General features: G+C 36.8%; 1 long non-coding RNA gene across 1 annotated transcript; it reads left to right on the top strand.

The window, feature by feature from the left end:
- The first annotated feature begins 19208 nt into the window (after window positions 1-19208).
- Window positions 19209-50211, top strand: LOC308496026. Its single transcript, XR_013993090.1, has 4 exons — window positions 19209-19549; window positions 30285-30335; window positions 46435-46582; window positions 47657-50211. It is a non-coding gene; the product is annotated as an uncharacterized lncRNA (long non-coding RNA).
- Window positions 50212-72089: the final 21878 nt, after the last annotated feature.

Here is a 72089-nt window from a genome sequence, read left to right as displayed (position 1 = left end):
GGTGCTGCACAGTTTCATAGTGTTGCCATGAGCATACGACCTTAGCACATGCTTTGAATCCTCTAAATCTTGTGCCTAAATGAAATTGAAGAGAAGGCACTTCTAAGAGGCACTTCTTAATCTGATTCATGATTCCCTTCACATTCTGGTATTAACAGTCATATTAATTAATGTGCCTACGAACACTTTTTGATGAAGCCCCTTTTATATTCTTTTTACTTAAATTTTCTCTTTGGTAATAATTACAGGATCGCATAAAGTCCCAAACCCCAACATACGTATCAAACAACAACAAAAAAAACCCTGAAATATACCATGCTTATTTGCATAATTTCTCATTGCACTATACTGCTATAGTAGTATGCCACTGCAAATTAGTATAACCAATCATATGAAATCAAATTCAGTTTTTAGAAAGAAAAATGCCCAATTCAGAAACCCTCAGATGACCAGAAATTCAAAGGCAGTGGAGGCTAACAAATTCGACAAGTTCTCTAGGTGACATTCAGACTATTTTGATGAAGTATAGGGCAGCTCCCTTGAATAGGAGAAAGAAGTGCTCACCTAAGTGAAAATAGTTGGCAAGTACTGGCCAAGCACCTGTCCGAGGGCCTGCACTTCCGCTACTTTTGGGTTTGAAAAAGACCTCTGTTTAAATCCACTATTCCAGCCAGTGCAATACCTCCCTACATACCAGCAGAATCCTTCAAAAATCTGATCTAAAAACTCTCCTGATCAGGTATAATAAGTTATTTTCTTGCTTAAAATCACCAGTGGATTCCCATTATCTCTAGCATGGAATCCTAATACTTCTTAACATGGTCTTTCACACTTTGACCTTGACGTATTTTTTCTTCTTTCTCATTTTTTAACCTTTGTTTAATGAAGTTTTTCCAATTTTAAAAGTCATGTGTGATTATTAGAGACAAATTGAAATATGAAGAAGCATAAATAGTAAAATAAAAATCAATAACCAGAAATAACCACTATTATTCATATTTAATTTTATTTCCTGAGAGTTGCTGTTTACTAAGTGGCTATACATTCTCCCTAGGCCCCTATCTTTCTCTTTTTATTTTTGCCCCCTTCTTCCACCTCCCCCCACTTTGGTTCAAGCCAATGTTTCTCAGTCTAGTTATGTAGGACACAGCCCCCTAACCCATGCTCCCTGAGCCTTATACCCCCCCTTCTCCCCCCCGCTGACGCAGTCTGTCACCAGTCATCAGTGGGCCACTCACAGCAGCTCACGGCAGCTCTTGCTGGCTGCTGGCTGCTCACACTGGCTGCCGGCCACTCACACTGGCTGCCGGCCACTCACGCTGGCTGCCAGCCAGCCACTCGTGGCAGCCCACAGCAGCACACCGCAGCCCACAGCAGCACTCAGCAACCCACAGCAGCTCACGCCAACCTCTGGCTGCTCAAGGCAGCCCATTCCAGGGAGAGCTGTTGTTCACAATCTTAGCTGTAGAGAGCACAGCTCACTGGCCCATGTGGGAATCAAACCGGCAACCTTGGCATTAGGAGCATGGCGCTCCAACCACCTGAGCCACCAGGCCGGCCCTCTCTTTCTCTTTTTGTTCTTTTCTGTATCAGGACTTTAAGCACATTTTCATGAGCATTTTCACCCTCAATACTTAGGAATTTATTAGAAAGGGATCCTAATGAAACTGTTTTAATCTATAAAGAAATGGCAGCTGAGAGAAATATTAAAGGACACAAACCAAGGACAGTACCTACTACAGCACAGCTGGCAGACCTGCTGAGGGTAGGAGGCGAGGCCAGTCAACCTAACAGTATCATTGTTTCCAACTCTATCCAGCAGCCCCAACCAGGGGCTAATGAGAGGGCCCTTAAAATGACTGGCCATGAGTGCCCCAGAGCACAATTGAAAAAACAGTGATCTAGTTAAATGCCCTCATTTTACAGATGAAGAAAGAGTCCAAGAGGGATAAACACTTACTCAAGATCATTCACTTAACAGTAGAATCAGAACTAAAAACCAAGACTCTATACTGGTCATGGTCACTGATTATTTGAAATAATATAACCATTATAAGACCTATTTTATGGGTGTAAATAGAAATATTTTTAAAGTGTCAGGAACTATGTAGGGTCTTGAGATTTTACCCTACTTACAAACTAACAGATAAGCCTGTTGCTATTTCATGGATGCAGACAAAAGGCATGAGACTGCTGGGTCAGAAACAAAGGACTTTGTTACTCACAGCAGAAGCCATGGCCAGAGCTTCTCAGATGCTTGCTTTAGGTCTCCATGTTCCCCAGATTTCATGAGGGTAGCACGAAGGACTCATGATGGACGCCTGCAAACAAATGGGTTACATTTAGAAGAGAGATAACTCTCCCAATAACTATCATTTAAACTAAATGGAGAATAGCATAATATCGTCCATCAGTTTTCCCAATCGTTCCAAAGAATGAGATTTAACTCAACACATTATAGGAAGTAAATTGTTTTCCACACACTGAACACTTTCTGAACACTTCATGTACTTCTACAACCACTTATTCCACATAACAGTACTAAAGTATGGCGGTTAAACAAGGTGATCCTCCAAATATCTAACATGGGCACCAGACAATCAGAACAGAAGATGGCTATCAACAAGTACCGTATTTTGCCATGCATTATGCACCCCCGTGTAAAATGCGCAGCCATGTTTTTAGCCCAAACTCAGGAAAAAAAATCTTTCGTTTCAAAGTTTTAATTCAAATTTTTATTGGTTTACATTTAGGTACTTGTTTTTTTGTATTATAAAGGAATTTTAGAATTTCTTTTTTAACATATTGTGGTATAAGAAATTTCATGTAACAAATAATTACAAAACACAGGAACAGATACAAGGTACAGGAAATGTTATGTACCAGTAACAAATTTATGATATTTATGCATCATAGAAGGCCAAGAACTCTTCAACGTTGCAAGTTTGTTGCAAGTTAACAAAACTAATTATCATATCCCAGGGTATTATTTTGCACACAGATATTGATTTCCAGAGTTACACTTTTAACTCATAAGCATAAATAAAAGAATTAAACACATTTATGTAGATAAGGAATTCATACTACCCATGTACAATGCATATCCTTATATTTCCCTTACAAATTTGGGCAAAAAAGTGTGCATTATCATGGCAAAGTACAGTATACTGCATGATTGTACCAGCTACTAAATTCTACTACGACTGAGCTCATGCTTAACTTGGCTCACCGGAAGTTGAACATCAAGAATTCATTGGAGTACCCAAATTAATTTTCAAAAACCCTGAGTTGGGAGACCACCTCAGGGATACTGTAGATGCCTGATCATGGCATTGTACACCAGAAGCTAAACAATAATGAATGCCAACTATAATTTTATATATATAATGTGATGGTTCTGTGCGAGGTCGGAGGGATAGTGGATGGGGGGAGGGGGGTCCACAGTGTAAGGGATATAAATGATGAACGTCTAAGTATTACCTGGTCTTGTACACCTGAAACTAATAAAAAAGAAATTAAAAAAAAAAGAATTCATTGGAGTATATCAAATGCGTACAGCATTGACTTAGGGATAAGGCAGACGTGTGAATGCAAGTTAGCGATCACAGTGCTAGTAGGTTTGATCTAACTCAATTGGAAGTCAATTCAGAAAATAACATTGTGACAAAAAAAAAAAATACCCTGTTATTGTTTTCCCCATTTTCAAATGAATAGGAGAAAACCTGTTTGCACAGAAATGAGTATGTTTGGAAGGCCAGAGTAAAGTATGACTTCAGCTACAATGAATTTTCTAGGGAGCAGCTGAATTCAGAGAAAGGTCAGAGAATTCTTTTAATTAAAAAAGTAAAATAATTTGAGATATAGTTTTATAGTTTTGAGGAAGTATTATGAGTTACTAAAGCTCTGAGGACAACACAGTGGCACTTAAGATGCTTCTTTTACATATTGTCAGAGGAGTCTATCTGGTTAGTCTCTCCAGGAGGTAAGATATAATTGACAGCATGAAAAATTTTCCAAAGAAATTGTCATTTTCATTCTCATTTGGAAGAAATGCTTAGGGCCCATGCACGGCTCACAGCCATTCAATCAACAACTGACCAACCCAGAAACATCTCAAGGAGAAAGGTCTGTTACTTTCCTCTCATCTTCTCAAGGAAAACTGTTTTATGATTTGTTTATTGGGAGTCAAACCCAACTGCATCTTGCCTTATGACTCTAGGACATCCCAATAAGGGACAAATGACCTTGTCTAGAGAGTAGAAAAAACAAAGTGTAAAAATGAATTGCTGTGAGATTAACTAAGTGCCAGCGTATGGTAGAATGATACCTTAATAAATCTGTAGAGCTATGTTCATTCAAATGCTCTCATGTCTCTGCTTCACAGACCTAGAACCACTGAGTCAGTAGAAAGAGCTGAGAAATAAATCAAACTCACATCTTCCTTCTACCCTGCCATCACCCCATCACCAGTCCTGAAATAAAGAAAAGCACGTTTACCAAGTGATGGACCTCATGTGAAGCATTTTAACATGTTGTTATCACTTTATCCCCACAACAACCCAGTGGGGTGGCTTATTATTTCTGGTCTACAGATAAAAAAAAGACCAAATTATACTTTATGGACTCTTCAGAGTTTTATAAGCAGAAAAGCTGAAAGGGAACTATTTTAATTTCAGCATGCACATTTGGGTCTTTCAGTTTAGAATTGGTTTTCTTAAATTACACATTGCAGCATAGGCGAAGAAGGGACACTGTAATCTTTTTACTATTTATGAGTTCTAAAGATCTTAACCAGCCCTGGTATACTGCAAAATATGGCACTATATTAGTTTTTGTGGCTGCCTTAACAAATAGTCACACACTCAGGGGCTGAAAACAACAGAAATTTATTCTGTCACAGTTCTGGAGGCCAGAAGTCTGAAATCAAGGTGTCAGCAGGGCTGCATTCCTTTCAAAGGCTCTAGGAAACAATCTTTCCTTGCCTCTTCCTCTCACCAGAGAGCTTCAGGTGTTTTTTGGTGTATGGCGGCACCACTCCTATCTATGCTTCCATCTTCACATGGGCTTTTCTGGGCCTGTCTTCTCTTCCATCTCTTATAAGGACACATTTTTATTGGATTTAGAGACCAACCGGATAATCCAGGATGATCTCATCTTGAGATCTTTAACTTAGTTACATATGCAAAGATCCTTTTTTTGCAAATAAGGTCACGTTCATAGGTTCTGGGGGTAGGATGGACAAATCTTCTGGGGGTCACTGAGGGTCACTACACATGATCATTTAAGTCTTCTGTTCTTTTATTACAGTATTTGCAAAGAACTAATAAAAGGCAATCTAAAAATACAATAAGCCACGTAAACAAAAACTCCACGAGGACAGAGATTGTGTGTTTTCTTTTTTTGTTTTGTGTTTCTCTGCTGTATCCCAAGTGTGTGCCAAATACTGGATGCTCAATATATAGTTGTTCAGCGAAGGAGTTCATAGGTCATATATGAATATGGAAGGGGAGTTTCTAGAAGAAGAAGAATATGAGCTAGCCTTCAGTGATAAGTAGCCCATTGCTCCTAAGCATAAAGCAAGATGGGATCTCAATTCTCAGTGCCCAGACTGAGAGAATAACCAGAAAGAAATGGATAGGTAGGAAATTGACTTGGCTACAAAGTTTGTCCCTAAGAGACGAAGTCAGAAGTCAACATTATAATGCCCAAAGAAGCACAGCGGAAATCAGAATTGTGAGCCAATCCTATAGGTAGTCTGCAGAATGATTCTGTCAAGTGAAGATACCAACTTAAGTGTGAGATCATCTGCAGGTTAATTTTTGCAGGTTAAGACCCCTACCACAGGTGGTGATAGTCCTCCAAAGCAGGAGCTATCAAGATTTAGGAAGCATCAGGATCCCAGTCATGAGGACTGAAGCCCGGAGCCAGAATCCTTTCCTAACATGGGACAACTATAGTGCTATAAAGAAACTTACACAGAATCCCAATTTTGCGTGCTGGAGAAGTACGGTAGGAGTTAAGAAAAGTCTGTGCCTTAGTGGTCATGCATACTTGTAAATTACCACACACATACATACCCCTAGGATGAGAAATGTATTATTTTATGGTCTGCCTGTCCAGGACCTTAGGTTAGGAAACAATGGGGCTGAGCCATCAAAAGAAGATCTTTCATGTCAGCAGCTAGACTGAACAATAAAAGAACCGACATCTTTGGCAGATGAAAGTATGGAAGGAAGTACATTCCAGTTGTAGAAAACACATGACAAATTGTACAGAACAAGGGAAAGACAAAACTTGTTTCAAAAATAGTAGATAATGTATCTACCATTTACCTAGTAGTTTGGGAAAACAAGCTGTAAAGTTAGGTAGGTGTCCAGTTATGAATAGGAAAATGAGAACTAATATTTATTTGCATACTCTGTCTCATTTAATTTTATGGCAATTTTTCAGGGTTCCCTCAAAGAATAAGAAACTGAAAATTAGCTGAATTAAGTAATTTGCTCAAGTTTAATCAGTGGAGTAGATAGGGTTATCCAATCCAGGGCTACCTTAACTTCAAATAACAAGCACTTTCCATGGGATGTGAAACTAGATCGGAGTTCCCCTTTCTGAAAGAGACCCCTCTAGCTGTAATTAACACAATTAACAGCACAGTACTGCACATGTATATGTTTGAAGAAGAGGAAAAGACACGAGAGATAGGTATACCTACCTGTTAGGAGATCATTGCGATGATTCAAGTACGAAAAGTTAAGTCCTATACCAGGATAATAACAATAGGAATTACATAAAAAGTTATATTAGTTGAAATCAATACTGTATTGTTGCAAGTGATATACTTAAGCACATAGATTTTTTTAACTTAAAAAAACCACAACTCTTAGTTTAATGGATTTAGAAGAGAAGACACACAAAAAAGAGGAGACACTTAAAAGAATCCAAGACATTTAAGCCTTATTCGTCTTTTGGAAAATCATCACTGCTTGTTTGTTCTATTAATAAACATAGAAAAAAATTTTAAATATCAGAGAGTTCAACATTTTTAACTTCAAATTTCATGAGAGGGATTTATTAAGGAATTCTTCTTCTCAAAATGGTTTGATGATTTATGAATGGCATAGAGATAGTAAAATTTTCAAATGAAAGGTGCTATATCAATTGGACATATTTACAGTATCTTCATTTATTGAAACAAAACATAGCAGTGAGGTGCTTTATAACTCTGAAATGTGTATTGTAATTTAGTTGCTGAAGCCTAACTTCATTTTTCTAATGTCAATTGTAGAGATGGATCAAGACTGCATGTAGCAAGCAACTCATAGCTCACTCGATTCAAATGTCTTAATCATTAAAACAGAAAATTATCACAGAACTGGAAATATGAATATTAATCACCATCTTTCTGACTCAAGGAGAAATCTCCACTGAGTGAAGCCTAAATGTGGACCTGATAAGGAAGAAAATGTTGGTTGGCAGCTTGGGTTTTGGAGTGAGACTGTCCTGAGTTTGGATTTCAGCTCTATTACTTATTAACAGTGTGTCCTCAACTCTTTTCCTAAGTCTTATATTCCCTTATCTGTAAATTGAACACGACGATCCCAATCTCAGAAGGTTGCTTTCAGAATTAAATATCATTTTTATCAGAATTAAATATCATTTTAAGAGATTAATAATGGGAGCTGTTATGGTTACTGAGATTTTTCTTTTTTCCATTGTGTTGCTGTCCTTGGAGAAGCAGCATATTTATGGAAGCTGGCAGTCACACTCTTAACTGGGATGTGAATTTTCTAAAGCAATCACTACAATGTCCTCCGTACCATGCATCAGTAACTTTCTTTTTTTCATCTGTTTTATAGACTACAATTCCAAGTAATTCAGTGCAGCTGGGAGTAAAACTTAGGCCAGGCGCACTGACTGCACCTCAGTGTTGGCCATAAGAGGAAGGAGCAGAAAGGACAGGAAGAGCCATGGAAAGGGTAGACTGGAGGTTTTTCATACATAAAATTTAATAGGGGAAAACTACAAATGGATTGAAATTGTCAGGAGTAAGTTCTCTCTATACCGTAGAGAGTTATCTCTCTATACTGTACTCTATACTGTAATGGTGAATACATGACATCATGCATTTGTCAAACCTCAAAGAACTTTACAGTACAAAGAGTGAACCTTAATATATACAATTTAAAAAATCATTTAGAAGGTTGTGGGATCCCAGAATGAAACACAGACTATGACACCATAACCTAATTGTATACTACAAATATGTAAACACGTATGAAGGGAGCAGGAGAGAATATGCTAAGTAACTTTGAAAATGAGTGGGTTTTGTAAGACTAAAAGGCAAAGTAATTACACATAAACACTGTACTCTACACTTCAGGAACACTGAGTACACCTCGTGCCCCGATCTTGTTTTCTACTACCATTCTCAAAAAATGGCTGATTTTAGGCCTGGAGCAAGAAATACATAAAATGAACTTGAAACTTGGAACACTTCTACCAGGTGCCAGAAAGTAAAGATCTACTAAAAAAAAATTAAAAAACAAAACAAAAACAAAACAAACAAACAAACAAAAACCCCCACAACGATAGGAGTATGTCAAAAAGATACAGGAGGTAACTGAAAGAGCTCCCAACAATGAAACAATTTCAACAACAACGAAAATAAGTAGCATTGAATTATAGCCCATAGTATGAAAGAAATAGTCATACATCTATACTGATATAAATAAGTGATAGATAGATGGAAGGGAGGAAGGAAGGAAGAAAGGAAGGAAGGAAGGAAGGAAGGAAGGAAGGAAGGAAGGAAGGAAGGAAGGAAGGAAGGAAGGAAGGAAGGAAAATAGGCAAATCTCCCATGCAGAAGAATTCCAAAGATATTCTTCCCTCAAGGAGAGGCAGCAAAACTCTCCACTCCTCAAGTGTGGGCTGTGCATAGTAATGTCCTGCTGAACAGGATGATATGGAACAATGGGGAAAGAGTAATTTTACAGTGGAGAAATCTGACAAACATGACCTCAGCCAGGTGATCAAGGTTAACGTCAACAGCGTTAAGCATGCTAATAGTCTATACCCTTGATATATTATTATCAGAATGGCACTTCCTGACCCCAAACCCATAACCCTAGTCTAATCATGAGAAAAATATCAGACAAATATCAACTGAAGAATATTCTACAAAATATCCGACCAGAACTCTTCAAACCTATCAAAGTCATCGAAAACAGTTTTTAAAATTCAAGAAACTGGTACAGCCAACGGGAGTCTAAGGAGACATGATGATAAAATGTAATGTGGTATCCTGGATGGGGTCCTGCCTTGAGTTAAGCATTTAGCCCCACCTGCATCTCTAATTTTTGGAGTTAGAGTACAGAGAAACTTCTGTGTTCACAAAACACCCCAACTGTTCTGCCTCAGTCTCTGTAGGCTGCCAACTCTTGGGAATCCTGCACTTCAAACTCTTTCTTGAGATCTGGAGAGATGAAATTCATCTCTTGGCATTGCCCTGTCGCCAGCACACACACAAACCCTTACTTTCGTCCAGCGTTTATTTACTACACTTAGCAGCTATTATATTATTTTTCAGATCAGAGTTTGGAGTATTTACTAATTTCATCGAAAACACATTTACTATTTTTCATTCTATTTTTCAAAAGTTGGCTTTTACATGGAGAGAAGGACAGAAAGGTCTTAATTTTAACATCTTTAACCAGAAAGTCCAATATTACTTGAATTTCAAAGAAGAGTAAGTATTGAAAAGAAAAGTAAACTGCAATGCTCAGCACTCTTTCCCCTCCTTCCCATTATCTTGTATTATTTTTACATTTTAAGACCCAGCAGATTGCAATGGTATTTTGTGGTGCCTTTCTGAACTTTAAAGTGGTCAGAACAGTAATATCCTATATACATTCTGTATAATAGCAACTGCTAAAACACAAGATAAAATCAATCTATGTGCCCTGAAAATTTTGTCAAACTTCTGGTTAGAAGCAAAATATTCCAACAAATTGCATGTGATTTCATCAAGATTCTACCTAGACTTGGCAATAAAATTTTGCATACGTAAGTGCTTGCATTGCCCAAAATAGTACTTTTCCATTAAGTTCCTTTACCTACCGTGTGTGAGGTATTTAGCTTCAGGAACCAATGGAATTTGACTTTGAAAAATTTGTTGAAAATAGCACATAAGATTTGATATTACCATCAAATTTTCCCCCAATTTGTTTGTTATACCATTTCTTTTCTTCCCCAAGTATCCACTTGGTATACATTAAATGAGAGGGCTCAAAAAACAATTGTGCTGTAAATACACTGCAGCAAATTAAAAATTCACATTTATAGCATTTATCTGCTAAAGCAGCTTTGGAAAATAAAAACAATAACCAAGATTAGAAGAAAAGTATACATGCATGAGGCTCAAATATCTTAACCCTCTGTAAGGAAGATTTAACTGAAAAGATTTTCCTCTCTCTACCTATTCCCAAACCTTCTATCCCCTTTAATAACTGAAGATAGTTCTATTAGTCTTCCTCACAATATTTTGGCAGCTAACACTGTTGTTGGAGTAGCATTGGATGCATAAACCTCCTGGGGACTAAGAGAGTGTGTGGTCTGTGTAGATTGCATAGGCTGTGTATTCTTCTTGGGGGGGCAGTACAGAATATTGCACGAATTGGTCAGAAGAGCTATCTAGGACTCACTGAGGGTACAGGTCTATAGCAACATGCCTAATTCCCAATCCTACTAGGTGTGGACATGACTATATCATTAGGATTGGTTCATGGCTGGAGCTGACTGGGGAAGACGAAGCCTGAATTGGAAGACAATAATTAGTGATTTCTCCAGTGAGGAAGAGACAGGAATTAACAATTGAGTTGCTAACCTACAAGTGTCCTCCCATTGAGGCCTTAGTTGAACTCGTTTTTAAAACATTTGTAATAAAAATTAAATAAAGTTTAAGGTTCTGGAAGAGGACCTCTCTGAAATTAGTTATACTTTAAGAAAGCCCATATACACTACATAAGTGGTATTTCGGAAATTCTATTATGGAAAAATATTAGTTCAGCTGAGGCAATAGGGAATAAAATCTTCATTTGGCAGTAAACCTTCTATAAACAAACAAAAAAGGCCCACACAAAACCAACGAATAATTTCAGGCCTCACTTCATGATGAAAGAGATTTTTCAATGCTTCCATTACACATTCATTAATTAGAATTAGCTGAGAATTGAAGTAAATGTATGCCAGACAGATGGTGTAAGCCCAATAGCATGAACTCATGTCACAGAAAAAAAACACCTCTTTGTAAACATCCATTAAGCATTCATCTCAAATTCTGCAAACTAGTAACGCAATGTACAACTTTCTTAGGTAAGCCAAGTAAAACAATGAAATCAGGATTCACCTCTTCTCTACACAAAAGTGAAAAAGTGAACTGTGTGTCAGAGTTCTTTTTGTATACATATGCTCAAACAGCATTTTTCAGTTATCTGTGAAACAATATTTAATGTCATCATATTCTCACCCTTACTGAAGATTTCATAGAAATATTTACTAGCATTTGTAAAGAATCATATCTCGTGGCATTCTCACAATGACTCCATGAGGGAGCTATTATTTTAAAGCTTGGAGAAGTTGTCCAAGATGTTGGAGCTACAACTCACGCCTAGATCCCATAACTCTAAATACAATTTTCAGACTACACTTTGATATATCCTTTTTCTTTAAGGGAGCAGGAATTTTGATTTCAAAGAATTGTTTTCTTTAATTAATTTGTATTAGTTTCAGGTGTATAAAACAAAATAATGATTAGACATTTGCACCTCTCAAAAAGTGATAACTCCAACAAGTCTACTACCCATCTGACTACCCATTAAAGAATTGTTTTCTTTAATTAATTTGTATTAGTTTCAGGTGTATAAAACAAAATAATGATTAGACATTTGCACCTCTCACAAAGTGATAACTCTAACAAGTCTACTACCCATCTGAGTACATAGCTATTCCATTACCACTGACTATGTTTCCTATGCTGTACTTTACATCCTGTGACTATATGTATGTACATATACATAATATTTTTTTAATTATAGCTGACATTCAATATTATTTTAAATTAGTTTCAGGCAGACAGTGCAGTGGTTAGGCATTTATATAATTTATGAAGTAATCCCCCCAATAAATGTGGTACCTATCTGACATCATTCATAGTTTTTACAACATTATTGACTATAGGAGTTCAGACAATTAAGTTCGCAAACTCATCCTAGAAAAAATGCTACATAACTCATTGCTGAATATCACTATGGTCACCTTCGAAGTACTCCTCTTGGGAAGCTATGCATTGACGCCAGTGCCTTTAAAGCAATTTTGGAACTCTTTTTCTGGAATGGCCATCAGAGCTGTTGTTGTATTACCCTTGATGTCCTGCATATCATCAAAATTTCTTCCTTTCAACATTTCTTTTATCTTCGGGTAAAGAAAGAAGTCATTGGGAGCCAGATCAGGCAAGTAGGGAGGGTGTCCCAATAGTGTTATTTGTTTACTGGCTAAAAACTCCCTCACAGGCAGTGCTGTGTGAGCTGGTGCATTGTCGTGATGCAAGAGCCATGAATTGTTGGCAAAAAGTTCAGGTTGTCTAACTTTTTCACGTAGCCTTTTCAGCACTTCCAAATAGTAAATTTGGTTAACTGTTTGTCCAGTTGGTACAAATTCATAATGAATAATCCCTCTGATATCAAAAATGTTTAGCAACATCATTGTAACAAGTTCGCGCTTAATTGTTAGACCTCGTATTTCTTCATACTGTATTTCATAGTGACTACCAATGATGATTTTGTGACTACCAATTTGAACTTCCTAATCCCTTCACCTTTCTCACTCATCCCCCCAATCCCCTCCCATCTAGCAACCATCAATTTATTCTCTGCATCTATGAATGTATTTCTGTTTCATTTGTTCGTTTTTTCTGTTCCTTAGATTTCACACATAAGTGAGATCATATGGCATTTGTCTCTCTCAGTTTGACTTATTTCAGTTAGCATAATGTCCTCTAGATCCACAAAGAATTGTTTACTTTTTCAATGCTTTTTAAAATTTCTTCATCTTTGGTCTTTATTTTTTCAAACTCACACATTAAATTGCAAAATCCAGACACATTTGAGCAAAAAAGATGAGGAGATATAAGGCAAAACTTGATAGAATTACAAGGAAAAATAGATGAGTCCCCTGTTAGAGTTGGAGACTTCAAAACCCCTCCATCAGTAATGGACAGATACAGCAGGCAGAAAATCAGTAAGGATACAGGTGAACTCAATAGCATCATCAATCAAGTTGATCTAATTGACATCTATAAAATACACCATCCAACAATACCATGATACACATTCTTCTCAAGCTCACATAACACCAAGACAGACCACATTTGGAGTCATAAAATATATCTTAACAAATTTAAAAGAGTAAAAATTATAAAATGTATGCTCTCAGGCAACAATGGAATTAAACTAGGCTAAATAACAGAAAGATAGCTGAGAATCCCCCAAATAATTGGAGATTATACAGTACATATCTAAATAACACATAAGTTAAAGAGAAAATCTCAAAATAAATGTTAATAATATTTTGATGTAAGTAAAATTAAAACATAACATCAAAATTTGTGGAATACAGTGAAAGCAGTGTTTAGAGGAGGATTTATAACATTGAATGCATATTTTACAAAAGAAGATCTAAAATCAATAATCTAAGCTTCCAATAGTTTAGTAATTACCAGAGGGTAAGGGGGGTGGGGGGAGGGAGATGAGGGTAAGGGGGATAAAATATATGGTGATGGAAGAAGAACTGACTCTGGGTGGTGAACACACAATGGGATTTATAGATGATGTAATACAGAATTGTACACCTGAAATTATTTAATTTCATTAATAATTGTCACCCCAATAAATTAAAAAAATAATAATAATAATTTAAGCTTCCACCTTAGGAAATTAGGAAAAAGGGAAGCAAATTACGTCCAAAATAAGCAAAAGAAAGTAATTAAAATTTGAGCAGAAATCAATGAAATTGAAAATAGAAAATCAATAGAGAAAATCAACAAAACTAAAAGTTAAGGTCAACAAAATCAATAAGCCTCTGGACAGGCTGACTAAGAGGGGGAAAAAGAGAGAGAAGACAAATTACTAATATCATAAATGAGCAAAGGAACATTACTGCAGAACCCATGAACATTAAAAATTAATAAAGGAATGTTATTAACAACATTATACTCACAAACTTGGTAACTTAGATGAAATGGACCAATTCTTTGAAAGATACGATCTACCAAAACTCACACACGAAGACATAGGCAATCTGAATAGGCCTGTATTTATTAAAGAAATGGAATCAAAAATTAATAATCTTCCAAAGAAGAAAGTACCAGTCCCAGGTAGGTTCACTAGTGAATTCTATCAAACACTGAAGGAAGAAATTACTCTCTAAAAATCTGTGAATTCTTCACTCATTCTGAGGCCAGCTTCACACAAAAACATATGAGAAAAGAAAACTACAGGCCAATATCCCTCGTAAACAAAGATGTAAATCCTCAACAAAATATTAACAAATAAAATGCAAAAATATATTTTAAAATATACACCATGATCAAGTGATATTGATAAAAGGGTGTGCAAGGCTGGTGCAACATTTGAAAATCAATTAATATAATCCATCACATGAACCAGCTAAAGAAAAAAAATCACATGAGTATATCAGTAGATGCAGAAAAGGTGTCTGGCAAAATCCAATACTCATTCATGATAAAAAGTCTCAGAAAATGAGGATGTAGGGGAACTTCTTCAACTTGATAAAGAATATCTACAAAAAACCTACAACAAACATCAGATTTAACATTAGAAGCTTTCCTGTTGAGATCAGGAAAAAGGCAGAGATACGCTCTCTCACCATTGTTTTTCAACATCATACTGGAAGTCCTGGCTAGTAAAATAAGACAAGAAAAGGAAATAAAATGTATACAGATTGGAAAAGAAGGAATAAAACTGTCTTCATTGATAGGTAACATTTGTCTATGTAGAAATATGAAAGAATTTACAACCAAAAAATAAACCTCCTGGAACTAATAATAAGTGATTATAACAAAGTTGCAAGATATGAGATTAATGTGCAAAGTCAATTGCTTTTGTATAGACTAGCATAGAACAATTGGAAATTAAAATTAAAAACGAAATACCGCTTACATGAACTTCTCCGCCCCCAAAAAACCACTTTAGGTATAAATCTAACAAAATGTGTACAAGACCAATATGAGAAAAATTACAAAACTCTGAAGAAAGGAATCAAAGAAGAACTACATAAATGGAGAGATATGTTCGTGTTCTTTCCATGTTCATGTACAGAAAGACTCAATATTGTTGAGATGTCAGTTCTTCCCAACTTGTTATACAGATTCAATTCAATCCCAGTCAAAATACCAGAAAATTATTTTGTGGATACCAGCAAATTAATTTTAAAGTTTATATGGAGAGGCAAAGACCCAGAATAGCCAACACAATATTGAAGAAGATTAAAGTCAGAGGACTGACATTATTCAACTTCCTATAAAGCTTTAGCAATCAAGCCAGTGTGGTATTAGTAAAAGAAAAGACAAATAGATCCATGAAATAGAACAGAGAGACCAGAAATGAACCCACAAAATATAGTCAATTGATCTCTGACAAAGAAGCAAAGGCAATTCAATGGATGAAGGATAGTCTTTGCAACAAATGGCACTGAAACAAATGTACTTCCACATATAAAAAAAAATTATTCTAGACACAGACCTTACACCCTTCACAAAGATTAGCTCAAAATGGATCATAGACCTAAATATGAAATGCAAAACTATAAAACTCCTAGTAGATAACATAGAAGAGAATCTTGATGACTTTCAGTTTGGCAATGAGTTTTTAGATAAAATACCAAAGGTATGATCCATGAAAGAAAGGATTAATGAACTGGACTTCCATAAAATATGTGCTGTGCAAAAAATGAAAAAGAAATGAAAAGACAAGTCACAGACTGGGAGCAAATCATTGCAAAAGACAGATCTAATAAAGAACTGTTATCCAAAGTATACAAAGGACTCTTAAAACTCAATAATAAGAAAACAAGCAACCTAATTTTTTAAATGGGCAAATGTTATGAACACATACTTCACCAAAGAAGATGTACAGATGGCAAATAAAAGCACATAAAAATATACTCGACATCACGCATCATTAGATAATTGCAAATTAAAGCAATGATGATATACCACTATAAGGCATACCTATCAGAATTGCTAAAATTCAAAACACTGACACCAGCAAATGCTGACAAGAATATAGACTAACAGGAAATCTCATTCATTGCTGAGGGGAATGCAAACTGGTAGAGTCATTTTGGAGAACAATTTGGCAGTTTCCTACAAAGCTAAACATAATCTTTACCATATGATTCAGTAATTGCATTCCTTAGGATTTGCCCAAATGAATTTAAAACTCGTGTTTACACCAACCTGCACATGGATGTTTATAGGAACTTTATTCATAATTATCAAAAACCTGGAAGCAATTAAGATGTCCTTTAGTAGGCTAATGAATAAACTGTGGTACATCCATACAATGGAATTAAATTCTGAACTAAAAAAAAAAAAAATGAGGTAACAGTGATAGGACATGGAAGAATCTTAAATGAATATTAATAAATGAAACAAGCCAATATAGAAGGCTACATACTGTTTGATTCCCACTATATGACATTATGGAAAAGGCAACACTATGGAGACAGTGAAAAGATCAGCTGTTAGAGGGGACGTAGGGGTAAATAAGTACAGCACAGAGGATCTTTAGGGCAGTACACTGTTCTGCATGATGCTGCAATGGTAGATATGTTATTATACGTCAAGACCCACAGATCATACAACACCAAGAGTGAACCCTAATGTAAACTATGGACGTTGGGTGGTTACAATGTGTCAGTGTCAGTTCATGGGTTGCAACACGTGTAGCCCTCTGGTGCTGGATGCTGTGCTTAGGGATGCTGTGTATGTGAGGGGAGAAGAGGTATAGGGGAACTCTGTGTACTCTCCACTCAATTTTGCTGTGACTCTAAGACTGCTCTAAAAACTAAAATCTATTAAAAAAAAAAAAAGAGAAAGAGAGAGAGATGAGTAAAGGTTAGGTCCTGCAGGATTCGCTGGGACTCACAACTTCAGTGTATAGCACATTTGTTACCACTGCCTGGAGAGGGGTAGCACTGGGGAGAAGATATCAAGGGCACTGACTAGACTTTTAAATTATATGACATAAAAAGAGACTCTTTTTGTCCAAAAGAGCTAGAGATTTGGAGTCAGGAAACCTAGCCTACCACTGCATAGCTATGACCTTGATGAGTCACCGAGTTTTAGTTTCTTTGTCCATTAAGTATTATGAGGATCAAGTGAGTGAGCAGTGAGAAAGATATCAACAATACAAATCACCATTCTTATGGAAGTTTGAAACCATAAACAGGTACACGTACAGTGCAGACATGGATGAAACAGTCCAAGTCTGCCAAGAAGAGGGCCTGAAATGTCCAGGTTGTGGGAAAGGATATTGGAAGAAACTAGTTAGGATGAATTGTTAATTATGCAAAAGCTGGGAATAGGAAGTCAATACGGACCTCAGCATTTTTTTTATTGGTGGTACAGGAATAAAAAAGGGGTGTGGTATCTCTTAGAAGAAGGACAAATGCAACGGGGCAAGCAGTTTTCCATAGAAGGTGATGAGTTAGGTTTATATAGGCCAAATTTTAGTTTCCAAGTGGAAACATCCTCTTGAATAATTTAAAATGTGTGATTGAGGCCAGAGATACAGAGGTGGAAGCCATCTGCTTCAAATTGACAGATGAAGACACAAGCACCTGGAGGAAGAGACCTGGAGGCAGAGAACAGAGAAAAGCAGAGAGCTGGGAACACATCCCTTTAGGACTGACTCTGCCTGATGTGCTCAGCCTCCTGATGGCTGGTGGGCTGTGAGACATACCGCTCCCTCACTCCAAGCACTGCCCTTTAAATCTTCCTCCTCCAATTTAAACCTGAGGTAATTCATCAAACGAGACAAAAACTTTCAGAGATTTGTTTTTTTATTTCTGTACTGACCATCTCTCCTTTCCAGGCCCTTCTCCAGAGTCTTCATTGAATAGTTTAATAAGCCTGTTTGTAGCTTTTGCTAGATACCACCTCCAGTAATTATCTGCCAAGGAATGTCTTCAAGTGTGGGCTATCTAACAAGACGGACACTTAAAGCAGTTTTTGAAATAGGTCCCAGAGACATGACAGCTGTGATAACTGTTCTGGAACTATTACAGGCAAACATTTCAAGGCTTTTTTCAAGACTTCCTTTTTTTCTTTTTAATTCCTGGACCACTGACGTCATTAGCTCTGAGGCTCTTACCATGGTGTGAGCTCTTACCACCCCTCTCCATTCCTTGTCAGCATCAACAATAGTGCTGTCCTTGCTGGTCCAATTGTGTCCTGGATACATTCATAATCCTTTACATTTCAAGGACTACGGATGCCTAAAATTTGACTACTCAGAGAGAAGTTTGGATTTACTTTTATTACTGATTCTTGTTCCTTATATCTTTGCTAATTTACAGTCACATTTTGAGCTAACAAGCCTTTTGGGGTTTCGTGTAGTCTGGTTTGTTTTATTTGGCCCTGTCCTGAGCAAATGAACAAAGAAATGCATTTTATCCATGCATATCATCCCCCGGTGGCCAGGCTCACACTTACTACATGCAGGTCTCAATGCCAGCTGCCCTGCATCTGCTAAAAGAAAACAGGCATGGGGCAGGCTCAGAGGCACTGGAATCAAGCATTCCCGGCACCCAACGAGGTAGCCATATGGGGCCTTGCTTCAATGGAGTTCCACAAGTATGAACCTCGGAAATATTCTCATCCATAGAAATAAACACCAGTTCCCTGGGTGCCCCTACTGACACCCCTTATACTTCCAATAAACTAACAAGAGGCCCAAAAGAGGCTAAGAAGCGTCATGTGAAATTTGATATTTATTTTAAGTGACTAGGAGAGCCCTTTTCCACTTGTCAAATATTGGCTCATTATCCAAGCACATTTCATAATTTCCTGTGTGTAGAGTTGTGCTAGGCATTTTACAAAGTTAATTAAACAGACACTGTGCCTAACCTCTAGGCATTTATGATTTAAGGAAGACAGTGCCAGTGGAGACAGGAACAAATTCAGGACACAAAGGAAATGGGATGGTACCACACAACTGTGTAGATGAACTCTAAAACCAAATGTGTTATTCCGTCTCTACTGGCAGCAACAGGGCAGTCCAACCTACCTGGGGATTCCAAACGTTTCCAAAATAAGTTTATTAAAGTTCACCGTGACTCTTATTTAGCTCTTCAATCCGATATACTCATTGACAGGAGCTAGTTAAACCCAAAAATGTGGATAACTGGCAACCCATCCTCATCCTTCCATTCTGCAGACAGAGCTCCCAGAAGTGGGCAGATCCCTTTCAAGGTACGTACCACCTCTTCATTCACTGACTTCAATCTAAGTTCTGTATCTTTGCTTGCTTAGCTTTATTCTGTTTTGGTCATCCCAAGTTGGAATCCATTCTGTCTTCTCTAGGCTTTCTTCCCATAATAATCTGCCCACCCACCGAGGACAAACGCCAGGTTTCTCTGCTTCATTCCCAATCGTGCACCTATTTCAAACAGGTAATGGCTGGGCACAATAACTAAAGTCAACGAAAAAGCTGGAGTCACCAGGATCACTACTTAAGACCAAGTGTCCCAAGGTCCCCAGAGCACTGCAAATTGTATTTAGACAGAATGGAGTTGAATAACTTTGTAAAGTAGGTTAGGTAAAAGAATGCATTAGACTTGGAACCTGAAAAGGGTTTAAAAGCAGAGGGAAAAGTTCTTGTTACTGCTTTGTAGGAAAGCAGAGTTACATTAGCTATTAATAGTGGAAAGTTTTACTGTGAAGGCGTTTGTTACTTTAAACCAGCAAACGGAGAGCAGTACCTGAAGCCATTGCTGGGAGTGAATCTGCAGAGCCAGGCATAGGCCTGGGAGCTTACACGACCCCAAGCCTCAAGAGGCCCCTGTACTCACTGCTCCTCAGTCTGCCCTGATCAGCAGTGATATGTCCACTGTAGAGCCTGCATGGTCCCTTCAGATCCAGCGCTCTACTGCTTCTGTCCCCGTGTGGGGAGTGGGCATCTTTGCTGAGGCTGGGAAACCCCCATCAGGGTTCAGGCCTCAGTCCTCCCCTCCGAGCCATGCAAGCTTCTCGAGCGCTGCCACAGAGCTAAATGCAAGTACTTGCTCTTTCTGGGACCTATGCCCAGATTCCACTAACTCCCCATCCTCTTTTGGGGAGTTTCTCAAAGGTTCAATCCTTTATATACCATAGGCCTCCAACATACCTTGCATATATCTTCAAAGGGTTTAGTCTTTTTAAAAATCCAGAAGCTTTGTGTCTTGCAGACAAACTTGGCTTTTGGCCCACAAATATAAATCATACCTGAGATAAGAAGGCCAAAAAGGGCTGGTTACTTGCTTGAAATAGGGAAACAGAAAAATACAGGAAGAAAAATTGTGTTACCCTAAGAGATAGACCCCGTGTGTAAGGTGGAAATACAGGGCAGGGTTCTAACTCTGCTGAAGGCTCAGAGATGGTTTAACAGAGACATGGTTTTAAGGGGAGTCTTTGGGTATGTAAAATGTACTCTATACTTGATCTTCAAGAATATATATTTTTCAACTTAGAGAAAACCTGCAAAATATTTTTTTTTCTGATTCACAACTTGCACTCAAGGTAGTTCAGGAATGTAGCAAAAATCATTTTATTTTATTTTTTTTATTTTTTTTTAGTGTGTGGTAGATGGTAGGTTTTCTAGTAATGGCAATAACAGTGACAATCACAATCAAAACATAGAATGGAATGAACTACTAAAAATTTTCTGACCTCCAACTACATATATTTTATAGGTTTACCGGGAGGAATTGTGGAGATCAAGTTAGTCCTTCTAGTCTGCTAGCCTTACTCTTCATGCCTAATTGTAGCATGCACAGAGACTGACATGAGTTTGAGTGAGGGAGCAAAATCAGACACATTGAACTTCCCAGATCCAGTAATTAATACCTTGTCAAATAGAAAGACAGTGGTGCACTCAAGAGGAAAAGCCCAGGAGTAATTGTATGGTGGCCAGGTTAGGGCTCAGTAAATGACACTGACATATTGGCCCTGAGCTTCTGACATTGCCTGTCAAGATCGATTTATAACAGAAATGACTCATCTACCATGCTCATTGTAAGATCAAGTGTGTGTCCTCTGCTCAGGAGAGTCTAACTTTCTTCGGCAGACCGATGGAGTCAAGTCTCATTAACATGATGACAAATCACATGGAAGCCACTGCCTAGTACCCTATTTTCAGATAACCCATTCCGTGTTTCACACTGTCATTTGCCTAGTCCCTGTGTGGCTTTTAGAGGATCAATGCCAGGACTGCCCTGAACTGAATTCCAATGCTTCTTACAGGGGAAAAACAAAAACAAAAACCTGTGCCTTCTGTAAAACAGAACACTGGCAAAAAGAGAAAAAGGAGGAAGGAAGAGGGAAGGAGGCATATATTACGCATCTTTAAGATACAACCAGGCTATTTCTCTTACACAGCTGTGTGTGTGTGTTTCACAAATCTGGAAACAGCCAGCCCACCAAGTAGACCAAGGCTGAGAGTGCCTAAGGCTTAAGACAAAAAGGGATTATTTCAAATGTCTGAGGAATCTGTGGGGACCCAAGGCCAGTGGTAAACAAAAAACTGAAATCCAGTTAAGTGCTGCAAAATTGAGAAAATCAAAAGATAGTGTGGCTAGTGTGGCCCATCTCTGCATCCTTGTTTTACTATGTCTCAGCTGGCAGACCTGAGATTAGTTACTTCGCCTCTCTAAGCCTCAATTTCCTCATCTCTCAGACAAGGAATTAAATAACATAATGTGTGTGAAATCCTTACCACTGCACTTGGTAGATATTAGGTGCTCAATAATATGTTCGTTATCATCACCAGCACCACTAGGATGGAGAGACTCAGCAGAAGCAGGATGGGAGAATAAATAGAACCCACACTAGGAAGCCAAGAGCTCTGTAGTCTATAACTTACCCACTAGGAAAGCGAGTGGTTTAAAAACTAAAACACACTTTTCATTAAATTTTCTAGAGCCAAAGAGATTTATATCTTATGTAATGTTAGAACTTCATTTTTCAAAAATTTAATTATACATTCTAAACCTTCATAAATTCCATTAAACAAGGTGTTTATAATACTCGTTGGGTGAAGTCATACTTCATATTCTGGTATTTTAAATGTTATTCATGACTTGATTTTACTCTGTTTTCTGAATGGCACTACATTTTTATAAAAAGGGGTAAACATGTCAGTATTTTATATAACAAAGTTGAGCTTATATAAAACAGTCCAGTCTTCAAATACAGGCAAGATTTAATTCAGTTTTGGTCAGGTAGTATCTAGTGAGTAAATCACTGCCCAGAATGAAATGCAGAAATCATGGAATAAAGCCCAATCACTGACATTGAGTTTTCAAATAGTGTCTTCAATCAGTCAAGATCTCAGAATCATTCCTCAGTTAAAATAATGATTTCTATGGCTGTGGAGTTACTAAGGTTTCAAAGTACTTGTACAGCATAAGGGATGGGAAGTAGCTATCAAAAGTAAAGAACTATACTAGGTCTGGGCACTGAAGGTAATTGCCAAACAGTGGAGACAATAAATCTCTCAATTCCTTCTCTGCTCTCAAAAACCTAAAATGGATGTAGGGCAAGGATTGGGTATATAAGGACTTCTTTTCTATTAGCATGAAAACATACTTTTTGAAAAGTTCTCTACTCTGACCATATCTTCTCATGGACCTCCATGTCAACATAGCCTGGACATGGGGGTGGGGTGGGGGTGATGAAAGGGGAAGATAAAAGGAGAAACATAGGAGTGTCGGTCACTCTGAGGTTGTAGACATCTCAGCAATAGAAATTTTGGAATAAAATTCTTCAAAAGAGGATTCCAAGAATTGTGCCAGTTCAGCGTTTCTGAACAGAAGCTAAAGCACCATGGATTCAATGTTGGTATAGGGTTTTTGAAGGAAGATAAAAAGAAACAAGCCCAGACAGACAATCTGATTTATACTGAGGCAGGTCACTATCATCACAGCCACTGTCCACAAAACTACCACCATCATGCGACTAGAAAGCACAACTCCAGGGGCTTGATAAACAAACAGGGGGGCCACACCCTTCAGAACTCTCAACTGCAGGTGATGAGGATCCTAGCCTCATAGACAGGGAGGAAAGTTACGTTTGATAATGGTCCTTAGAGTAAGAACAGAGACAGATATCTGACTAAGGTACAGAATCTAAAGTCCCCTCAGCCCAAATAGTGAGGATAAAAGTTTTTTAATGGGTGTGACCTAATTTTAGTGTCTCTCTTAATTTTCTCCCGTAAATGTTCTTTGTTCACACCATGGGACCCCACAAGAACTACACAAAGAAATCAGGAGCTATGAATTCTCTTCCTGGTTCTTTGCCTGTAGTTTCTCTGTGCTTAAAAATGTTGTTTAACTAGGCTGGGGCTCAGTTTTCATATCTGACATATGAGTACATCAATTCACTGGTATTCATGAGATAAAGATATCCAACCCAGAAATAAAGGACTAAAGTTAGTTCCCAAATTCCACTTTGGGTCCTTAATCAGCCAGTTTATCTAAAATGCCCTAATAGGAAAATTGACATGGTATTATGCTGTCCTATAACATTCTTTAAAATACTCAGCATGTATAGTGTGAAAATCATGTGTGTGCATTACCCAAAGTAAACTCAGCCCAAGTACCAACTAAGAATTCAAGGACCAGGGTGGACTGCTGATGTTCTACTCAGGAAGGCTGTCCCCCAAAGAAGCTTCTATGATAACTTGAGTCATCCAATCCCAAGCAACCACCAACACTTTGCTAATTAGCTTAATGAACATCAGCAATGGATTTTCACTGATAAAACTGTGAGCCTGGTAAATAGCATAGTAAATTTTAGAAAGCACTCTTATTAATTAAAGGTATGGATTGGCTTAAGATATTTTGGTTTTTTTTTTAAATAATTTACTTTTCAGTTATAGTTGACATACAACATTATATTCATTTAGTTGTATAACATAGTGATTAGACATTTATATAATTTCTGATTTGATCACCCTGATAAGTCACTAAACTCCTCTGCATGAACAGGGTACAAAAATCCAGTGAGGCCCAAGCCCTCATTTTTAAGTATGGCACCCAACTAAATAGTCCTGTGGTCAGCCACTGGTTTAGGAGGATTTTTAGTGGCCCAATATTACCTAGAAAGGGACAGGATTTTGCTGCTAGAATGTGGTTGTGTTTGTTTCAAGTAAACTCTGCGGGCAAGATAGTGGTCAGAATATGCTCTAGGACAGAGAGCTGGGGCCTCTTTGGGTTTACACAGCTAGTTGCATGTGTTATCTTGTGCCAGCTTTCTAATTAATATTTAATAAATATCTGTATGCATGGCAGAATTTGATCTGACACCCGCTGTCCTCATAAGCTGTATTCAGGTTGAGTGGTCTATTTACCCTCAACAACTTCAAACTTCTCCAGTGGCTGCCTTTATGTACCAAAAGGAACTGAAGGGGTTTTGTGTGACCAATTGACTTGCAATACACAGGTAGTAAGATTGTTATAAGTAAGATTGTTATAAAAGACTCAATTTTCATCAGGGAAGCCCTGAATTTGGTTTAATAATCCAGTGTCTAAATCCTCTTTATATCAGAATATGAATTCAAATAAGAACTTGTCTTAGGTATCATTCAAAGGTATGCTACATTGATGCTTCTCCCTCTCACTTCATTTTCACTCTGCAAGGGAGTAATCCAACAAATATTTATTAGAAAAACTACGGAGTGCAAGGTACTATGCTGAGCACCACGAAGCGTACAATGAGATATAACTTGAGGTTTGTGAGCTTAAGGAACTTTCATGAAATGAAGGGATAAAGTGGAAGTAAAACCAGACTAGGAGCCAGGAAATTCAGGCTCTAGTTCCAACTAGTTCACCAGTACTTCCTTGGGCAAGCCCACCTGCTTCTCTGAACTCCACCTCTTCATATGACAGCAAAGGGGACGAACTGGATGGCCCCTCCAGTTTCTGCCACTGTAACCTTCCATGATTCTATTATCAAGGCCCATGAACTCATTACTACAGGGCACCAGGCATTTTACTAGTTCTTAGGACTACAAAGATGAAGAAGATACGGTCCTTTCCCTAAGCAGCTCATATAATAGGAAAAACAAAGGGGAATTCATCATGATAATAATATTATTCTTTACACAAAATTATTGTTACCACCCCATTTCATTGAGAAATATCCAAAGAGCTCAAACCAACACTGCTGCTTTTCCACTCACAGCAGATAGATGGTATAAACAGGAGATCATTTAAGAGTAGAGAAGAAACAAAAACCATCATAGCTGGTTCAAGCAATTTTGACTCAGGTTTTAAGGATGGACTTTGTTGTCACTCCCTTTCCATCAAGTATCGTTTAAGAAATATAAAAAGGCTTTCCCTGAAAACATAAGCCCTACTATTTTTCCTGCAACTCCAACTGTTAGGATCACTCTTAAGCAACATAGCCATAAAGCTTTGAGAATTTTACCTGAAAGGGATAACGCATTGAGCCATTAGGACCTTTTATTTATTTTTTATTTTCTTAAGTTCTTTTTTTAAAAAATTTATTGGGAGCTTTTATTGGCATCATCATAAACAACCTTACCAAATATACAAAATAGGTAAGTTCTATATAAAAAAAAGGTAAGTAAACCTCTTTTTAGCTTTCCTCCTTCCAACCATCTCCATTAGGATATCTCACTACCCTGTTTCCCCCAAAATAAGACCTAGCCGGACAATGAGCTCTAAGCATGTTTTGGAGCAAAAATTAATAAGACCCTGTCTTATATTATATTGTATTATGTTATGTTATGTAAGACAGGGTCTTATAGTAAAAATAAGACCGGGTCTTATATTAATGTTTGGCCCAAAAGACGTACTAGAGCTGATTGTCCAGCTAGGTCTTATTTTCTGGGAAACACGGTAGAACTTCACGTCAACATTTTAAAATCCAAGTTATCATTTCCACCAGGTCCTCTTCACTACCTCAGCCACCTCCAGCCAGCCTTCGCCACCTGATTTCTCTCTCTTAGTCAAATGTTGCCATTCTTTTCTTAGTCACATGAACTCAAAAGCCATCTTAAAGCCAACTTTGATGTCTTCTTTTCAGTCCCCACTCTTCAAACCCTGTGGATGCCCTCACTACAACTTCTCTTTTTAAAACTGTGCTGACATATACAACATAAAATTTACCATCTTAATCCCTTTTGAAGTGTATAGTTTAGTAGTGCTAAGTATATGTACACATTTTGCAACCAATCTCTGCAACTCTTTTCATATTGCAAACGTGAAATTCTAAACCCTTTAAACAATTCTTCATTCCCACCTCTTTGCCCCTGGCAACCACCGTTCTACTTTCTGTCTGTGGTTTTGACCACCCTCTAGGGACTTTATATAAGTGGAATCATACAATATGTCTTTTTTTTGTGACTGGTTTACTTCACTTACCATAATGTTCTCAAGGTTTATCCATACTGAAACATGTCTCAGAATTTCTTTCCTTTATAAAGACAAAAAATATTCCGTGGTAAGTGTGGACACTTGAGTGGACACTTGAGTTGCTTCCATGTTTGGTGTATTGTGAGTAGTGCTGCTATGAACAGGGTGTACAAATATCTCTTCAAGACCCTGTGTTCAATTCTTTTGGGTATACACCCACGAGTTGAATTGCTGAATCATATGGTAATTCTGTTTTTAATTTGTTAAGGAAACACAATACTGCTTTCCATACTCTGCCATGTCTCTTGCCTCATGCACCTCCTTTGTAGCTCCACTTTCACCATCCTAATTCAGCCTCATTACCTCTTCCTTGCGCAACTATAAAGCCCTCCAAACTCTTATCCTGTTCCAACCCACTGAGCACACTACTGCCAGACTAATATTCCTTTAAGTGCATTTCTGATGTCATTTCTCTGCTTAAAAAAACAAAAACAAAACTTCAGTGTCCCTATTTCCTGTCAACTGAAACAATAACTTTTAGACCAGACTTTCAAGAGCAGTCAAAATGTGACTTCATCCATGCTCCCACCAGGGCACACTTTAGTGTGTCCTTCCCTCTTTCCTTTGCCCATGCCTTCTGCCTTCCTGTCCACATTTTCTTCTGCTAAAACACCCTCACCCCTTAGAAATGATTTCACTTGGTACTTGTACTAAATAGTCAAAATGCCTCTACCAACCTGAGTGTCTATCAGCCTATGGTTCATCTACATAGATCCCAAGCATCTATGTACCTGTCCTCAGAAACATTAGTCATATTCATAATTACACATTCAACGTCTTCTTCTCAACTACACTGAAAACCTTAAGAACAGGGAAGGGGTCTATTTAATTTTCTGTTAAAACTCTAGTGCTCTACACTGCTAGTCATGCAGTATACAGGGAAGAACTGATTGTTGTTAAATGCTGAAGGCTTCATATTTTCCTAAATATGAATTCTGCGCTCTCTTTTGAAAATCCAAGCTCTCAGACTTGAATCAAGTTCATAAATGGGCCCTCTGGAGATGCTCTGAGTGCTCTTTATTTAGGGCTTAAATTATCCAGTTTGATTGTCTGTATTGATCAGACCAAAGAGATAATGGCTAAATATCTGCTTCTCTTGGGGCAATATAGAATCCATCATCACTGGATTTCATATTGAACTTTCTGCAATTTGCTCTCTTTCCCTTAATTATAATCACTGTCTTCCAAATGCTCTATGCTAAGAAATAAAATAGGATTATCTACCATTGTATGAATTTTATGGAAATAGATTTGAAAAATATTATTCGGTGGGATGAACATTATTATCTTAGTGAGAAGTTTATAACTTATCTCCTTTTTAATTGGCTTATTTTATTATTCTTTTCCTACTATACTGGACAGAATATAATAAAAAAAAAATCATGACTCTTCCAGGGAAAGACAACATAAGAATAAGTTAAAATGGGAGAATTTACCTGCATGGTTCAGTTAAAAATAAAATTATAATACATAATAAAACTCAAAATGAGTAGCAGCTGTGGTTTGAAAGTCTTAAATATATCATTGGAGATAAAATTGACTAATAATCTCCCACACACTAACCAATCAGGGTACATATGCAAATGAAATTAATTGATGCTATAAAAGGCTAAAAAGAAATCCATAAAACATGTGGTAAGTTGTCATTTTTCTAGAATGGTTTTCTAGAGGACTTGGAGGAGATTAAGTCTTGTTGAGCCTGGGGAAAGAGGGACAGGAGAAGAAGATAAGATCAGCAAGCTAGGAAGAGGAAGGTGGAAGCAAAGCCAGGAATTGGCACTAACATGAGTAACTAGGGAAAACCTGAAGGCCTGCTTGAGACTAGATGGAAGGTGAGAACAAAGGCAGTTAAGGCAACACAGAAGTTCAGGCTTGTGAATTAGAGCATTCAGCACTTTGGTCTGGGAAATCTACATTTCTCTGACTGTGCCTTGACACAACTTACCAGGCCAGAAACAGCATCTTAGGGGAACTGATCCACGTTATCTGTCTTTTATCCTGATTATAAGCTGTCCAGAAACTGTCCTTGACTCATGTTTGTACATACTGCAATATCAAGAACTGGTACAATATAAAGTGCTTAGTGCATGTTTAAAAAATGTGGGAATTATTATTTTTACTTAGGATTGCTTTGGCTATTCAGGGTCTTTTGTGGTTCCATACAAATCTGATGATTTTTTTGTTGTATTTCTGTAAAAATGCCATTGGGATTTTGATGGGGATTGCATTAAATCTGTATATTGCTTTGGGTAATATGGCCATTTTTAACTATGTTGATTCTTCCAATCCATGAACATGGAATGTCTTTCCATTTCTTTGTGTCTTCTTGAATTTCTTTAAAAAATGTCTTATAGTTTTCAGCATATAGGTCTTCCACATCCTTGTTGGTTAAGTTTACTCCTAGGTATTTTATTCTTTTTGTTGTAATTACAAAAGGAATTATTATTTTTTATTTCTTTTTCTGTAATTTCATTATTAGTATATAGGAATGCAAAGGATTTTTGTACATTGATTTTGTAGCCAGCAACTTTACTGTATTTGTTTATTTTTTTAAATAGCTTTTTGGTGGAGTCTTTGAGGTTTTCCATATAAAGCATCATGTCATCTGCAAAAAATGACAATGTGGATGTTTCTTAAAAAACTTAAGAATAGAATTGCCATATGAACCAGCAATCCCTCTCCTCAGTACATACCTAAAAAATCTGAAAACATTTATCCATAAAAATATATGTACTCCGATGTTCACTGCAGCTTTATTTATAGTGACCAAAGCATGGAAACAACCAAAGTGTCCCTCAATAGATGATTGGATAAGGAAGATGTATTACATATACACAATGGAATACTATTTGGCCATAAGAAAAGATGACATAGTACTATTTGCGACAACATGTATGGATTTGAGATTATTATGCTAAATGAAATAAGTCAGACAGAAAAAGTAAAAAAAACATATGACTTCACTGATATGTGTGATATAAAGTTGAAAGCAAAAAAAGGAACAAGACAAACAAACAAACAAAAATTCATAGACACAGACAATAGTTTAGTGGTTACCAGAGCGTAAGGGAGGAGGTTCATGAGGGTAAAAACAGGGTCAAATATATGGTGATGGAAGGAGAACTGACTCTGGGTGGTGAACACACAATGCGATTATAGATGATGTAATACAGAATTGTGTACTTGAAACCTATGTAATTTTACTAACCATTGTCACCCCAATAAATTTTAATTTTAAAAAAAGAAATGTGGGAAGTACTGCAACTTCCTAGAACCCCCATTGAATTATTAATTCAGATTATTCTGTGATCTATAACCAAGGTATTCAAATAGTCCAACTTGCCTGGGAAGTTTCAATTAGCACCTGATGTCCAGTGCAGTTCTCCCTTTCACGCTCAAAAGTGCCCAGGTTTGGAAGATAAATTTTATGGTAATTCTAGTTATAAAAGTTTAAAAGTTTATTTCTAGAATTCTGTCAACTTGTTCACTGGTTATTGTTTCTTTCTAAACAGAAAATAAATGATGCAAATTAATCTTGCAAATACTATGACTCTGGATTACAGGTAAGCAAATAAAGTTATTTTCTGATGTTAGCAATTTATCTAGAGAAACAGCTTTAAAAACTCAGTGAATATGTATAGCTACATAAAGATTTCTATAATTAGTTTTTTTCCGGTATGAATGTATAGCAGAAATGTTGCTACCTTCAACCTCTGGGATATCAGTATAATAAATAATTAAATATGGAGCTACAGCCATATTGAACATTAGTTCTCTCCGTGTGTGTATTTCTGGGACTGGAAACACACTTTGATACTCCCAGAAATATGAAACTTTGCACCATGGTTGTCTTACTTGGCAACAACACTATGATTGGCTTTGTTTAAAAAGATAAATAAGGAGTAATTTTTATCTTTTTAAAAACATTTTTAATTGCTTTTGAAAACCTCTTATTCAGGGCTGCTGCTAGCACACGCCTTGTCATTCATAGGAATAAAAAAAAAAATCACCTCTCTAGATGGACCAAGGAGAAAAAGGAGCCCCTCCCCTTAAATGGATGGGAGACTGGATCACACGCTGGCTGTCACTCCTCACTCTCCTGTGCAAATGGGAGTGGTGGCCCTGACTGGAAAACTATTCTCCCACTTTACAAAATAGATATGGTCACATGAAGGTTGCCTTGAAGTAAATCACTACATCTTACATTTTATTTTTTCATTAAAACTTTCCCAAGGTGCCCATCTGAGAGAAAACAAGCAAGTTTTGTAATGTATGTATGTATGTGTGTGGAGGTGGCAGGGGGATTCCACTTCATCATGCAGGAAAGCTTTCGAAATCTCAACGTTTAAAGACACATTACAAATTTTTGATTAGACCTTAAATCTACAATTCAAATGAGTAGAAATCCTATGAATTAAAAATAGCTAGAATGCTTTCATTTTCAGGATTTTATGTAAAAGATCGAAAGAGTAAGAGAACAGACCAAACTGAGCTTAAAAGTATTTGGCTTTTAATTAAACCTCTAAAATACTAGAACATGAAACCATGCCACCATTCTCTTACGTAAATCTCAGATCCAGCTTCTCAGCAGTTAGAGGTGGTTAACATAATAATCATTATCTTTACAATTAATATTAATAACTGATTGCAGAACTAAAGAGGAACAAAAACACAAATGTGTAAGAGGCTGTGTGATTCAGAACGTGGCAGAAAGCAGCTAATGCCACATAATGGTCATAGCTGTAATAGAGCTGAATGTTCTCCAAAAATCTACGGCTGAGGAGGCACCGAATTCTGAAAGCAAATCTTAGTCAAGTATAGCAACTCACTTACCTGATTTACAACCTATGTGGGAGTCCATTTCTGTGCCTCCAATAGCTAGGTAAGGAGACATACTGGTAGTTTTCCGTTTTACCTCAAGCTATAACTGCAACATAAAAATAAACCTGCCAGACTGGCTGTAACATAGACATTGTAATTGGAATGGTGCTGCGTAAACAGTATTTTATATATTCTGAACTGATCTGTTTGTTCTTTAATTCTACTAACACAATGGCCCTCAAATCTAAATAAAATAAATGTTTAAAATGATATTGTTTTATCAAAATGCTTGTGGTTCCCTAGAATAAGAGAAACCATTCCAGATCGTAATGCAACAATTCTTACTGACTGGCAAACCAAGTAATTCCACTGCACACTTCTCTCTGAGGAACCGACTGTGGAGAGTGTAGTCCATAAAGAAACACTACCGGTGGAACTAGAAAGAAATCACACCATAAATTGTTCTTACCATGGGGTTTTCTTTTGATATCTGACTTTTCCATGTACATCTGTTCTGAGATTTATTTACTCAACAGTATTTGGAAAAGATTTATTAAGAAAAAATAGGCAGATTGTTTATACTAGTATCAATCTCTTTCTAGCAAAGATTTTTTTTTTACATTTTAATATATCGTACAGTTGACATTTACACTTTGTGTGTAGATTCCATTTCCTTTGGAGTCTTTTCATTCTAGTACTGAGACCCTACAACATATCTAAATGTAGCTTTCCTTCCCGAACTCCACATCTGCCATTATTTGGACAGCCACTGTGCTAAAGCCTATCAATTCATGTGTTTTCCCCCCCAAAACACTTCAGTTCAAATCATAAATCTTCAAGTTAAAACTAAGCCCTCACCCCTTCAGCCACTCAATGCCTCAGCACCCAATCTGGGCTCTGGGTGTGCTCCTTGCAATGTTTAAGATACACTCGAGGAGGCTTGGACCTATACCCTGTGAAACAATTCCCATAGTGACTGAAAGAACACGTTCTCGGAAACATGGGTGCAAACAAATAGAAGAGATCAAACATATATTTTAAGGGTTCAGGTAAGGGAATTCATAGTACAAAAATAAAGTACTAAAATAAATTTTATTAAGAAACCTATAGTCTGTGAGGAGTCTTAGACACAAAATGGGGCAGATGAGTTGAAAGGAATATGTTTGCACATATTCCTGCTCCTTACAGGGACTAAAGGTGCCCACATTTTGTGTTTAGAGTAGCACAGCATACAGACCCTCTGAAGTGAAATGCCTTCTTCAAAGAAGACGGTTAAAACAAATAAGCCAAAAAGGAAGCATTATTTATGAGACCAAAAATCTTGGTTTTCATCTTTTGGCCCAGTATAAATATGTAAAACCAAAGTGTCACTTACTGAGCTCAAAGTCGATCTTTTAAATCTAATTTTCATGGAAAATAAAGTCTGCGTATTCAGCTGATCACTAAACCAAAAGCTCTTTAAGGAAAAATGACTACGTGTTAGTGATTGCTACCGTGTGTGCCAGAACACTGAATGAAGGCATGAATGAAATTTTGCAAAAGCTAGAATAGTTGATACATGGTTGCTAAAAGTAAAAGCTAATAATAAAATAGCACCATTAACAGAGCACATAGCCTATAATGATGCTATGCTAAGGCTTCAGCATAGGAAATTATGCAATTATGCAATTCCTACAACAGCTCTGTGAGGTAGCACCAGGATGAGCCTTATTTTTCACATGAGATCACTGAGGCTCAAAGAGGTTAAGTAACTTACCTGCTCACATGACAGAGTCAGTAAAGGCAGAGCTGTGAATACAACTGAGGTATGTCTGATGTCCGAGCCCAAGCCATATGCCCCACAAACACTTAAAAATGTAAAAATGGACCCTTTCTTTGGAAAAGTAATCATACAAAGGCTGCTTAGAAAACTCTGGATGTTTGCATGTCACTCCTCATCACTTGTTTATTTATACTTAATCTACTTTTAAAAGGGACATGAAGCAAATTCCTTAGTACAGGGTGTGTGTGTGTGTGTGTATACATATATACTGGAAGTGACAAAAATTGTTTACAAGTGGACACTTTGGTCAACGTTGCTCAAGCAGTAGTTCTCTATAATCAGAAGTGTGGACACTGATGGTAACCACTTCAGTGGTTGAGCCCCTCTTGTAATTGCAGAAGTCAAACGTGACTTGTATTCGTCTTTTGTTATCGGTATATATTGAACATTACAATTTTTTTTTTAGTTATGTCCCCTTGCAACTTTTTTTTTATTATTTTTTAAATTTATTGGGGTGACAATTGTTAGTGACATTACATAGATTTCAGGTGTACAATTCTGTATTACATCATCTATAAATCCCATTGTGTGTTTACCACCCAGAGTCAGTTCTCCTTCCATCACTATATATTTGATCCCCCTTACCCTCATCTCCCTCCCCCCACCCCCCTTACCGTTTGGTAACCACTAAACTATTGTCTGTGTCTATGAGTTTTTGTTTGTTACAACATGGATGGATCTTGAGAGTATAATTTTAAGCAAAATAAGTCAGACAAAAAAAGCAGAGAACCCTATGATTTCACTGATACGTGGTATATGAACCCAAAACAGAAGAACAAGACAAACAAATGAGAACCAAGAAAAATAAAACAAGAACATTACAATTTTAAGAGTTTTTTCCTTTCTTAAAATGTGTATACATTTTTTGGCACCCTCTGCATATATACATATATGTATACATATGTGTATATGTAGATGTACAAATAATCATAGCTATCAGCTTCTACAATGAAGGGGTGGGAAGCAACACTGATGAGAACAGAGTCCTTGCTAGAAGATGGTCATAGACAGAAAGTCATGGCAAATGACACAAGCCTTCTTAGTATTGATTTAATCCTCCTTTCTCCCCAAAATACAGTAAAGGGAGAAGTTACTAGAAGCCCAAGCTAAGAGCCAGTCCACGTGGGTTCAAATTCTATGCAGTTTCATGCAATTTGTTAGCTTCCCCCAGTCTCAGTTTCCTCATCTTTATAAAGGAAAAGATAATAGTCATTATCTTTCTCAACTCTTTCTCAAAGAATTGTAAATGAGAGAATCCTGTAAATAAAGTTCCTTGCACAGCCTAGCAGATAGGCATTCAAAAGAAAGGAGGAGAGTTTCCATAACAAGAAATGTTCTTAACAAAATCATTGAGTAAAAGCAAGGCTCCTTTGGACCACCCCCATAGCTTTCCCATACCCACCCCCCCCCAAACGCAAATGTTCAAATTACAAAAGTGCAATCCAAAGAATGCTTTTTTTTTTTAAGTCTGCATATTTAGGTTTATCAAAGGTTTATTTAAAAAATCAGAAAATTCCAAAAGACATAATAAAAAGCTGTGGTGCCCTCACTCCCCATCATTGCTATGCTCTGGTGATAACCACTTGTAATCTTATATTAGTTCTTTTGGTTTCATATCTCTTTCTATATCACTAACTCAATTTATCAACTCTAAACATTGCCTTTTTATTGCTTATCATGATAAATATGCACTTAGTGAATTCATACCACCCAATTTCTCCTTTCCTTCTTTTGCCTCATGTTTTCATAGTTGTGTAGGTTTTCATTCTGTTTGTTACTTTTGCAATTGACATTCTATTCTTAAACTATTTGTGTTTCCTCTGTCAATTTTCACCTGTGTCTCTTGGCTCTGCCCTTGACTTTGCCTCCATCCCCCCTTTTTGAAGTGCTGAAATGCCACGTTAGCACTCTCCGAGAACATATTAAAGGCACCAGAAGCAGAATAGAGCGGAAACAGTAACTTTATTCCTGCAGCACTAATGCCAACGATGCTGATGAAGAGTTAAGGCACTTATTAGGTGTCCCTTTGGAAGGGAATGAGACAATATTGGAAGACAAGAAGAAAGACGATGAAGAATAACAACAACAAAAGATGCACAGATTCCTTGGCACCTCTGAGTGAAAGCCCCTGGCAGTTCCCGAGCCTCCGACAAAGGCTGACACAGCCCTGTAGACCGAGGGTCAATTTGTATCCAGAAGCAAGTAGAAAAATAACAAATATGTGGTTTATGTTTGCCATCATGTTATTCTGGGGTTTCTTGGCAAATGTGGTTTATTAGTTCAAGGACAAACGATCCTTATTGAAACCAACGTTTACTGACAAATTGTGCACAACCCATGAGAGGATCTCAGAGAAAAGGTCCACTTCCTCCCCTAAATATCCATGCACTTGTGTCATGGTTTTATTTGTTTATTTTTATAACTTAGAATACTCTTTTGATAAACCATATGTCGTTTATTATCACTTAAAATCATGCGTTTTACAAGAAATCCGTTCTCGCTCCTTTATTACTCTCTCAGTCATATTCTCTTGCTGTGGAGCCTTTCACACTGAGCTATATTGGAAACCGTTAAGTTTGTCTAAACATCACAGGTGGTGAGGTTAATTTCACTTCTAAAAGATTGCTTTGGACAGCCCAAGACATGAGGCAGAACTAAAAGCATACTTGAGGTTACTAACCTTAGAGACAGGGGTATCTAATACAATTCATTAAGTATAATTGAAATAGAAATCCTACAATGAGAACGTAACAAGGAACACTGTGTAAATTGACTTTTTGAAGTATATTCTTCCCTCAGTGCACATATTCAGCTCCCATTAATTTTAATAGACATAACATGCTCATATATCAGCTCAAGGATTTCACCTGCTTCTGTATGAAAATGGCTGCATAAAGAAAAAGGTGTCTACAAGGAAAAACTGAGCCTGCGGCCCAAGACTGCCTGGATAATAGAGCCCTCAGGCATTACAGTTAATTAAATATAAGTTGTTGCATAGAATAATAAATGAGGAATTAGTATGAAATTAAGCAAATTGTTCTGTTTTTCTTTAAAAAGAAAGCACCTAGGAAAATAATGTTGAGGTCAAGCCATGTATTTCCTGGACTGCTTTCTCACTCAAAACCCTGTGTTCCCACCATATGAACTGTGAGCTGAAGGCAGAGACTATGTCTTACTCCCCGACAAGGTACACACAGCATGAACCAACCACACAAAAGGTACTCTACAGATACTTGTCAAATTGAAATGGACAATCCAAAATTTCACATTTCTGGGCCTCAGCTCACATTGATCCCTCTGCCTGGCATATCCTCTCACACAACCAGCTCCAATCTTCAGCTGCTAAATTCCCAGCCAATTAATAAAGACACTATCAAATATTAGGGAGTTTTCTTGATCCTTCCAGGTGAATGCTGAGTATACTTTCAGAATCCCATTATACTCTTAAAACATGCTGAAAACCTCAAAGAGGTTTTGTTTAATTGAATTATATCTATAGATACTTATCATAGAGAACATTATGTTAAGTGAGATAAGTCGGAAAGAGAAAGACAAGTACCATATGATCTCACTTATATGCGGAATCTAAAGAAAAGGATATGTGAATGAACTAATCAGAAACAGTTTTGGGGACACAAAGAAAAAACCGAGAGTTTTTAGATGGGTGGGGGGCAGGGGGTGGGGATAAGGGGAAAGGTGAAGGGATTAGGAAGCAGCTGGTGACCACAAGATGGCCTCAGGGTTTTTTGAAAATTAATTTGGGGATCGTATTCAATAATGTTGTAAAGATTTTGTTGGATGTCCGATGGACATGTGTCCTATTTGGGAGACCACTTCAGGGATACTGTGGATGCCTGATCATGGCATTGTACACCAGAAGTTAAACATTAATGAATGCCAACTATAATTTTATATATATAATGTGATGACTCGGTGCGAGGTCGGAGGGATAGTGGATGGGGGGAGGGGGCTCCACACAGTGTGAGGGATATAAATGATGAACGTCTAAGTATTACCTTGTCTTATACACCTGAAACTAATAAATTAAAAAAAAACTGAAAAAAACTTCGAATATTTATTAAAATTAACAATAAAAAACTCATCACATATTGGCATAAATAACACATTTTTATGAAAACAATTATAGCTCTCTCACCACCACAAATCATGACTAGATTGGCATTGTTTTACATTTTGCAAATCTCTGTAATGTCTGACTTAATAGAAGACAGACAGCTAGATTTTCATATCTGCTCCTGAAGTTATTAGGTTACAATATATTGTTTTCATTGAAACATCTGAAGAAAAATTTGCTTCACATAATATGTCGTTGGAAAAGAGAGGCATATTTGGTAGACTTTTCAGATAATTATGACTATTTTCTGATACTACACCCAAATTCTACAAGTGGTAGTTTCTTAAATGTTAGTTTCAATGTGAAATTTGAAACAATATTAATGAATTTGTCATACTGTTATATTAAATTATTAGTCTATTTTGCACTTGAGTAAATCTGTTTAGCTATGCATGATTTTTTAACACCATATGCATTGACCATTTGGAAAATATTGATTAATTGGGTTATGTAGATCTTTCCAATGTCATATTTGATTATACAGTATTTTTAAAAACACATTAATATTAATGCCAAAATCATGATAAAAGCCTTCAACTATTGAGAAGTTGTCAAACTCATGGTGGAAATTAAAAGTTTTCCAAACTTCCAATTTTCACTTGAAAGCTTGAGTTTTATCATTGGCAACGAATACTGTCGACTTTCTTTGAAGCAATAAGCTAACTTAACTCATTTTGAGAAAATGTCTGCCAAATATCCATGACTGAATAATCATCTTGTCTGTCAATCACGCCTTCTAGCAAAACTGTTGTGCCATGAAAAATGCAGCTGATCTATTTCACAATAAAAACAAAAAACAATTGCACAAATGCTTTTCCTCAAGCTGACCGTTGTACTCAGTATTCCATAGAAATTCCTACTTCATCATCACATGGGATATTAAAAATACATGTATTCAAGGGTCGAGTTTTCCTAGAATTAATCATTTTTACTGCTTCGCCAAGGATATTCTTAAGTGAAACTGGCATTTTGTTTTTTTTTTGTAACTGCATGGCACTTAAAGAATGCCATGACTTCAATCACAGCTGGGAGCCACTGTTTTGATTTTTGCTAAGGCACCAGCAGTTTTATCCTTTATTGCTTTTGCTCCATGACTGCAAATGTCACTACAGTGAAAGAGACAATAACATTTTCGTATTATTTTGACATCATTTTAACTACATGGACCCCCAAAAGGATCTTGTGGAACCCCAAGGGACTGTGGCCACACTTTGAAAACACCTGCATTAGAGTAAAACAGACTTCAATAACTAACCTTGAGCAAATTACTTAGCGTTATCTGTAAAATGAAGGCAATAAATCCTGGCACATTGGATTACTGTGAAAGTGACATACCATAACATATGTAAAGTACACTGTTATGGTATCTGTCACACAGTCAGTATCAAATTAATTTAATTTTCTTGTCAGCCCCCCTCTACTTACTTTATATCTATGACTACATTTAGATCATGGCTTATAAAAATGCAAACTTTTGCTTTATTTCCCCATTAGATTGTAAACTTTCTGCATTTTACTCAAATTTTCTATCCTAGGTAGTAAGTCATTGGCCCCTTTGAGAATCTGATGTACCAATAAAGACTCTCTCCCCAGAAAAATGCACACAGGCACACACATACACAAAACTTTGCATACAGCTTTGAAGACCCCTTAAAGCAATTCTACGGTTCCCTAAGGAAGAGTTTTTCAGAAGTTGATTCTTGAAACATCTGCTTCAAAATCAACCTAAAATATTATTAAAATAATGATTTCTGGGCCCCTCCCAGAGCTACAAAATCTGGATCACTGGTGGTCAAGCCAATAACTACATTTTAACAGTTCTTCAAATGTTTCCTATATCCTTTCAAGTTGGATCTCTAAGGGAACTCAGAGCCTGGGTTAAGAAACCCTACTCCATAGTTCCTACTACATGACTGATACTCAATAAATAAAAATTAACTTAGTAGACACCGTACTCTGGAAGTGAATGAAATGGCTAGAGGATCACTGAAGTTTAGAAAAGTGTACACAATCCCCAAGTGGTCCAAACCCTCACTGGTCAGCACAATTACTTGGGGGTTTTACGTTTTGTTTGTTTTTAACAAACATTTACTTAGCTCTTCCTCTAGATGTAATGATTCCGAAGGTATGGAGTGGGGTCTGAAAATGTATAGTTTTTTAAGGGCTTTCTCTAGTAATTTTGACCATCTGGCCAGGTTTAAGAATTATTTTGGACTCCTTTTAATGCACAAAGTTTGCTTTGTGCATTAAAGAGAAGCCTACGTCTACAGGTTTAGTTGATCTAGGATTTAAATGTCTAATAAATCCAGAATTCATGTTCCTTGTCAATGTTGTTATTTGCATCTGTAAATCATAAGGTCACTCTAGAGTAGTTGCTCTCAAACTTTATTACATATTGGAATAATGTGCAGTAGAGCTTTTAAATATCTAGTCCAGACTCCAATCCCATTAAATCACAACCTCTAGGGATGTATCCAGGCCCTGGCATTTATTTAAAACTTCTTGAATGATTCCAACAGATAGCAAAGTTTGAAAACTATTGCTCTAGAATTTATTGTCAGGGCCACAGAAATTGAAATGTGTTTCTCTCGCTTTCTTCCCCCAACCATGGCCATAATAAAACCTCCTTCTTGCTATTTTGGACATAGAAGAGAAAGGGAGAAGTTGAAGATAAGGAGGAAAGGGCGGAGGGGGGAAGGTGAAACTTGGAAAAGTATGGATCACTATTAATATCTGCTTTGTGAGTGCCTCGTATGGGCCATGTATGCGTACATGCACACATACGCTTTCTTACGAACTATGTAGGATTATATTATATTGCAGTGCCTCTTTACCTGCAAGTACTGTCATGTTCCTTTCTTAAAAACAAGGGCTATCCACCTTACAGAATGTCCAAGATCCAAAACACTGACAACACCAAATGCTGACAGGGATGTGGAACAACAGAAATTTCTCTCATTGCTGGTGGGAATGTAAAATGGTACAGTCATTTGGAACACATTTTATGCAAATGAAACACACTCTTACCATGCAATCCAGCAATTGTGCTGCTTAATATTTACCAGAGTTGAAAACTTATGTCCACATAAAAACCTACACATGGAGGTTTATAGCAGCTTTATTCATAACTGACCCATCTTGGAAGCAATCTTTAGCAGGTGAATGGATAAATTAACTGTGGTACATCCAGATAATGGAATATTTTTTAGCACTAAAAAGAAATGCACTATGAAGCTATGAAAAGACATGGAAGAACATTAAATGCCAAGTACTAAGTGAAAGAAGACCATGTGAACAGTCTACATACTGTATGATTTCAACTATACAACATTCTAGAAAAAGCAAAACTACGGAGAAAGTGTACCCAGAAATGCCTATTCTGGGTATCTACCACAAAAAATCTGAAATTTATTGATAAAGATATATGTACCCCTATGTTCATTGTAGCATTATTCATGGTGGCCAAGGCATGGAAACGATAGATGGCTGGATAAAGACGATGTGGTATATACGAGGTCTGACAATGAAGTTCGCGAACTTGTTGCAATGGTGTTGCTAACCTTTTTTTTTTTTATATCAGAGAGATTATTCATTATGAATTTGTACCAACTGGACAAACAGTTAATCAAGTTTACTATTTGGACGTGCTGAAAGACTGCATGAAAAAGTTAGGCAACCTGAACTTTTTGCCAACAATTCATGGCTCTTGCATCACGACAATGCACCAGCTCACACGGCACTGTCTGTGAGGGAGTTTTTAGCCAGTAAATAAATCACTGTATTGGAACATCCTCCCTACTCACTTGATATTGCCCCCAATGACTTCTTTCTTTATCCGAAGATAAAGGAAATATTGAAAAGAAGACATTTTGGTGACATTCAGGACATCAAGGGTTATATGACAACAGCTCTGGTGTCTGTAAAAAGAGTTCTAAAATTGCTTTGAAGGGTGGACTAGATGCTGGCATTGATGCAAAGCATCCCAAAGGGAGTACTTTGAAGGTGACTGTAATGATATTCAACAATGAAGTATGTAGCACTTTTTCTAGGATGAGTTCATGAACTTAATTGTCAAACACAATGGACTATTAGCCATAAGAAAAGATGAAATACTACCATTTATGACAACATGGATGGATCCTGAGATTATCATGCTAAGAAAAATTAGTCACACAGAAAAAGTCAAGAATCATATGACTTCACTCATATGTGGGATATAAAACTGAAAGCAATAAACGAACAAGACAAACAAACAAAAATTTATAGACACAGACAACAGTTTAGTGGTTACCAGGAGATAAGGGAGGAGGGGGTGGTCAAAGAGGGTAAAGGGTGTCAAACACATGGTGATGGAAAGAGATTTGACTTTGGGTGGTAAACACAATGCAATATATAGGTGAAGTATTATAGATTGTATATTTGAAACCAATAAAATTTTACTAACCAATGTCACCCCAATAAATTAAAAAATAAAAAATAAATGAAATATCACAACACCAAGAATAATCCCTAATGTCAACTACGGACTTTGGGTGGTAATGGTATGTCTATACATGTTCATTGATTGTCACAGATGAACCAGTGTGGTGTAGGTTGTCAATAGTGGGAAAGTTATATATGTGTGGGGACAGGGGATATATGGGAACTCTGTACTTTCTGCTCAATTTTGCTGTGAACCTAAAACTACTCTAAAAAATAAAATTGATTAATTATTTTAAAAGGGCAAGATCATTCTTTTACATAACACAGTTCAGTTATCAAAATCAAGAACTTATTCATACAATACTATTATTATCTAATCTACAGAATCTAGTCAAATTTCACTAATTATTTCATTAATGTCCTTGACAGCAAAAGGAAAAAAAATGTTTTTTTCTGGTCCAGGATCATACATTACCTTTAGTTGTCATGTCTCTTTACCTCCTTATATTTCCTCAGTCTTTCTTTGTCTTACATTACCTTGACATTCAAGAAGGGTATAGGTCCTAAATTTGGTTTGTCTGGTGCTTCCTGATAAACAGATTTAGGTTATGCGTTTTGGGGGACATTACCACAAAACTCATGTTGTGTCCTTCTCAGTGAGTAAGAAGAGTCACATGACATCTATACATCTATTAGTGATGTTTAATTTGATCACCTAGTTAAGGTGATCCTGACAGGTTTCCCCAGTGTAAATTTATTTTTTTTCTTATTGTAGTTAGTAAATTTTTTTCTGGGGAGCTGCTGTGAGGCAATGTAAATATCCTGTTTCTCATCAAATTTTTGCCCACTAATTTTAGGTTTCTTTCATAATTTTTGCCTGAAAATATTATTATTGTGGTGGTTTTCAAAGGATGATGTATCTACCTTTTCATGACTTTTAAGTTCCTTCTTTTCTTTTAGAATTATCAAATATATCTGTTATTTTGAAAGTGACATAACACTAACTAAGCAGTAGCTTGTTTAATGACATTCTCAGAGGCGATCAGATTCTAATCAGTCTAATTAGGCTGGTGTTATTCAGTACATTCTGGGGCTTTCCTAATAGAGCTGTCATGAAGCAGGTATCTGGAGAATTCCTGGTTGGCATGTCTCTTCTGAGCTCACTAAATTTTTCAACTGTTTGGCAGAATTAAGAACCATGGAAACTCCCAAATTTTCCTGAGTTTTAAAATACTTATTCCAGAAAAACAGTGAATTCCTGGGGTTCTTGAAATGATAATTAGTCCCCATAAAGTCTTCAGACTGGCCACAACTGTCATATCTGAGGTTCAAACTGTGAGCTACAGAATCAAATGATCTCATTGAATTTAGATGGCTGTCTTCAAAATAGACTGACTCTTTCTTCTTTTTGCTTTTAAGCCTATGCAGTGGATTTTTAAAACTTCACATAAAGTGTTTTTCAGCTCCAGGATTTCCATCTGGTTCTTTTTTATAATATCTATTTTTGTGTTAAGATTTACTACCTTTCAATTCATTATATAAGCATGTTTTCCTCATATACTTAAACACAGGTTTAATTGAGTTCTTTAAAATCCTTATCTGCTAATTCCAACATCTCAGTTATCTCATAATCAGCCTGCAGTGATTGACTTTTTTCGGAGAAAGTTCAAATTTTCTTGTTTCTTCATATGTCAAGTACTTTGGGATTGTATCTTGAGCACAGTGAATGAGATATTATACAGACTCTGGACTCTGTTATGTTCCTTTGAAGAGTGTTGATTTTGTTGTTAAATTGGCTGAACTCAAACTGAAATCTTTGTCTGAATCAGAATCTGCAGTTTTACAAGATTCCCAGATGGCTGCTATGAACACTAAACTATTCTAGAAGTTCAGCAGAGGGACTCCCTCCAGAAAGTTTTGGGCAGATTTCACATAAAATATGAGACTGCAGACTCTGAATGGTCTCAGAAGCCAGAAAACAGCATTTTACGTGGAAAGTACAGAAACAAGATGAGAATGAGTTCAAATCGAGGGGTAAAGATGATCCTAGAAATGAAAAGTTGACACACACCAACTAGTGTTTTCAGCTGCAACTTAGAGAAAACCCATCCAAAACAGACTTATAAAATAGGGGCGCCTATCATCTAACAAAACTAGAAATCTCAAGGTACCTAAGTTCTAGGAAGGTAATCCAGTAGTTCAATGATGTCATCATAAATAGGTTCCAAAATAGATAATCTGAATAGGCCTATATCTATCAAAGAAATTTAATCAGTAATTCATATCTTTCCAAAACGGAAATCACCATGTCCAGATGGTTTCACTCGTGTATTCTACTAAATATTTAAGGAAAAAACTATACCAACTCTTCCTCATTATTTCTATGAGACCAGCATTACTCTAATACCAAAACCAGAAAAAGACATTACAATAAAAGAAAACTGGAGCCCAATATCTCTCATGAACATAGACGCAAAAATCCTCAACAAAACAAGCAAATTGAATTCAACAATGTATAAAAAGAATTATACACCATGACCTACTAGGATCTATCCCAATTATGTAAGGCTGGTGCAACATTTGGAAATCAATAAATATAATCCATTACACGAACTAGTTAAGGAAGGGGGAAAAAGTCACATTCATTTATGTCAGATGCAGAAAAAACATTTGATAAAACCCAACACCCATTCATCATATAAGCTCTCAGTAAACTAGGAATAGAGGGCAACTTCCAAGATCAGGAACAAGGAATGGATATCCTCTCACCACTCCTTTCAAAACCATTTTGGATGTTTTAGCTAATGCAATAAGACAAGTAAGGGAAACAAAAGGAATACAAGTTGGGGAGAAAGAAAGAAAACAATCTTTCTTTTCAGATGACGTGATTGTCTATGCAGAAAATCTGAAAAAGAAAAAAAAAACCATCCTGGAACTAATAAGCAATTATATTAGGTTGTAGGATACGAGGTTAATATATAAAAATAAATTGCTTTCCTATATAACAACAATGAACAAGTGGAATTTGAAATTAAAAACACAATACCATCTATATACACAATAACATTTTTCCAAAATGAACTTCCAAAATGAAACACCGAAAATCTAACAAAATATATACAGCCTATTTGAGGAAAACTACAAAACTCAGATGAATGAAATCAAAGAACTAAATAAATGTAAAAATGTATTCCATGTCCATGAATAGGAAGATTTAATATTATCAAAATGAAAGTTGTTCCTAATTTGATCTTAGATTCAATACAATCCCAATCAAATCCATAGCAAGTTATTTTATAAATATTGACCAACTGATTCTAAAATTTAAATGGGGAGGCAAAAGACTTAAAATAGCTAACACAATATTGAAGGAGAAAAATAAAGTAGGAGGACTTATACTTCCTGACTTCAAGACTTATTGTAACGCTACAGTAATCAAGACAGTGTGGCATTGGTGAAATAATAGACAAAATCGATCATTGGAATAAAAAAGAGGGTTGAGAAACAGACCCACATAAATATAGTCAACTAATTTTTGACAAAGGAGTAAAGGCAATACGATGGATCAAAGATAATCTTTTCAACAAATGGTGCTGGAATAACTGAATATCCACATGCAAAAAAAAAAAAACAACAAATGAAAAAAATGAATCCAGAGAGAGACTTTACATCTTTCACAAAAATTAACTCAAAATGGATGACAGACATGAATGTAAAATTAAAATTATGCAACTCCTAGAAGATAACATAGGAGAAAATCTAGATGACCTTGGGTATGGTAATGACTTTTTAAAACTGGACTTCAAGAGAATGAAAAGACAAGCCACAAACTGGGAGAAAATGTTTGCAAAAGGAATATCTGATAATGGACTGTCATCCAAAATATACAAAGAGCTCTTAAAACTCAACAATAAAAAAACAAAAACAGATTTAAAAAGTGGTCCAAAGATCTTAACAGACACTTATTAAAGAAGATAGACATATGGTAAATAAGCATATGAAAAATGTTCCACATCATATGTCATCAGTAAAACACAAATTAAACAATAATGAGATACTACTACACACCCATTAGAATAGCCAAATTTGAGAACACTGCCAACACTGCATATACTGCTGAGGATGTGAAGCAACAGTAACTTTCATTCATTGCTGGTGAAAATGCAAAATGATAAAACCACTTTGGAAGACAGTTTCTTGCAAAACTAAACACACTCTTAACATATGATCCAGCAATTGTGCTACTTAGTATTTACCCTCAAAGGAGTTGAAAACTTATATCCACCTGTCTGTACATTTGAAACTTGATTCTGGAAGTCTCCATTTTGCGTCTCTCCATTTTTGTGTGCAATTGGAAATTCCACTTTCCACAGACCTTTCTTTGGCAAATATTTTTACATTCAGCCTTAAGGAAAATTCATCACTTAAAAGTCCAAAATATACCTTCTACTTGCCTCTACAGCGGAGCAAGGCAGCCACGTGTGACCAGTAAAGGAGCAGTAATGGGGATCAGCCAGGAGAGGGCACCTTGCCTGACAAGAGTTGTTTGTCGTGAAGGACAGCAATCCTACGCCTTGGAACGCTTCAGACAGCTATCAGCAAGGTTGCAGGTAACAGCTTAAAATAACTTCATAAGAGGCAAGAAACTAATAGAAATGGTTAACATAACACTCCCCCACATATTAATAACCACATACTTAGTGTTTTCTTTGGTTCTAAGGGAAGAAATTAACCCTCCTAACCTCTCCAAAAAGCCTCTAGACCAAATATTAGAGGAAACATAACCTAAATGTGTCCACAAATGTTTTTCTTAGAAAAAAGGGAAGAGTAGTTTAAAGGCCTTAGAGGAGTCTCAAGCCTTCATTCATCCTCAATCATAGGCTGTTTAACCTCTGTTCCAAAGTGGAAGTACAGATCCACCGCTCAACACACTACGTTTGAGTCTTGATTCCACCCTTTTCTAAATGTACGGCACTAACCCCATCATGTACCCTCTCTTAGAATCATTTTCCTCATCATGATTATTATGCTAATTATGCCTGTTTATTGTGAGGATTAAATGAGATAACATATGCTAAATGCTCAACTCCTAGAAATGGCATCTATTACTATTACCTTCCATTTAGTGAAGACTATGATAGAGTGTTATGGGCTCAATTGTGTCTCTCCCAAATTCATATGCTGATTTTCCCACCCCTAATACCTCAGAATGTAACCACATTTGGAGATAGAGCCTTTAAAGAAGGAATTGCGGTTAAGTTAGGTCCTATGAGTAGACCCTAATCCAGTGTGACGGGTGCTCTTACGAGAAAAGAAAGACACACCAGGGATGTGTGTGCACAGAGAAAAAGCCACATGAGGACACACAGACCACCTATATGCCAAGGAGAGAGGAACCAGGAGAAACCAACCCTGCCAATACTTTAATCTTGGACTTCCAGCTTCCAAAACTGAGAAAATAAATTTCTGTTGTTTAACCAACTTAGTGTGTGGTATTTTTATTCTTGCAGCCATAGCAAACCAATATACATAGTGTAGAAAAAAATTTCAGATCCCACCTTGTATCACCAATAAAAAAGGTCACCTCCATTTTTTCCTTATATTGACATCCCAAGGAATGAAAAAAAAAACCTCCAAGAGTTATCAATATTTGTGTCATTGCTTTGTGTTGTTTTGTTTTGTAGGTAATTAGCACTGGCCTGGACGTGAGATGGGCTCTAATCTGATTCCTTCAACAACCTCCCAGGGTTTATGGGCTGGCACTTAACTTCTCTGAACCAGGGTTTCCTGAGAAAATTGGATGAAGTAACACAGATCAAAAGACTGTGAGCATCTATTTTATGTCCTTCCCTGATAAAATGGTGATTTATAGATATCTTTGGCAGAAAAGAGAGTTCAACTCATTAAGCCATCCTTAATTCAAATACTTTTGTTTCTGCCCATGACGATGTTTAAACTTCACTTCTTTAAATTCTATTTATTCTTCAGAGATCATGTCATACTCACTGCCTCCAAGAAGGCTTTCTCAATCCTACCAACTCACAGCTCTATCATCTTCCTTTGAATGCCCATGACATCATCAAGTTTGACTTAGTGTCACAGTTTCTTTAGTTCTTGTCTTGACTATCACTCACCAATGCTATTCATTGAACTGCTTCTATGTTATGTGTAGTTGTTGCTCCTCGAAAGCAAGAAGTGGTTTTACTCATGAAGCACACAGCATAGCACCCTCCACCTCATGAACATGCCATCATTAATGGTTGAGCTTAACTAGATTAAATTCAAAGAATTTTCTTTAAGGAAAATATTTCCTATGATGAGTATTCATTGTATCGTTAAGAAGTTTCTATGTCTGTCATTAAAACAACATGTTACCTTAAAGCTAAAACTGTTAACAGTATAACACACATTGGGGTTGGGAGATATACTATCTAAATAGATAAAATATTAATGAAACACCATAAAGCATTGCTTCTTTCAGAATTTCCAAGAAAATATTTTTTGAAATCTTACATTTCTTGTGCTTGGTAACTCAAGTTGAAATAATGGTTGTGCAAATATTTTGTAAAAGGTAAATTATATAAGCATTATTTTGTATTCAGTATGGATATAATGCAGAACATCATTTTCTTGATTTGTAACCATAAAACAGAGAAATTTTACTGAGGATAAAGAGATAAAATCTATTTTTGTACTTATCCAATTTCACAGATTCATGGCATATCCATAAAGAACATTTTATAAACACTTTTTTATAACAATAATGAACCATACCTTGTAAAAGATTCAGTTTTTAATATCTGGAAAGGGCACATCAGTATTTTTATTTTTGTAATGTTTTTGTGATTCCCAAGATGATGACTACAAGATCAGTAATAGACACACAATGGCTCAGCCTGAGAATTGCATTGACTCAAACAATTGCACTCATTTCATCTGGTCAGTCAGCTCTTGGTTATATATACTTTTGTAGCCAGTGAAGGCCGCTTATTCCATAAATCCCCCATATTACGGAATAGAATAGGTTTCAGAAGTGTATCAAATGTTTCAAGGCTATATCAGAAACAAAATTACTTTTCTGAATTTCTCTATATGATCTTTTAGCTTTTCCCTTTAATCCACTACATGTACTCATAGCTGATTTAACTTAATCCAGCTCAGACAGTTTATTTCTCAAAGCCTCTCTGCAGTGGTGTTTGAGTTTCTAAGTACTCCCTACACTCTAAATATTGTGATATGACAAACACCAGGCAGTCAATGTAAACCCAGCAGAAATCAGTGTTGTCTGTCTAAGCAAGGGGACACAGAGAGAACCGGAGGTACCTCCAAGACCCCTTTTGAAAGTTGATGTTGCCACTTATAATTTCCCAACATTTTGCATCAACCTGGGAAGAGCTTGCTATTGATTTGAATGAAATGGTCACTAATTATAGCAATAGGCAATGAACTGGTTTTATGACAGATTTGTGAAATTATTTCATACCGTCAGTCTCACCTCCACACACCATACTGTATTAATAGTTTACATTAATTGTGAACTTTACAGGTCTTTGTTGGTCTTTTTCAATGGTTTTCTTGTGTTTGTTAATATGAGTCCTCCATCTTTCTGCAATAAAACTCGCTTTACATTTTGCCTCTAGCATAGTTACAGCACCCAGAGCAAAGCTCATTTTGGAAAACATGATCAATTCTTCCAAAAGCACCGTAGGCTTTCCCAGAAGTACACTCATTATTTAGTTGCCTCCATCTAATGATATGGGAAATTTTTATAATACGTTTGCATTAGCATTTAAAAAAAATACCCTGAAATTTATTTTACTCCAGAAAGACATTAAGCTGTTTTTGTATTTAAACAACTATTAATGCAATAGTTCAGTATACCTCAAACTTGTATTATCTCATTTTATAATTTAATTTCCTAAATATCATTCACCTTGATATCACCTTTTTGTTACTCACACAGGGTAAAATTTCATTTGTGCAACTGTACAAAATATCCTTTTATTTAAACCATCTTGTTTTGGAACAAAGTAATGAGTATAGTTAAAGCTTCTCAAGGGATTTCTATTGTATAAAAAAACAAACTTTGCACTCCTGATATGTTGAATGACTAAACTCTATATTTACCTGTTCAACCACTTATATTCATAAATCTTCTAGACCTGATACCACTAATAGCATTCATAGCATCTCAGGTCTGCATGGCTGTGTTATCTACTAATGCATGCTTATTTATTTCAAAGAATTAAGAAAAAATGCTAAGAGATTTGTTTCGTAGTGTGTCCAAATGTGCTTTGCTACCTACACCTTTCTTTAGAAAGAACTAAAAGGGTTTTTCTACATGAGATTGGTCCCCAAGATCTCTCTTCAACTCATGATAACTAGAGACTATGGAGGTAGGAAAATCTTCTAGTGGGACTGAACAAATAAGGAAATCGTTGGTGGCTGGTGGGATCTAGATTTCTCATTGTTGAGAGGTTACAGATAGCAAGGTAGAAGCCAGAAAGAACCACGTGGTACTGAATTAGCGTCAGAAACATCATTACAAACTCATGTTTACCTTAAGATAGATACAGATGGATAGATACAGAAATAATTTTGTACACATGTCAATACATGGTTAGTACATATGCATATATTTCCTGGCTCTTCCCACTGAGAGGGCCTAGAAACAATGACATCCCAGAAACACGGGCCTAGAAACAATGAGCACATCCAATGCCCAGACCTTGGTTTCTAATACTATTCTCCAATAAAAGGATCCAGGGCTCCTTGGAGAAACAGCCGCTTCTAGGATGTCCCTAGAGAATCTTGCAGTGCCCGAAAGTAAGGAAGACCTCAGTAAATGAAATGATGGGGTGATGGAGGGTACGTTAAAGGGATACATAAGCCAAACTGAAAGTGTTGCCAAAGGCCAAAATGAAAATAATTTGAGCAACAATAAGATAGTTGTGTATTTTAACCCAAAGTATAAACTTCATATCCATGAGGCCATACCTATATACATAAATTATTCAATAAATAAACGGAGAGTAGAGAGAAATCTCCGATACAGAAGAATTCCAAATAATTTATGTAGATACTGCACCCTCAAAGAAGTGAAGTTTAACTCCTCACAGTTTGAGTGTGGGCTGCAATTACTGACTTACTTTCAAATATGAAAAAGGGTGGCAGGAGGAAATTTGACAATGGAGAAACCAGGCAAATACTAGGTTGGACAAGTCATCAAAGTTCCTAGCATCATTGACGAGTTGACAGCATGTGCCCTTGATGTAACATGATGAGAAGGGCACTTTATCTTTGAGGTATTATTTCCAAAGTCTCCTAGGTCCAGACTGATCAGAAGAAAACATCAGACAAACCCAAACTGAGGGATGTCTGTAAAATATCCAACCAGTCCTCAGAACTGTCAAAGTCATCAAAACAAGGAAAGTCTGAGAAATTGTCACAGCTAAGAAAAGCCTAAAGAGACATGATAACTAATAATGTGTATTCTGTGGTAATGGGATCCTGGAACAGAAAAAATGAACATTAGAGAAAAACTAAATCCAAATAAAATGTGGAGTTTAGTTCATTGTAATGTACCAATGTTGGTTCCTTAGTTGTGACAAATGTACCATAGTAATGTAAGATGGGGGAAACTTGGTGGGGAGTACATGGGGATTCTCTAGTATCTTTGAAACTTCTCTATAAATCTAAAACTATTCTAAAGGAGAAAGTGTACTTAATTCCTTTTTGTTTTTTAATGTGAAAGCAAGTTTCAGTTGGTTTCCTAAAATAAGGAGCTCTGAATTTAACTTGCTTTCGTTCTGGGACAACCAATACAGTAGACCTTTTAGTTACGAAAATATAAAGCAAGTACACGTCTTTTGTTCCTAAGGAAGACCTAACAGCAGTGAACTGACCCAAATGGCAGATATTTCAGAGGGAGAAGCTAAGCCGTCGGTTGGGTATACAGTGAGACTGGCAGATGTATGACTATGAAGACATTGTTTTCCACATTAGACAAAACATGAATGAGTGGTTTAAATTTCTCGGTGTTCTGAGTGGCCATGAGAAGTTGAGCTGGAGAAGACCTCAGGAAGGACATGGAAGCAATTATTTACAGGTCACCTGCAAGTTCCTATGCCATGACAGATTGGACAAGGGCAGGGGGTGGTCACTGTTTAGGAACATACTTTCAGAATACTTAATTTACTCCTACCTGCATAATTGGGAGGAGGCACCCCTCCTGCTTTTTCATTCAAAGTCTGCCCCAAAGCCAAGCGAAATTGACCCTATCTTTATGCATGGGTGCTGAAAACTGAAAAGACCACCAGAAAAATGTGTTTATCAAAGCTAAATTTAGTGTCTTTTAGGGAGTAGACAATCAACAGTCTGATTTATTATTCTGACTGAAACAGTTTGGGCAAATGTGACCCTTGATAATGATGTAGCCACTAAATTCTAAATCATGGGTTAAAAATTCAAATGTCCACCAGGTTGAGATAGGTATCATAAAAGCAGAAATCAAGGAAAATAGGAATCAAGTTGAAAGGATCTCTGTCTAAAAGTGGTAGCCACCACTTAGCACCAATCGACTACTGCCTTGTGGAAATATAGACCCAGGGTTAATGATAATTTGTAAGAAAAAGTAGAAAAGCTTTATTTTTTTGTGTGAAGACTCCCAATTTTAAAGTATGAGTAACAATTAAAAATTTTAATTGAACCAAATTAAATATATCTGTAATATGAATTTGTACTGAAGGCCATCAATTTGTAACTTCTGACCTAGCTATATGATTATAACTCTCAGGTTTTGTTGTTATTGAACTTTTTCCGGGACATTCAGATATACAATTAAAATATATCCGTCTTCAGCACGATGAAAGAATCACATTTTTTAAAAGTTGTTATATTATAGAAAGACGATTTCAGGAAAACTGAGCAGGGAAGGGGATAAATTCCTGACTTTACAAATCAGTAGATTCCAAAAGATTTTAGATACTAAAGAAATTCTAGAATCTACTTCACTAGCAATTTTTATTTCATTTAACAATTTTCATCGCAGCCTACATTGTTTAGACTATCAAACCCAACTGAAGGCATGGCCAAGACACATTGAAGTTTCAACACAGACACTGGGGGAAGTGGAAGTTCAGTGACAAGTTGAAGGGCAATTAGTAAGTTCACAGGTAAGTTAAAGGAAAGTTTAAAAGTAATCTCATTAGGGAGCCCACCTCAGGGATGATGTAGATGCCTGATCACTGCGCTGTACACCTGAAGCTGAAGCTGAACAATAATGAATATCAACTACAATTTTACATGTATATATATATATATGTGTATATATATATATATATATATACACACATACATATATACATATATATTTACATATATATGTAGAATTGTGGTTGATGTATACATATATGTGTATATGTATATATACATATATATATATATATAGTTACAAGAAGTGGAGTACAGCATTAGGAACAGAGACAGTGGAAATGTAATGGCTCTGTGTGATGTCAGAGGGATAGTGGATGGGGGGAGGGGGGTTATCACTATGTGAGGGACATAAACGATAAATGTCTAACTATTACATTGTTTTGTACACCCAAAACTAATTTGAAAAATGTATTTTAAAACAGCACATTAGAATCTAAAAGGTCTTTGTTTTTAGCATTCTAAAACAAAAGTAATCAGCAATGTCAACTATGGGAAGAATGGAGCTGATAGTGATGAGTTGTGGTAGACATTTTAAGAGGCAGTGGTCATTTTGGACAGGGATTAAATTTGATTATCATCATAAAGACCAATAGCCTAAAATAAGTTTATTTCCACTGTGACTGTCCTAGCTCAGTCTTCTCCATCAGTTTCTCCGCAAAATGCATTCTAATAACGCTCCCTCCAAATTGCTTCTCCAGCGATGTTTCCGTGATCCACCAATGGCAGGTGGTGGGAATGGTTCACCCGAGTGCAGGCGACGAGCTAGGCAAGTCTACTGAGAGTTTAAAACAATAGTAACACTGACTACAAGCCAGTCTCCTTATTAATATCCCTCTGAGTCAGTAAATCTAAATAATGTCAGTGACAAAACTACTCCTCCCACCAAAAAAATCTTTTCTCACTCTAAGTTCTAAACAATTGCTATGACTACTACTATTACTGAGTTTTAATATTATATACATGAACTTCAAATTAGCTCATTTTAAATTGCATATCCTTTAATAAACATTTTTACACGGAAATTACTTCAGAGAATTCCCAATTATAGTCAAACCCCTAAATGTGTTTATGTCATGAGTGTGTAATGACTCTATATTGTACAAGTTCAAGTTCACTTCAGGAGCAATTTATACTCCAAGTCCTATGCTCCTACACATTCTCGCATTCAAACACAGACAGTCCTTGCTTTGCATGGCATGTCAGGACTAAAAATGACTGTGCAAGCAGAAACCACACAGAACAGTCTTCATAATCAATGGGGAAATGTATGACTCTTCTATGACTTTTGAACTTTTTGGTTAAGACATTAAAAACTCTCTTATTGTCAATTATAATAGGGAAATAAAAAAATAATAAAATTGATATTTATTTAGTACACTGTAATTTAACATATTAGAAACACTGTAAATTAAAGGTGTTTTATTTCTTTGTAAAATAACTTAGGAAGAGTAGTTTGAATGGTATTTGCCTTTTTCTTCTCATAGAAGTTATCATATGGAATGAGCGTTGTTCCCTATGCCTTGACAAATTGTCATACTCCCTCTTAAGTCTGAACAAGCTTCCAACATTTTATCGTTTGCTTTTCTAATGTCATCAAGCATCTTCAAGAATTCCTTTAATATGAAGTTTTTGCCAGTGTCACTTCCTCAGGGACATGTTTATATTTTCCATCACAACCAACTTGCCTCATTAATGTCAGTAAATTTGCCTTCACTGAGTTCCTCTGGCTGTATATCTAGTCTTAAATGATGCAGTCTCAACAACTGCATGGTCAGCTATTTCTTCTCTACCTTCATTCATGTGAGATTTGAATTTCACTTCCAGCATTACCATTTTTGTTTCTTTGTTACACTTTCATCTTTTGTTGGTCAATTTCCTCTTTTGATTATGCATTTTTGTAAAATGTTGTGTAGGTTACCACTGGTCTCCTTTGCAGTCCTTTCCAATTCCAATGTGTCATCATTTCAACATCAATTCCACATCAGGCCACCGTTGCCTAAGTGCAGACTAAGTCTCATATGCCTATTGAATGTAACATGCCCTCCAAAAGAGACCAGAAAGCTCCAATTACAGATGTACTCTCAAAAGCATTATCTGGTGAAAGCTAACTCCAACCCCAACTACTGAGAAAGTAAGAAGAATAACACTAATGATAATAATTCCTACTTATCTATTGCTAATCACGTCCCAGTAACTACTCTTATGTAAGTGCTGGCTCACTTAATCTTCACAACAATCCTATGAAGTACGTCCCATTATTATTCCCATTTTACAGGTGAAGAAACTGAAGCACAGAACGTTTAAGGTATTGCCCATGAGCAAATATACCGGGAATGCCAAAAAAATGTGTACAAGTGGACACTTTGGTCAGCGTTGCTCAAGTAGTAGTTCGCCATCATCAGAAGTGTCTGGAAGCTGATGGCAATCACTTTGAGCACCTCTTGTAATTGCAGAAGTGAAAAGTGACTTCTTTTCATCTTTGTTATCAGTATATATTGAGTATTACAATTTTAATACAGTTTTCCTTTCTTAAAATGTGTATACATTTTTTTTTGGCACCCTCTGTATAATTAGTGGCAAATCCACAAGTAAACTCAACTTAGTCAGACTCTGCAGTCTGACTCCAGATTATCATGAAAGACTGCTTCCCTCCTGACCAGGCTGTAGTCATAGAGAAATATGCACTTCAAAAGCTTCTTGGAGAAGAAAGTAAGATCTCATCACTAATGCTGTACCACCGATTGAACTTAAAATTCAGTGTATTTTATCATGCCAGCAGAGGCATACCAAAGTTACAACAGAGTCCATTAACATCTAATGGGCTTTGATAACCTTATTGGAGTCTGTGGAGGTTGGAATTATCAGGTCTTGAGAGAAAGACTGCCTCAAAGGGGAGGACTCTGGTTGGGACCAAGAGGCAAACATTATTATAAATTTATAATCCTTTTACAGAAGTATTCACTGTACTGCAACCACTTAAAGCCTAGTGGTATTTAGCAATGCTAGTTAGACATGCACAATCACTAGTTTCCAAGTTTAAGAATACTAAACTTATTAAATGTTCATATTCTAGTGCTTCCCACATTCAGTTGATCAGATGAACTTTTGTGTGTGTAACCTCCTTTGTGACCAGTGTTCCATGGAATACATTTGGAAAATTCTGCTCAATGGAATGCAGCAAATTTTGACCAATGGACCAAAAAATGAACTAATGTAATTAAGAGATCTTAGCTACCTATGCTATCTGTCAGGTGGCCCTGCCACCAAAAGCTGGAGCACATGACAGAAGGAGTTCCTCCTTGTCCATCCCTCAAACCAGGGGTAGGACAGAAATGCCTCCAACAACAAGTAAAAATAATCACTGCTTTTAACTGAACATTTATTACAGATCAAACACTATGATAAGCACTTTACATACCTTAAATTTTTAAAAGTTTGAGTATCTATATCATTTATGGATGTATAAAGACAATTTTCAGAAATAGAACACTTGCTGGTAACCCCTATAGCTTCTAGAAGACTCTATACATTGAATTAGTTGTTTAAAATTTGGAAGGAGGGAATAAGGGATTGGTATGAAATAATGACCTTGACATGTTCTGCTTAATAGAATTGTTGTTGCAAGCATGCTGCCCAAGAAAGGAGCATGCTTATCTTTCTTTTTTAAGTAATTTCAGATCTCAATTCAAAAATATTCATAATTTTTTTGCCACTGAATTCTCTAAAGACTGCTATCAAGAAAGAAATCTTGATTACATAAGTAAATCTCAGGTATTTATAGTTCTTCGGAGAAAAAGTTTAACATGGGAAAATGAAAGATGGTACCTTTAAGAAATGAACAAAGAAGACAGGTTCCCAATCACAAGAGGCAAACTCAAGGAAATTACTACTTCAGAATACTAATACCATAACTGGAAATTAGTTTTAATGTAAGTAATTAATCAACTTTTGTCAGTTTTTGCAATACATTATGAACATTCTATGTGAGATCCGTCCTTCACTGTACTGCTCCAAGTTTAAAAGCCTGAAGCTTTTAGAATTTGCTTTATGACATTGGTAAGGCCCTTTTTTTAGACTAATTAACATGCCAAGAATTTCAAACCAACAAAAGATAAAATAGTATCATTTTTCAGTTTTCAAGAACTTTTTCATGCATGTTTCAAGCACCTTTTACACTTTGGCCCTCTCTGCTAGGATAATGTGGAGAAACCTATTTGTCATACCTAAACTACTGGTGGGAGTAGATTGATAAAAGCAATTTTCCAAATACAAATTTGGGAATTAGTATTAATAGGGGAAGCTACACATAATCTCTGACCCAGAGACCTCTTCCCCCTGGTTCCAAGCCCACTAAACTTGGCCTGTCTGCTGTGGCAGCATAGCTGTCATTACAGTTGAGGCCATTTTCTGCAGCCACCACACTGGCCTAAGGTAGAGAGAAAAAACTTATCTGATATTCACATGCCTCTGAATATGCGTGACTACAATTCCTATCCACATGTGTTCACAGAATGTGAAGAACACAAAATGACAACAGTAAAACTGCATCAATACAATTTGATTAATGGATTGTTGTATCCACCCCACAGAAGCTGGATGGACCCTACCCAAAATTTTGTTGGGATGTCGAGACTGACGATGACACACACAGACCAAGAAGAGTTCCAAAAAAACATGGAAAAGGAATACAACTGCCCATATTTTAATTAATTTGCATTATCCTTGGGTTGGTAATTTGTGGAGGACAAAATTAAAGAACACTTTGTCCAAATATAAGAGTCCCAGGATGTTAGTTTGTTATCTAAACAGATGCTCAAATCTAGATGTAAGATGAACAGACATTATAAACATGTACATCACAAAACATGTGAAGAGAGATAAAAGGAAATAGTTTTGTTCATTAAGTCCAGAATACTTCACCAAAATCATCAAAAAATGCTGATGAATTTGCCTGGAAAACCGAATCAGCTTACCATGCTCGATGAAAAAAATCTATTGAGATTTTGATTGGAATTGTACTGAAGGTATAGATCATTGTGAGAACTGATATCTCTAAAATATTGAATCTTCTTACCCATGAACACAGTTTATCTCGTCATTCCTTCAGGTCTTTATTTAACGTCCCATTTATAGTTTTCATTATATATTGAATATATATATCAGTTTATAGTTTTCCCTAGAGAACTTGCATAACTTTTGTTAGATTTATTCCTGAGTATTTAATATTGCTGATACTTTCCAGATGTTTTCCAGGTATTTGAGGCTGGTATAAAGAAATGCAGTTTACTTTTGTACAACACCATCTACCTTATTTAATTCTCCTATTATTTCTAATAAATTATCTAGATTTTTTTTTATTTTCTACAAAAATGATCATACCATCTGCTAATACAGTTTTATTTTTTAATACAATATAACCACAAAAAGGAACATATAACATCTTTCAAAAATATACAAGTAACTGGTAACATTGGTTGCTAATGTAGGGCATTAATCTTTTATATCTTACATATCTTATCATTTTGAATTTTGAACCATTTTTTATATATCGCCTACTGCAAATAGCTAAAAATTTTCCCCAAAAACAATACAACCTTTAAAGCAGTTAAAATATGACAATAGCTGGGCAAGTCACAGGTTCTCTGGACCTCAGTTTCCCATGTGCCAAGTGCTTTTGTTTTGATTGGACTAGATCTAAGGTTGTAAACCAGAGGCCCTTGGCTTGAATCAGCCCACAGACATGGTACGTTTTCCTCTCACAGTGAGGTTTGAGTTTTTATTTCATCTAGTTGCCAACATTAATAAAAAGATTTCAGCTGAAAGTTGAGGCTTCCAACTAAAATCTGGCAGCCCCAGAGCTGAATACTGGCATCCTCCTCATAGGTAAGGTGTGGGCTCTTTAGTTTGCCAAAGTCCCACCCTGTGGGATTCGGTCATTTCCATTCTCACCTGTCTGGGTGCCTGTGGGCATCTGACTTTGCAACTGCTTGAGGAGAGGTCCCAGGTCCCCTTCCTGTTGTGGCATATTCCTATCCGAGTATATACTCTGAGAAACCATACAATTCAAGTGTGTGCGCTAGTGCACGTGTGTGTGTGTGTGTGTGTGTGTGTGTGTGTGTGTGTCAGTTAGGTGGTAAAGTAGATACCATTTTATTTAAAAGAACAACAACTAATTGGTAAATGATTGTATTTTTAAAGAGGAAAATTATTAATTATTGCATTAATAAAGTATGTAGTGAGGTGGAAAATTTACTTACTTTACGATTCAGATTTGTAAAAAATATATAGGCCTATTATTTTATCTATAACTGACCTACTCTTGCTCATGAGTGCCATCCACTGAGCTGCAGGGAGGGAACAAATTGTCTGGTCCCATTCAATACTCTCGATCCAACAATTTAAAATGTGTCCCTAAGGAACTCATGTTTGGCTTATGTAATTCAGGAAAATGAAGAATCTTTCATTCTTTCCTCCTCTGTTACAAAATGACGTCTGGGTGTGTGGGCAAGGCAGTGCGGCTCTGATAAACCTTGTGGTCTTAATCAGAGAGGGAGACTCAGCCTGCTGTTCATATACTTGAACTATGAACTGGTTGCCGAGGCCTCAGTGGTGAGTTTGGACTGGTCTTGCCTCCCTTGGTGTTCTGTTTTCTGTTGCTAATGCCAGGGAGTGGCGTAGGCATCTTTTCTTCACTCTCAGCTCACCCAAGTTCTATGATTTTTCCTTGCTGAGTCAGCTCCACCTTGACTCTCACTAACATGTCACCCCTCAAGTCTGGCCATGATTTCCATTAGTCCCCTGTCCAAGGGTCACGCCATAGCCATTAATAATTCAATTAACCTTGATATGGGAGCTCCCTCTGAATGACTCTTCAGCCAGACTTGTGGCTACTCTGAGATCCCATCCACACACAGGGGAACCAGGAGACTCAATAAACCTAAACACCAAAGTCTCCCTCTGCTGGCATGGCACTTTGCTTTGATGTGGGTACTTAATGTGCTACTGGGTTTTTTCAGCCTTATTAAAATATGTTTTTTTAGACTTTTTTGGTTAACAGAGATTAAGAAAACATATATATTTTTAAAGAGAGAATAAATCATGATTGTATACTGTTCTCTCCAACTCAATTCTGATCTATACGCGTGTACTTAATCTCACTCGTCTGATAACTGTATCTCTTTCTTCCATGCCAAAATTTTCATTTCTGAAAAACACCATACTATATGCACAATATATGCACAGCAGACTCAGAATAAAAATGAAAAATTGCCACCAACAATATGCTTATTGAAAACAGTTTAAAAATGTTTTAAGTTCTTTTTGTCCTCAGGATATATTCTACGAGGATATATCATCAAATTACTGCGTTTTATAGCTATTTGAATTGGTTTCTCTCAATTATGCCAGCAACTCTATAAACAGGTTCATTTGCTTTCAATTTTTGAGAATGCTTTTCTAATATTTTCTTTTAGAATTATGTAAAATATTTACATGGTTCCAAATCCAAATCTAGAAACTGAAGTTTAATCAGAGAAGTCTAGTTTCTCCCCCCTTTGACCTCCCTTCTGTTTCTTTCCTCTTTACCTGCTTTTTTATGTTAATTTTTTGTCTTCTCATTTTTAATATATTCATATCCTAAAAACATTCTTAAATAAAAAGGAGCATACCATTTTGTGTGTGCCTTAGACTGAACATTTTAAATATACTTGTACTCAGAATTTCAGGTCTGGAAGTCGTTTTACAGATTATATAGTCAAACCAATAATCTTAAAGAAGAAACTGAATATTTAAAAAGGTTAAATTATTTGCCAAAGACATATTGCTAATTGCTAAACCTAGAGCTCAAATTCATGTCTTTTAAACTCTCTGCCTTGTGTATTTTATTCTCAATGAATAATTATAGACAATCATAGTGGTTTCTACATAAACTGATAAATTATTTGAAGCAAAATTTCTTTAAAAAATGAGCACCTCGATTCAACCAGATGATTCATTTTATTCTCCCGTCTTTCATTTCGCTTCATTCAAATTCTATCCCCTTAGTAAACAGAAAAGGACTGATTCACCGTTTTTTTTTCTTAGAGTCACCAGCATCTTCCAAAAATGTGACTGCCAAATGCTTTATTTATGTCTTAGCAGCTATAAGTTAGCAAAGCCCATTCTTCTGCTTTTTCTGATCAAAAATTTGTTTATTATCATGATTTCCCCTACTTAGCCCTAGCACTGTCCACCTAATGTCCTAATGACCCCATACCCCATAGCCTAGACAGGAATTTACATTTATGTTCTGGGTTATTTGGTAGCCTCTGCAAGAAGGACTGATTAGACAAACTATGAAGCCTTGTGATTAGCTTTACACTGCTCGGAAATACAGTCTCTTGGTCTTTGCTAGCTTCAAGTACAAGCGGTAAACACTACCATCTGTTTTATACTGCCTACAGGAACTATGCATGATTTTGACATTTTTAAATACTTGTACAATTAGAAATATTTGTTGGAACACGGCCATTCTTATTCATTTACGTACTATCCATGCTGCTTTTGCTCTCCAACTGCAGAACTGACAAGTCACAACAAAGGTCATATGACCTGCAAAGCCTAACATATTTACAAACACTGCCAACCCATGCTTTACAGGAGTCCTCTTCCTGTCCCTTCTATTACTTTGCGATCTACACATAATCAATTCTCTTTGCCAACTGACTTCCAGGATTAATCTCTTCTAGATATCAACCTCTTTCTAAGGCATCTGAGATTACGAAATTTTTTAGAACGCAAAGTGAAAACTGTAATACTTTATTCAGTTCAACAAAGTGTCACAATGTCCATATTCCGTGTTTTTACCCAATACAACATCATCCATCATATCAGTGTACTTTCAGTGATTCAACAAATATTAATTGAGCACTTATTATAGACGCATTGTATAACTAAGGACCCTAGGTTTCCTTATTCTGCCCAGGAATTGTCTTCCTCATAACTCTTCTGTTACTACCTATCAGGAAATCACAACTTCAGAACTTGCTCCCTGCTGCCCTTCCAAATACTAGATACAGCCTGAATGGACCACCCGTAGCTAAATGCCCCATCATTCATGTTTATAGCTTTCATAACTGATAGCTGCAAATTCACCAATGCTTCCTGAAAACTGAAAGAATATGCTTCTTTTCTCTTGTAGACACCCAGTTCAATATTATACCCAGATTGAAACTGCCAGGCCCTAGCATCATAGTTTCTAGTGCTAAGAGTCCTTCAGTTATAATTCATTTCCACGAAGTCATGTCTGTGCCAGTAACAATGACGATTGGTTCAAATGTGTTTCCAGGATTAACCAGTCCTTCTCTCTATCTTTCTTTCTAAAGGTGAATTTTCTCTATTGGGCTTTGTTGTCCTTTCCCATTATCTGGCTTCATTGGATCCTTTCTTTCCTCAGTCCACCAGACATGTTTTAATAACTTTAAATTTCAAAAGCAAGGGACTAGACTGCTTTATCCCATGTAAATTTAGAGATAATTATGAGATACCCCTTAATCCTACCCATCAACAAAATGTAAATCTTCAGGCACTTTCCAGGCCATGATATTCCCCAAGAACAGGTAGGGCTTTGCCCAACCAAGATGATGTATTAAGGAGCAGATTGAAAGGATGCTATGCCCCAAAGTTATTCGTTAATTTTTATCATAAGGCAAAATGTTTTACAGTCTCTCTAAAAGGGCAAGTCTTCATTAAAAAAAAAAAAAAATCTTAAAGTTTATCTTCGCTGGATGCCATACTTTATAGTTGTTTCCACTGATACTTAACGTATATTTAATAATTAGAAGACTGTCTTAACAGAGTTTTTAATAGAAAAAGCATAAGAGAAAAGAAAAGCAGATACATTTTACTAAAGCATACCTGCCTATGTAGGAACACAATTCAATGGAGGCTGATAGCAACTTTCAAGTTTCTTCTCACTAAGAACCTAGCATAGACCCTTAACTACTCAAAGGTTCTCAAATTTTAACATATAAAAATTTGCCTGGGGAATTTGTTTAAAAATACAGATTTCTGGTCTTGACTACCAGAGATTCCAATTTAGCAGGTTCAGAGCGTGACCTGGTAATAAACTTTTCTAACAGCTCCCACCTCCCATTGCACAAAGCACATGCACAAACAAATGCACACATACCAACTACAGCTGCACCCCCCCACACACACACACACACTCGAGGAGAGCCTGACACAGATGGAAGAGGACCAGTCTTTCAGCAAACAATACAAGGGGGTTGCCTTTTTCATCTCTTCTTTGCCCACCTCACTCTATGCCTCCAACCTTCCCCAAAGAGAGAAAGATGAGCTCATACTACGCATCTGCTTTTCTGTAGATGGGGCTTCGGCCTGGCTCGCTGGCAGTTGTATAATTAGGAGAACACAGCTTATTCAAGTAGAAGTGCTAGAGAGCAATTTTCATACTTCCAGTTTCGAGCATACTTGATGTGGAACTCAGCAGAACTTTCTTGTAAAGTAACTGCTCTGCAGCTCACCTCCAATGTGATGGACTGTGTCTACCAATCCCTACTCCCGTGGGCCCCCAAACAAATAGGAAAACATACACATAGCCAGAATTTTTGCACCCCCTTAACTCGGGATCTGTGGGCAAACACAGATGGTCTCAGGCAGAACTCTGCAATAGAACTTTCTATGATGTTCTATATCAGCAGTGTGCAATACAGTAGTCGCTAGGCACATAGGAGGTCTGACAATTAAGTTCGCGAACTCGTCCTAGAAAAAGTGCTACACATTTCATTGCTGAATGGTCACCTTCAGTCCTCCCCTTGGGAAGCTAGGCACCAATGCCAGTACCTAGTCCACCCTTCAAAGAAATTTTGGAGCTCTATTTCTGGAATGGCCATCAGAGCTGTCATCCTATTATCCTTGATGTCCTGAATGTCATCAAAATGTCTTCCTTTCAATATTTCCTTTATCTTTGGGTAAAAAAGAAGGGACAGATCAGGTGAGTAGGAGGGAGTTCCAATACAGTTATTTGTTTACTGGCTAAAAACTCCCTCACAGATAGTGCTGTGTGAACTGGTGCATTGTCGTGATGCAAGAGCCATGAATGGTTGGGAAAAAGCTCAGGTCAGCTAACTTTTTCACGCAGCTTTTCAGCACTTCCAAATGGTAAACTTGGTTAACTGTTTGTCCAGTTGGTACAAATTCATAATGAATAATCCCTCTGGTATCAAAAAAGGTTAGCAACATTGTTGCAACAAGTTTGCCAACTTAATTGTCTGACCTCATATAGCTACTGAGTTCTTGAAATGCAGCTAGTGTAGATAAAGACTGAAGTTTAAATTTAAGTGTTCATATGTGGCTAGTGTCTACTTTATTGGACAGCTAATATCTAAGGTCATTTAGTTATGGGTTTCACAGACAAATTAAGATTATAATACTGGTTATAATTATAGATTCCCCATTTTTAAACCTGTGTATTTCCTTTTGGAAGCTCCTTCAGAGTCAAATCTGTTTCTTGGTCATTTTTAACTTCCTCCTAGCAACCACAGCTTACAACTTTCCATCTAGTAGATAATCAAAATTATGTCTAATCAATCTATAACTGAGGCATGAGCATGGTTTAAAAAGTCCAACAGAGGTAAACAGAAAACCACCTTGCACTCAACTACCCTTCTAATCCCCATTCCCAGGCAAACATTTTCACCTCTAGCATTTTTTTTTCTGTCATTTACCTCCTTATTTCAAAGTAATCATGTATATTGCTATCTCATAATTAAAAAGATTACACATACCTACTGACTTCCTATTGTGGTAGGTGGGTTTCTAACTCTTTTATAATGGCTATCTGCTCCTTCATGTTCCTTAGTGATATCACGATTTTCAGTTAAATCCCTATTTAATGTTTTCATTATTATAACATCATAATATTTAAATATCATTCACTAATGAGCCATGACATACCATGATTACATTTCTTTTTCTGTGCTTTCTGTTTTCCCCTGGAGTTAATTGCTTCTCCTCCTCTTTTTCCTCTCCTTCATTTGCTTGCTTTTATTTGAAAGTAGGCTAAATTTTCATACACCGTCCAACAACTTTGTAAATGCTTCTCATTTAATTTTCTTAAAGGTCAAACCTGACAAATGAATAAGGGACCACCTTCCTGGAGTTCTCCGTCTTCCTGTTTCAATCTGTTTGTTCTCCAGGCCAGATGAATACCTAGAACCCTGGGAATTACCTTCGCTCTTGGATTACATTTCATGAAATTCTCTTAGTCTACTCTTTCATTTAGTGGATCATTTTCTTCAGGAGTTGGTGGGGAAAACGTATGATAGTGAAGTTCTTTTGTGTGGCTTTGTAGGTCTGAAATAACTTTATTCCACCCCCACACTTAAATGATAGCTTAACTGGGTCAAGAATTGGCAGAGTTGGAAAACAGAAACAGCTATAAATTGACAAGTATGGAGGGAATAATTTCCCCCCCAAATTCTGAAGACTTTCTTCCTGTTTACAGTGTTTCTGAGAGCTGATAATACACTGATTTATAATCCTTTATCTGTGCCTGTTTTTTCTCTCTAGAAACTTTTAGAATTATATCTTTATCCCTGTTATTCTGAAACTTCACAAAGATGTGCTCAATATGAGTATAGTTTTCGTTCATTGTGCTTGGTACGTGATGGACCTTGTAAATCTGAAGACCTATGTCCAAGGAAATTTTCTTTATTACTTTGAAAATTTCCTCTCCGTCATTTTCTCTATCTTCTCTCTATGAAATTCCTATTTGTTAGGATTTGTTAGGATACTGGACCTCCTAGAATACGCCTTGGCTTTTCTACCTTACTGTCCATTGCTGTATTATTGTTTCTTCTTCCCAGACGCTTTCCTTGACTTTATCTTCCATATTATGATGAGCACTTTTACTTTCAAGTATCATTTTAAATTTCTAAGTGCTCTTTGCATTTTAATTTCATTTCATTAAAGATATTAACTAGAGTTAATTAACCATTTTTTTTCTTCAATTCCCTAAATTGCCTTTCTTAGGAGTTTCTTTTTAATTTTTTTTTTTGGGGGGGTACTTTCATGTTGAAACCTTTCCTTAATGTCAGGTCATTTGCTCATATTTAAGAATGTGGCATTAAAATATTGACCGAGCAAGGTTTGATATCTAGTGAATGTCATTGTAGGGTAACCAAATGGGGATCTACAGCTTTCATTGAGACACCCCCCCCAAATGTCTTTATTTGTAGGTCTGGCCAGTTTCTAAGTTTCCTAGAAAAGGAATCCTTCAATCTCCTCATTGGGATAGAAGTCTGGCTGCTAGTATTCCCAAGTTAGACTGTGGAAAGGTGCTAGAAGTCTCCTTAATAGATAGGCAGAGTTTCTTGTATTTCCTCTATTTTCCACCCAGAATCAAATCACTGGCCTCTTCTGTGCTTGGTATCCACAACTCCAAAAACTGTTTCTGAGATTTCTCCAATAAATGGATCTCTCAATTCTCATAGGAAACAGGAGGGCTAGTCATCTAATTTAAAAAAAAAAAAAAAGATGAGGGCTGGCGTCTAATTGCTCCTTAAACAAGTAGACCTCTTATTTTCAGCCTCCTGACTCTTCCATCCTGTATGATACCTTGTGCTATTGTTATTGTTCTTGTTTTGTGGCCACTTCTGAGAATTGGTCAGAGATATCATTATTTTTAATTCTCGTTGTATAACTGAGAGAGCATCAGTAGTCAGTATAGGTAAGATCCTTGTCTATTTTTAAGTGAGGATAGAAAATTATTCTCTTCTAATTAGAAAAAGCCTGTCATATTTATATTTCTTCATATCCTCAGCATGAATTCTCACTTAAATGATTTATTTCCTTCTTTAGATGCCTAATACGTAGAGAGTCAGAAAATCCATGGTAAGAAATCAAAAAGTTCTGTTTCTTTTTTCTTTCTCCCTTCAACAATTTGGGCTTCATATATTATCCCTAATAGATAAGAGAGAGACACACACAAACTAAGATAGCATATAAAGCCAAAATGCTGAAGGAGATTATGCCAGGAGAAGACCACAAACTTTCAACCCTAAGTTTGCTTTTTGGAACACCAAAGAAAAAAAAGAGAAAAATAATGAGGAAATAAAACTACCAAGGATTTAGTGAGACTGATACTAAACTTTCCCAAGGTATTCATTTCTTCACAGTATTTTCAACATTACATTCTAGGAACAAAAGCATATGAGTACTTATCTTCCCCTAGGTGAGCTGAAGCCTGTTTCACACTAATAGCTCTCATCCATGCCCACCACCACTTTCCTTCTGATTTGATCAAGTCCATATCACTTCGCATTTGACTGCCATTCATCTGAACCCTCTGTAACTCTTCCTTTGCTTGAGAATTTTCCCACCTTGGGAGTCCAGTTGAGAGGCAAAGCTATCTCCCACTACTGAGGCTAAGCCTGTAAGAGTCTCGCTTTCCCAAGCCAACCTTGCAGGTATGGTGCTGGCACCTGCCCACATCAGACACACTGCTCCTGCTACGTAGCAGTGTAAAAGAGCAAAGGATCGTGGGAGGGGGGTGAAGTCCACTTCTGGGGGAGCTGTGACAGTGAGATCAGATCACCAGGGGACAGCAGTGTCATCAGCATGCAGAGCTCTGTGCCAATGGGGTCCATAAAGGCAACCTAAGTGCAGCACCTAATACTCCATCAGTGACAGCAAGGTCCTCAGGGAGACACATAGTCTGAGCCAGGTCCTCCAGACTTTTGGTAATTCTCTTCACAAACCATTATCCATTCAACAAATTCCCTTTCCATTCAAGTCAGCTGGAACTAAGACTGACTGATACATGCAGGTTTCACAGTTTGATGGTTGAAATAACTATGAGAAATAAGCGCAAATCTTGATCTACGAAATAGCAAATACGATAGACAGGTAGGTATAGCTATATTAACACTACAGATATGTGGGTATTTCTTTTGGTATCCAAGGAATTTTTATTAGCTTGAACCACGTAAGCCTGTGTTTTTAGAGTCCTACTCCAAGAAAAAACTGCCCCTATTCTTCTAATGGTGCATATTTTAGGGACCGGACTCAAGGTTCTTGTTAGCCCAACTAGAAGGTGGGATACAGACACAAAATGAGCAAGCCAAATAGCCTTCCTCGCCAAAACTGTCTAGATCCAGTCCTGAGACTGCAGTGTGTTTAACGCCCTCCTGTGAGTCTATATACCTGCTTCCAAAATGCACATTTAGCAGGGAGGGGAGGGGACAGAGAGGGAGTGGGGGAATGCACAGAGGTAGTTAAGACCTGTGGGAATCATATTTGAGCACCCTTTTAATTAAGCAAAGCTAACCAGTGCTGGTGCCCTTTGTTTTTAAAACAGTATCCAGGTGGTGGTTTAGGTATTATTACTATAAATAAAGTCAGTGCAAGCATCAGGGAATCAGAAGTAAATTCCTGAGAGAATTTTATTTTCTATTCAGGATTTAAATAGCAACCTAAAAAGAAGAGAGGCAAAGGAGGATATTTTTTTTTCAATAACAAATAGGTATGTTACAGAAATAAGTCTAAATAACATATTGAGAATTAACTCAATCCAGTGCAACACATACTTTCAAGAGCCGATGATAGGGACAATACCCACATTAGGCACTGAAGAGTATCTAGAGATGAACAGAGTTTTGGCCCCACTCTTACCTCAAACTGACTATCTGGGTGACAAGTTGTGCAAAAGTGGAAGAGGTATGTGAAAATAAGAAGATACATAACTATGATAACAGATAGCGTGTGATAAACCAAAAGGGAAATTAACAGAAAAAAATCTTTTTCATTTGCTTTTCAATGTTTCCATTTTTCATTTCCAATTAAACATTCCATCCTGGGGCTATTCACACAGTGTGGCTAAAGTGCTCATTGTTTTCATGGGGAGGTAGATCTGTCTAAAATAAAGCAGTTACAGCCACACTATGATTTTTTTTTTTTAATTTAGAGGGTTCACAATTTACATAAAAATCTCTAGTTTTCAACTGCAAGAGCCAGATCTTTTTTTTAATGATTTTTAAACTTTCAATTCTAGTGTACATACAATATTATGTGAGATTCAAGTGTACAACATAGTGAGTAGACATTTATATAACATACAAAGTGATCCCTCCAATAAATCTAGTACACATCTGATACTACCCATAGTTATTACATTATTGACTACATTTCCCACACTGTGATTTACAGCCTCATGACTATTTGGTAACTACCAATCTGAACTTTTTCATTCCTTCCCCTTTTTCTCAGAAATCTCAAAAATGAGCCTTGAAATAGTATTTGATCAAGGACTGGACTGTGAAGTTTTAAACACAGAGTAAGGAGATGCAGGGTAGAAAAAGAGAGCAGGGATTGGAGGAAAGCCTATCCTAAGGCTGGAGGAAAAAGCTTGGGAAAGGGAAGAAGGGCCAGAGAGTTCAGATGCTTCTATCTTGGGCCCTTGTAGGGTTGAAAGCCTTGGGTGGGGAGGGAAGATACAGAACCAAGGAGGTTGAGAATTTCAGAGTGCAGGAGGATTGAGCATCACTTCCTTCTAGAACTCTGAGACTCTTAGAGGAGACCTCCTCACTCTGTGAACTGAGCCATCCTGGGTGGGTATAGTAGAATTGGTAGCAAATTGTGTTTAGGCTGAGAGAATCTGAGATAGACCCTCACTTTCCATTCTAGCACAAAGTGAAACCATCCAGAAAATTTCTAGAGTCCTTTTGAGGTGGGACAGGGACAGAGCCTCCAGAACAACCACTAACAGTCTGCCGGAGGCAGAAAAACCAGTGAACCTGGGTGGGGAACAAACCAGCCAGAACCAAGATGGAGGTGAGACTCACCTCCAAGTAATCTCCAGCCACATTATATTGTCATTATAATACATCATACTAAATGACACACCCCTCCACACCATGACACTTCCAAAAGAAACCATATAAGGACAGAAAAGGGATGCATCCCAAATTCTCAGAGAAAACCACCCCTTCTGAGAACTAATTCAAAATATTCCTCCCCCGTATTCCCATATTAAAAAGGCTGACTAATAAAAACCACCGCTGTAAGGAGGATGTAGTGGTCTCTTGCCCAGGGGCCGCCTCTACTCTGCCTGTGGAGTAGACTACCTCTCAATAAACTGCTTTCACTTTATTATTTGGCTCACGCTTGAATGCTTTTCTGCTTGAAGCCAAGGACCCTCGGAGGGGCAAGGAAGACATCTGAGAATGTAGAAACTCAGCATATAAGGAGTCCTTGAGACTACTTGAGAAAGCTGTGTCATGGGGAAAGGGGACGCTTAGCAGAAGCTGCAAGGCTGGGGAACTGTGAGTCATCAGTGAGCCTGAGAGGGTCGGCAGCATTGATGGAAGTACAGCTGAGACAGAAGATAGTAGGAAAGACTGTGACCATAACAAGCAAACAGATGATGAGCAACACCACCAGCCAGAGAGAGCTCCAGAACAGACACAGTGAGACTTCATAGCAAGCCAGCCAGGCACAGCCACCTGTATTTCCTTTCTGGGCACCGGAAAGGAGAAGGAAAGACACATACAAGGGGACACCAACCCCAGTAGGGGGGGAAACCTTAATTGAATTTTAATCCTGATTTGACTAGTGACTGAGTAAACTTGAAGTGGCACTATCCAGTGTTTTCTACAGCTGATTGGTAGTTGCTGAGTAAATTAGATTCTTTTATGGAAGCCATTTATATTTCTACATGAGGCATTGTGTACACATGACTCACAACACAAAGGTACATACAAAATGCCATGAAGTAACTGAAGGACGGAGACAGTGTATTCGATTGGGTGGCAGAGTATTTTTAATAGAACTTTTAACGGGATTTTGTGTGCCTTAGTGTATTTATGGGATTTTGACAAGTAGAAATGAGGTAGAGGCATTTCAGATGGCAGAAAGAGATTCATCAAAGTCTAGAAAATGGGAGGAGGTGAGAAATGTTCAGGAAAAAATGATGGTCCAATTTGGGTGGAACCTAAGGTTATCTTTTAAAACAGCACACATGCTCTGCCAGGGCCCTGGGCTTTGTACTTCAGTGATGGGAAGTTTTGTAAATACTACTGTATAAAAAAATTATATATATATATATATATATATATATATATATGTATGTATATATATACATATATGTATATATGTATATGCAGATATATCTATAAATATATACAGAGGGTGCCAAAAAATGTATACACATATTAAGAAAGTAAAAATCTGTATTAAAATTGTAATACAGTGAATGATGCTAGCATTCGATTAACACCATCTTTTAAGCAAAGGTCATACTACACATTGTTACAGTAATTCAATTCAACTTCAGAAAGTAATACATAGATAACATGTCTTAAAATGTATACTTTTTTTGGCAACCCCAGTATGTATATGTATGTATGTATGTATATATATGTATATGGATGTATACATATATATATTTATAGAAACTAAATGTTACAATTTATTCCATCTTCATGATTACAGACATTACAGAGCAGGGTAGATAAACAAGGCAAATAAAGCAAACTCTTTTCTCCCCCACCCATTTAACCAGATACAGTATTTTGATGATACATAAGTTGACTTAGTCATTAACCTGGGTTGAAATGTGGCCACAGCAAGTCTTTGAAATCTAGAAGTTTCCTCCAAAGCATACTCCAAAGATCTTAATTACTTATCTATGCTATGAGCTCTGAAATGGGGTTCACTCTAACATTCTTTAAGCTTTCATATCTTGATCTTGTTAAGGCAAGGAACTGTCTGTTAAAAGTTTCCTTTTGGCTAACCCAGTCCACCAGCAATCTTAACAGTTAAGTTACTATATCAAAATAAATCGGTGTTCCCAAGAGTTGATTGAAACTGTTGTGCTGTGATCCCTTTTTAGAGCATTAGCTCCAT

This window comes from Rhinolophus hipposideros, assembly GCF_964194185.1.
Source record: "Rhinolophus hipposideros genome assembly, chromosome: 3".
NCBI classification, from domain to species: Eukaryota; Metazoa; Chordata; class Mammalia; order Chiroptera; family Rhinolophidae; genus Rhinolophus; species Rhinolophus hipposideros.
Note: the sequence above shows the minus strand (reverse complement) of the source record. Positions and strands in the feature narration are given on the sequence as shown.